Genomic DNA, 72,089 nt, shown 5'->3' on the forward strand with positions numbered 1-72,089 from the left:
AAAATTCATAACTTCTTCATCCGATATCCGTTTTCGTCAGACTTTTTAGCGTTGTACTACAAATGACGAGACCTTCGATTCTCATTTAGTTTGTGTTGGCTAAAAATCACTCGATCTAAAATTCGAGTTTTTAGCTGTCTGTTGCTAAGCTGAAACTTAGAAAAATCATAACTCCTCATACAAAGTCAGATTTTGGCGTTCTTTTTATCGAATTTATCGGTTTAACGAATACTACGACTCTCATTTAGATCACTAAGGCTAAAAAGTAGTTTATCAAAAACTCACTTTTTACGTCATTCAACATCGTGTCGGTTTTATCGCTAATCTTCGATTGGTCATAACTTCTTCTTTATAACTCGGATTTCGACGAGGTTTCGCCTACAAGTTTCTAACGAGATTACTTACAACTTTCAATAATAAAATTTTAGTTATTTAAAATTTTATATTTTCGCTAAATTTCACTATTTGGCTTTTAATTGGAATCTCATAAGACTTCCAATATTTTCTGAGTGATTCTAAACATAGTTTTACTTCATTTATAGTAAAAACCATCTGTTAGAACTCAACACTCAATTTCACATTATATTTCACGATTTTATTCATTACAAAACACAATTTCAAAACCTGTATGTTACATCGAGCTCCGCCTCTAGGAATCCAAAAATTGCAAAATTGTCCCTCCTCGTCTTCACATTTGCAAAACAAGGCCAAAAAGAAATAACTTAATATATAAGGGACCAAAGATAAATAATACATGGATCGTACGTTACGCTACTTTATCTCCAATCACCATCTATGAGACTCGAGGAGGTTCCGGCTCAACAACTGGAGAACTAATCTAATCGTTATTGCATGATACCTTAGTCAAACTGATCTACCAGACCACTGCCACCAACCTCCTTTGTTAATTCTCCTTCACCCTCTCCCATGTCCGCTTGGATTCGATCAGATCCCTTTATAACCCCACTAGTGTCGTTTGTAGGAGGCTCGAGGAGGTATTTCTCTATGGTGGTGCGTGAGGCGGAAACAAATGGTGATGAAGGTTATGGAGATGATGAATGTGGTTGTTTAAGGAAAGACTTGGGAGAAAGGATGGTGTATCTAATGTCGTCGATGAAGTTTGTTATCCTCTTCTACAACTAATCTACCACCACCGAAGGCTCTATGACTGGTAGGTGATTTGATTTGGGTTTAATTTATGTTTCCGTCTTTGTTGACCCGATTCATTTAGCACGTCACCCACCTGGAAACGATTTATGGTGGGTGATCAAATTTAGATTTGAACACCCCTTTGATTCGATATGAGCACTTCTTTTCAACGAGGGAGATACGTGGGGAAAATAGGAGTTTTCTACCAGGCGGGGGGAGAGAGAGAGAGAGAGAGAGAGAGAGAGAGAGAGAAAGAAGGAAAGAAAGAGAAAGAAATAAGGTGGATGGGTGGACACTGGATGGTGGTGGTTGGCGACTGATTGTGGTGTATGGTGGTATTAATCGGTGGTGATAGTGACAGACAGTGGTGATGGTGACACTTAAGTGTTGTATGTTCTTGTGTGTGTGTGTATGTTTGTTTGCTTGAGAACAAAACTAGATAGAGATAGAGAGAGGGCTGAGTGGGTGGGTTATTTTTTTAATTAATTGAAATAATAACATAAAAAAATATAAAAACAAAAAACAATAAAAATATCCAGTTTTCAACCATTGGTGCACCAACATAACTTTTTGGACGAACACCATATAATTTTGGCAACCACAGGGACCATTTTTGAAGTTTTGTCAATTAGGAGTAAGTATTATAGTCTAAATAGACTACTAAACAACCAGATATTATTATTTATTTTATTAATTAGACTTGAAGCTACCATACTTCCGCATTTGATAGACCTGAGCCAAACCTTCGACACTTATGATAGGGTTATAATATTCATAATCGTTCATTGTGATCTGAAAGTATGTTAGGTTATAATATTCATAATCGTTCATTGTGATCTGAAAGTATGTTAGTGGTGTCATCAATATCATCTTTGCGAACACTAACACCGTCTTTTTTACTTTCCCTTGATGTTCAACAATAAGGCCATCAAGCTTTCACAAACATTTTTCTCGATATTCATAACATCAAGACCCTCACGATCTTGCAAATATTCATTGTTTGAACATTTAATGTGATACATCCGGTAAATATGATCCATCTAAAATTACATGAAGTATACGATAACATGCATTTAGAACAATGGATATATATATATATATATATATATATATATATATATATATATATATATATATATAGATCCGGTAAGAAATTTTTTTTGGTAGGAAGGTAAGAAGTTTTTTTTCTACATGTTTTTTTGACGAACAAAATAAATGAATCACTAGATGATTCATTTGTAAGATGATTCACAAGAAAAAATTCTCAAAAAAACATCTTTATGATTCATTTTTAAGTAAATTAAGAAAAAAATTTATTTTTATGATAATTTTAATGAATAACAACAAAATCATTGTATAAATGAATCATCGAGATGTTTTTTTGAGAATTTTTTCTTGTGAATCATCTTAGAAATGAATCATCTAATGATTCATTTTGTTTGTTCGTGAAAAAAATATGTAGAAAAAAAAACTTCTTACCTTCCTACCAAAAATTTCCTTCTTATTTGATCTTGACTCTATATATATATATATATATATATATATATATATATATATATATATATATATATATATATATATATATATATATATATATATATATATATATATACTAGCCGTTTACCCGCGCTAAGCGCCGGGCGGGAAAAAGTTTCTTTCGGAAGATAGTTTTAATGTGATGATTAGTTTCCTTTAGACGTGACATATTCATTGCGGCCATTTGGTAGACTATTTTGCGTCGAATAGTTCATTTCAACATATAGTTTATTGCTAGGTGCATAGTCATACAATACGACAAAGGTTGAGTCTACATCTCAAGCAATTCATCTAATACTTCATTCTTGATTTTACAATATATAAATAACAACAATCTGCAACCATGTAGTTTTGTACATTTATAACATGTTCAATATATAAACTACACCAATCTGCAATCATGTTGCTTCATCTGCTAGCCCTGCATGAAACATCAAATAAGCATCTAAGATACATATTTGAAGAAATTGTAAAATAATAAGTTGTTGATTGTACCTTGTTAATCACATAACACTTCTTTATACACAACGTTTGATGTGTAGATTCCATCATTATCAAACGTTTTTTCCGGCTTTACTAATACCTTGGTATTGACACGTGATATTCCTCTGGACAACGCCACATAAAGCTGGCCATGTGGTAGATAAACACCTACATTTGGAATTGTTTGTCCCTGAGATTTATTGATTGTCATAGAGAAACTAAGCTGAATTGGAAACTGCTTTCTCTTAAGTTTGAATGGGAACATCTCATCGTCAGACGGACATAGAGGAATTCTTGGTAAAAACACTCTTTTTCAGCATGTTGGCCAACAGCTATCTCTGCATCAATGACATTTTGTTGGAAAGCTCGATATATCAATCTGGTGCCATTACATAACCCATTTGAAGGATCGATATTTCGCAAAAGTATTACAGGGCACCCAGTTTTTAACCGAAGATAATGAGGGGGTACACCACTAACATTTAGCGAGTTCAAATATTCCATCGGATATAAGTTATTTTTGTCATCTTCCGCTTCATCAAAACTGTAGTAAATTTTTTGCTCACCAGAAAATCGTTCGATCAACTTATTATTAATCTCATCAACACTTTCATTTTTAGTAGACAATATCGCCCTCGAAATGATAAATTTTGAATCGGCGCCGTTGGATTGCAAAGAAGTAAATATTGCATCAATCAGAGCGTCCACTGATTTAGTTTTATCAGTGTATGGAATGGACATGTTATCAGGTATACGAATATAGGACTCGTCCAATGTTTCCTCCTTTCCATCACCGACTCGTAGTAAAAAATCCGAAAACCATGGATCATTTACCGCTCTCATGTTGATATTTAATCGAAGCCTTTTAACTGAAGCCCATAGAGGTGACATTCGTAAGCTAGAGTCGACACTTTGTGCTCGAGTGCCACGTCTCACGACCGGCAACACTTGTCTAAAGTCACCTCCCATAACCATTATCTTTCCACCGAAAGGGAGCTTCTCATCTGTGATGTCTTGCATTGTCTGATCAACTGCTTCTACTGCCTGCCTCTTAGCCATTTCTGCTTCATCCCATATGATTACCTTTGCCTCGCAAAGTATCTGAGCCTTCCCACTTTGTTTAGTGATCTTGCACATCGAGTTATTATCAAGATTGAGGGGAATTCCAAATCGTGAATGAGCTGTTCTCCCTCCTGGCATGTTGTTAGCCGCAACACCTGACGTGGCAGTTGCAAGTGCAATAAGACCACGGGCACGAATATTGGCCAACAAAGCTTTGTACAAAAATGTCTTTCCAGTTCCACCGGGACCATCTATGAAGAAGACACCTGGAATATTTTGATCCACATGCCTCATTATCTCATCATATGCAAACTTTTGGTCTGGATTGAGAGAGTCCCGCGCATGTAAGTCTTCATATGCCACATTTATAGAGTATTCTTCTTGCACCTCACGATAGCCTCTTGATTGTAAATCGATGTGTGCACTGACATTTGGAAGGTCGTAATCACAAAGCTTTTTACTCATAGATTCTAAGAAGACTCTAATGTCGATGAGGACCATATTTTGCACTCGTTCGGCACATCCATATTGTTTCCTATAATCTTCAGAAAGAGCATCATAGTGGTCGTCCCATAACTTGCGAACATTTCCTGGTTCACAAAAAATCAGCATCGTCGCAAATAACCTTCTAAGTGCGCTGGGAAATTGAAATAAGGAAGCCTCTACAAGACATTGTGATAAATTATCATCGGTCTCTATTAAACCTCTTTCAAGAGCTGCTTTTCGAAATGTAGGGTGTAATACACCATTGGCTGTATATAAATCTTCAAAGCAGGTAGGCCCAGTGATATGGCATAGAAGCAGACGTAGGTAGTATCTCTCTCCTTCAGCTGGATTAGCATAAACAAGTCGACCAACCATAGATTTATGTTCCCTGGTCCTCCAACATTGGTTGCCCCGATTCCATGTAAAATGTTTGGGAAAATCCTTATACAAGTATTTTCTCGCTTTGGAATCTTCTTTATTCTTCTTGAAAAATGCCGTCAACATTGAATTTTTTTCTTTCTCCTTATCAACAATGTCTTCCATTCTGTCACCGTCTTTGAACCTAACCAACTGTTGATTCGGGAGATGTATTTGCAAGGCCATCACACAAGGGTGGATTTTTGAAAGAGGAAAGCTAAAAACTCGCCATAATGCCTCAGGAGGGGACACATAACGTGCGTCTTGAAACTTTCGTATCTCATTAATAACAACATTTTCTTGGTCTTTATCAACATGGATAACTTGTTTGTCATGGCCCTTATAAACATATTTGAAGAGGTACTTCACAGACTTTATACTCGAACAAACCTCAACGTTGATATGACAATTGAACATCATTAACAACTTTGGGTTGTATGGAGCCACCCATCTGTTATCCAATGATGTATTTCTTACAGTCACCTCAATTCCATTATTTCTTCTTCTATATAATGGATATGAGTCCTCTCCTTGTGATGTCTTTTCATTGAATTGCCTAGGATATCTGAAACGACATATTTTTGGCACACCCTGCATACATGGACTTTTTTCTCGTAAGCTACCACAAGGACTGTGCATCATGTGACTTTTGACAAGATCATGCATTTCAGGAAACCTTATTGGGTCGGGAATTTCCGCACACACAAGTTTGTCATAATCATCTGGATTATTCATTTTATATCCACTTGTCATTATTAAGAGGAAATGTGCATGTGGCAATCCACGCTTTTGAAACTCTATCACATACACATACGACCCCACCACACCGATTATATGTCTCTGGAATAACTGTACCTTGAGATCCTCTAACTTAGCATGAAAAACTCTTGCAACAAGGTCCGGTCGATCTTGAGCTGACTGTCCAGGCAATAACTCATCATCGATTTCTTTCCATTTTGGGTTGCACGTCATTGTAAGAAATATATCAGGCCTCCCGTCATCTTGAACTAAAGCCATGGCATCCAGAAATCTCCGTCGCATGTCACGTGGACCTCCAATGAAACTTGCAGGTAACACAACTCTCTGTCCAACCCTACTTGGTTGAGCCTCACCGGCATTGAAGCAATCAACAACGCCCTGGTATAAATCGGCTCGAATTTTGGTTTGGTTCTTTTCAACAAAAACCAAACGTGTAGTCTCAATCTTTATATACGTATCTACCGCAAATTGCTGGAACAATCTCCCTCCCATCAAAATCACATTATCATTCGACCGTATCTGGAACTTGTAACAATAGTACTCCCGCATACTTACAGTATTTCTGCCTTTTTTTGAAGTAGATTCTGTGATATCATAATTTATGTGAAAAATATAATTTAATATCCATATATTTAAGGCAATATTTGTTACATGTTTTAAATATGTAAAGGAATGTTAAAGGCGTACCTTCTAAACCGTCATCATTGTCTTCATTGTCACTATGAATTTCATCCATGGTGACCCCATATCTTGGTATTATAGGATGCCATCCAGACTCACCATTGGGAAAGAATAAAGGATACGACAAAGGATCATAACAACCAAAGTGAGGTTGAATTTCAGTACTATAGTTAGACCTCCCGTAGACAATAATACTTCTTTTATATGCAGTGATGTTGTCATTTCCTTCAACCCAAATACCAGCAACCTATGCAAAGGTGTAGTTCAATAGGGTGATTAATATGATATGTATAATAATAAATATGACACATCTAATTTTAAAATGAATATAGATAAATGTTAATATTCACACCTCAGATGTGGTCGGCTTATTGTACACCCTTTGGTCAAGTTCCACCGATGCATTCAGAGTCACTCTATAATTATCAAGCGGTCCTAGATCAGAAAGACGTTTAAATGTTCTAACGTACGGATTCGAAGCTAGAATACGTGTTAGTTTTTGAATGATTCTTCTATCAACATTCTTCCAGGAGGATCTTTGTGATATTTCAGCTTCACCGTCATAAAAGTACAACTGTAAATACCTCGATTTTCCATCCCTTGAAATTAATTGATCGATATTATGATAGAGTGTTCCGTGCGCACAAAAAGTGTAAACTCCAGATGTCATACTTGCCAATTCTTCATCCACCTTTACACCCAGTGATGCGAAAGAAAAGTTTGAGTTATACGCCCTTATATTGTACCTGAAGCTTTCTTCTAGCTGCTCTTGGCTTGTGAAGAGTTGGTGCAATTCTGTGGGAATAGGGGAGTATGCCAGTTATGTCTTTCCACTCATGCAACAAAAGGTAGGGAATTCATATTGTAATCGCTTTGCTCCACAATAAACACAAGGCTTTTGAGCCTTTAATATACGATGTTCCATACGGATATTTTTGTAAACAAAATCATATGGATCCTCCTGAAAGGCGTATACTCTTCTTTTTGTCATCATAGTTCGTTCCTTTCTTCGTTGATAATATTCTTTATTATAAGTACTTGTCCTCTGAGCAGCACTTATAACACTTACAGAGGAATCTTCGTTCATATTTGTTTCGTGTGTCTCCATTGTAGTGCAACTTGTGAGTGTTGTAGGCTGACTACATCCTTCACCGTTAGCTATCCTTCTCATTTTGTTTTTTTCCTTTTTTCGTGCATAATAGTTTCTATTGTATCTTTTTCGATTTTCTACAAATATATTATTTGGATAAATAGTCATATATTATAAATGCGAATATATACTTATGTAAACGACATACCTTTTTCTATATCTATCGGGTTTTGGGAATCATCACAGTTTTCGTTTCCCTTATCTACGGTCCTCATTGAACACTATAATGGAAATGTTAAGGATAAGCACATATTATATCATCAAGAATCTAACATTTTGTAATGTAGACCATGTGATTTAGTAGTCATGTATGTCTGTGTTTCAGAAAGCAACACAACCCTTATTAAATAACCAACTACACTAAAAACTTGTAATCCAAAAACACAATAGCAAAATAAACAACACATGAAAGTATCCATAGATATCCAAAAATTATTATTTATCAATTCATAATTCAACACAAGAAAAATAAACCACACATGAAAAAATTCGCCACAATATGTCTAACATAAATGTAGATCAACTATAAAAGCAACGCACTCATAAAAGTTGTCAAAACTTAAAAAAAAAAAAAAAAAAAAAAAAAAAACCCACCAAATGTCTCACACAGAATTAAAAATTCTTCTAGGCATATTTATGATGTTAAATGCTTCCGGCATCCTCGGTTGGAACTCTACGTTGCTTAGTTTGGTTGATATCATAATGTTCACTGAAAATAAGATAAAAACTATTAAAATGTATTGATTTAGTTATTTTAATATCACTACAAGCATTATAATTTTCTAGAAAAAACTTACTTGAATCCAAATGAACCAATTTCACCCGAGAAACAAATATTATATACTTTCTGTTTATCGCATAGACAGTTGTCACAATCTGATGGCGTCTTCGGTCGGTTATATGTAGTTTTATCTTTATTATACTCCCCCTATTTAAAATCAAAGATTTCGAAAGTCACCTAATTTTCTTTTAATGTAATAATAATAATAATAATAATAATAGTAGTAGTAGTAGTAGTAATAATAATAATAATAATAATAATAATAATAATAATAATAATAATAATAATAATAATAATAATAAACACTTACGGCCCATCTTGGAGATATAAAGTGAAAGAAGTTAACGTCAGTACACCAGAGTAACGGGAATAGTTTCGCTTCCCTTTGATGATTTTTCCAACAATATCTAAAAATAGCGATAATTAAAAGGATAATTAACTTGTTATTATTTTAAAAACTTTAGAATGCTAAAAGTATATATAAGTTATTAAATTTACCAATCATCATTTTTCTCTTTGTCTGATCCTCTACTAAACTTTTTATTGAGGGAACCAATGGGAAAACCGGAAACCATGATATGATAGCATCGGCCAAACGATTAAATCGTGTGTTATTGCTGATCTTAATCATCAAATCGCCACGTAATAAACTGTATTCTTGATACCTCGGATACTCAGCATACGTTGGTTCGACTTGGAAATGGTTTAAAGAAAACACACCACCCAATAGATTCCCTCCATAAATAAAGCGCATCATTGGTTGTGGAACAACTGCTAACAATTTCTCTCTCTAATAGAAAATGTAATATTTTTATAAAGAAAATACTTATGATAAATTATGAAAATGAAAATAAGATATAAATAGTTTTTTTAAACATACATTTTGATCAATGAGAATCATGAAAAGTTTGTTTGCTCTTGAGTCCCTCCAAATGAAATCAACACGAACAGGTGTCAAAACATACCACAAATGGTAGTTTAGTAGCATTGAAAATGCATCAACGTAAATTTGACCATTCATGATTCTACAAAAAGAAAGTCACACGTGATTGATGTAGAATTGATTTAATTTGGTTAAATTTAATGATGGATGACTGGATTATATAATATGTTTTTGATCTAGATATGATAATGTATTTTTCTGCTGTCAGTTCGCTAGATAAAGTAAAAAAAATGGAATTTAGGGACCTAATATCATGTATTCATCCACTTTAAGTCTGCAAACCAAATGGCATGATTTGTCCAATAGTTTTTTTCTCTTCTCTAAATGGCAATCACTTAGTATGATCAGAAAAACATGGAAGGGCAAAATAGGCATCCACTTTAACCGAACCAACACCAGGGGTAAAGATGTCATTTTCAAGAAAATGCAATCGGCTATACTTATATATGCAACATTTCTACGTATAGACATGATTAAAGCACAAAGGTCCAAACCACGAGTACTTATGTCAAATTCAAAGAAAAAGAAGGTTTTCCAGATTTACCATCCTAGAAGGTTTTCCGGAAATATATTACAATCCTCCGAAATTAAATAATATGGCATCATTAACTAAGCAAAATATCAAAGAAAGTACAAAGAAATAAGAGTTAATGAGTAGATAAACAAAAGAATGATGATTTCAAAATTTCATTTGCAGATTACTTGATACCAAACTCTGGATGTCAGACAAAATAGCACAAAATAAAAAACAGAAAAAAGAAGGTTATGTATTAATTTCAAAAGAACATGCAAAAAAAGAACATGCAAACTGATTGCAATCTGTGACTTTCTTTTGGTGCATTAAAACAAAGGAAATTGCATCAACTGTTTATTACTTATCTTTTTAAAAAATAAAAAACTAAATACATTTAATTTCCATATGTTTTTTAAAAAAATAAAAAACTAAATACATTAAACTAAATACATACGGAAAGAGACAGTTTCAATCCATGAAATTAGAACATGATATATTCTAGAAACAATATTTAATCATAAATTAAAACATGATATGTTTTCAAAACAATATTCACTCAAATACACAAGCACACAATGTCCCAACATATACATATACAAACCATACATATATAGGATGTCACAAATAAATAAATACACACATATATACATATTATATACAAGTATTATTTGAGAGAAATATATCACCTCAAACAGAAAAAAGTAAAAATTAAAATATCCTACACACTTCAGGTTATAAGTGATAGAAGAAGTAATCACTTCAAACAGAAGAAGTAAAAAATAAAATATATACACACTTCAAGTTATACGTGATAGAAGAAGTGAAGAAGTAACAGAACTTGAATTCGTGTCAACAAATGCAATGCAATGCAATGAAGTAGTCTTCTTGTTCTTGATTCTTTGTTTGTGAATTGTGTGTTGTAAGAGTAAAATATAAGAAAGCGTATTAGATTTATAGGTGGAAAAAGGTATTCTATCATATAATTTCGGAAACTGATAATCATTCCTAAATTAAGCAAATTGAGATCTAACCATAAATAATAACATTATAAAAATATACTAAAATAATTTTAAAATCTGTTTAATAACTGTTATAAATCATACCAAAATTATAATATTTTAATTAAGATAATATAATACTAAAAATATTTTAAATCATACCAAAAATAATTAAAAAATGCTTTATCAGTAGTACTTACTAAAAATTAATTAAAAATTGTGATTTTTTTTTATTTCGCAAAACTGGTATAATTTTCAAAGATAAAAAAATTGTATTGGATTTTTTTTTGAAAAACGTGTAAGCAATAACGTTTTATTAAAATCATTACCCAATTGAGCAACATGGGTCAACTCTTGCAGCATTCTCCTTTTTCACATTTGTTGCCTCTTCTTCAGCCACCACTTCTTCAATCTTCCTGTGGACAAATATATTTATGATTACTAATTGAAAGCAAATAATATCAAGCCAGTGTACACATGACTAAACATTTATTCAAATTAAAAAAAAACCCAATATTATTTGAGCATGATAGGTTTACCTCAGTAAGCTCTAATAAGTGACACGATCTAAACTCATTGATAGTTGCTGCTATCTCTGACATTGGCAACTTAGCCTAAGAAAATATAAAAACACAATAAACAATTAATGAGTAAAACAGAAATGAACTGAAAAAACTATACTTACCTGTGCAAGAACAGCAGATGCTAACTGTAAACTTGGTTCTAAGGTCTCGGGGACAATCTGCAGCAAAAGCAATGAGTTATTTTAACTAAGTCACTCTGAAAGTGAAGGAAGGGATAAATAAATGTATACGATTAGAATACGGAATTTGGTGATTAGTTTCTTTTCAAAAGTAAATGAATAGTTTATTTCAACAAGTTGAGGATAATTTAGATTCAACGATTAATTTTCTTTGTAAACATTTCATCGATTAACAAAAAATCTTTTTAATGTGATCATTTTTATTATTAACACGAATGGATACGTACAAACCCAAGTTTGTTTCGGTTGAAGTGTTAATAATTAGCATCATAATTGTATATGTGATGAGGTGTTTTGCTTAAAACATTTTGATCCATGTTCCATATAAATATATCATATTCCAAAAAGCTTTTACTACATACATTGTTATCGGTCAGTTTTACGTTGAGCTAATTATTATTCAAAATAATAATAATACTAATAAACATTGATGCATTCATATGAGTATAATAAGCACCACTAAAAATTAATTATAAATTTTCATCTTCCATTGTGCAAACTCCAGCTGAGGAGAGCATAAAAAATTTTGTATTATCATAAATATGTTGAAGATGGGTTTGAGGGTACCTGTGGTGGCTGAGGGAGGTTACGAAGGTGGTGGTAGGCGGCGGAATCAAGCTTTAAAGGTCGTGGTAGCGGCGGAATCAACTGTTGAAAGGTCCGTTGACCTGATTTGTCGTCTTAACGGCTTCTTAAGATGATTGACGCAGATTTCTAGGGTTTTTCAGGAACGAAGATCTTCAGACCTGATGCGTCGTCAGCAGCGGCAAGATGTTCAGAACTGATTCGTATGAGTATAATAAGCACCATATGAGTATAATACTAATAAACATTGATGCATTCATATGAGTATAATAAGCACCACTAAAAATTAATTATAAATTTTCATCTTCCATTGTGCAAACTGCAGCTGAGGAGAGCATAAAAAATTTTGTATTATCATAAATATGTTGAAGATGGGTTTGAGGGTACCTGTGGTGGCTGAGGGAGGTTACGAAGGTGGTGGTAGGCGGCGGAATCAAGCTTTAAAGGTCGTGGTAGCGGCGGAATCAACTGTTGAAAGGTCCGTTGACCTGATTTGTCGTCTTAACAGCTTCTTGAGATGATTGACGCAGATTTCTAGGGTTTTTCAGGAACGAAGATCTTCAGACCTGATTCGTCGTCAGCAGCGGCAAGATGTTCAGACCTGATTCGTCGTCAGCAGCGGCGTCTTCGTCCCCTCTGTGTTCGGGATCTTTGATAGCTGAGACCTGAGAGCGTGTTAGGGTGAAAATCGAATGCGGGGAAAGGGGCATCTTTGGTGTTGTCGATGTGAAGATGGTTTTGAGGGTACCTGTGGTGGCTGACGGAGGTTACGAAGGTGAGATGAATAGGTTAGATGGCAGATCTTTAGGGTTTTTGATGATAGAAGATGCGAAGGCGTCTGTTAGGGTGCAAATCGATGGCGAACAAAGGGTTTATATCGGAAACGCTGCAGATCCGCCATGTTAAGACGTCGACTACTTTAAGGCTGACGATTGGATTGAGGATCGAACATGCTGAGCATCATTAATCTGTCTTCTCCGGATCTGTTCTTCACCGCCTCCGGATCTGTTAACTTGTCGATGTGAATAGGTTAGATGGTTGTGGCTAGGAGATTAGGTAAGGTCATTGTACGGTGTAGTATACGATCCTTGTGTAGCGTGTAGTGTAGTATAATACGTATGTTGCTTAATGTCATTGTACATAACGTAAGATATGTGGTACCTCTTAATTTTCAAGAGATGGGCAATATCCTTAATAATATAGTAAAGATATATATATATATATATATATATATATATATATATATATATATATATATATATATATATATATATATATATAATGAAATTTGTTTGGTAACATATAATCAAACTCAAAATAAATAACTACTATTAACAATGATAAATTAACAATGTCAACAAACTTAAAAAAACAAAAAATAGCTAATATTTATATTATATATTCAATAAACAATTACAGATTACTTTGTGTTTACATTTGACAGAATGGCAGAATTACATCAGTTAATTTCCCCTCCAAAAATACAAGATCATCTACACTATTAACTTTGTATATTTTTGTTTTTGTGTATATGCCTTTTTGCATTCCTCCTTATATAATTAATGACGATTTTTTACCCATAGAAGCAAGCACCGATTCATTCACAAAGAAGAGAGATAATTTCGAAGAAGGAAAAAAAATAAAAGGCCTATACAGGGGTCGAGATTTCCATACCTAAATTATCAAAATAGCATCAGGTTAGTCCTTATTTTGTTCATGTTCTTGATTCCAACTCAAATTTGCATAAATCGGGTCACTTTAAAGTTAATTGTTTATTATGATGCTTGTATGCAACTGATTTCATAAAAACAACAAGTGGAATTACATAAAAGGGGGACAGTTAATAAGAGTAAACTAGAAACCGATTGGTAAAGAAATATGTATTGTAGATTTCACTTGCTATCATATTCTTATGGTGTCTTTTGGCATTCTGCATACATAAATAAGCAATAAACTTGTGTAAAGAAGAGTAAATCAATTGAGAGTAAACATTTAATTAAATTAAAAGGTACATACCAAGAAGCTTTTATCTTCCTCGACTTAGATTTTTTATGTATGTTAATGGAGGATTAAACACATAGTTGCCTTTTCCCAGATTTGTTATCTCCGGTTGGGTTTCTGTATGCGTTAATGGTCGAATAAATGCAATAAATAGCTAAAGTAATCCTAACAATCAATGATAATTATTATTCAAAAAGATTTTATCATTATCTGTTAAGTCTATTAAGTTTGAAAATTAATATATTAATCGGTGATAATCTTATATCTTTTTCTCCTATGTGAAATTAAAAAATTAGTATATATTTTTTTTATGATAATCGTATTTGGTTTTGTGTCTACAGAGTGAAGACATTGAACAAATTTTCCAACATTACCTGTAGCTACATACGAGACAAAAACGACAAATTAGTTGTACACATGTTTGTAATTGAGTGGAATTACATAAAAAAAAATTAAGCTAAACAATCCTAGAAATTAGTGGTAATTATATTTAGATCCTGTAATCAAAATCTTTTCAAGGGTATTTGGTGTGGACCTTGCATCTTGTCACACCCCAAAACCAAGAACGGCAGAAATGTTTTGGAGCGGAGGACGTCATGTAAAGTATCACAATAATGCAAAGTAGTAAACAAGCAACAACAACATCAATTGCATTAATAGTATAATTTTAAATACAAATGTGTTCTTTCATATAATAAAACAACTTAATGAATAATCAAAATAAAAGACGATTCTTGACTGCTCCGTTTTAACAAAACCTGGTCATCGTACCTGTGTATTGGTGACCTGAAAATACAAGTTATTTTGAAAGAGTTTATCAGCATAAAGCTGGTGAATTCATAAGTATTTTAGTGTCATTGATTTATAAAAACTTGAAATGAAAGACCTGTAATTGTTTGAGGAAAACTTTGTATAAGTATGAAAACCCTAGAAAATCCCATATTTCCTACTAGTACAAAAATTAGTGTTCTACCAAGACCCGACTGTTTTGAAGGTATGCATCATTGTAAAAATGACGGTTTTTCCCATGTATAACTATTATTATAAAAATATAGTCTACCTCATCGTTTATGTGAATGTACCACAAAATAAAGGTAATAAGGAAAATAATATACTTATTTGAAATCATATAAAAATATATTCTACCTCATCGTTTATGTGAATGTGTCACAAAGTAAAGGTAATAAGGAAAATTGTATAATCCTTGAGAATGTATCCGTTTGTCTAGGATAAACACGGCATGGTAACTCGCCGAACAGTACAACCGAGAACATTCGTAGATGAACTTATCCCTTTGTAGCTAGCAACAAGGTGTGGAATGTTCAGTCCCGTAGTGTGTAGTAGTATCTCTACATATAGTATATAGTAGTATCTCTTCATATAGTATGTATTAGTGTCTCTTCATATAGTATGTATTATTGACTCTAAGTTAAGCTAAATGATAGTAGGAATAAGTCTGACACTAAATTGAGTTGACCGACTGAGCTTTCAAAGTAATAGAAAATTTCGGGTTGTCACATCATCCCCCCGTTAGAGGGAATTTCGTCGAAATTGGACTTTAGGTAAAGGAGTGGATATAAATAATCAAGTAAAGAGATGATGATGCTTCATATTCGATTGAATCCTCACGCTCCCAAGTGAATTCAGGTCCTCGCTTGGCATTCCAGTGAACCTTCACTAATGGGATGCGGCTTTGCTTCGTCCGCTTGACATATCGGTCCATGATCACTACGGTTCTTCCACGAAGGTGAGGCTCTTATTGATCTCGAACTCGTCGAGATGGATTATAAGAGTCCTAACGGAAAGGTACTTTTTCAAGTTTCAAGGAGTGGAAAGTAGAATTCACGTTACTGAGTTCGCGGGGTAGGTTGAATTTGGAAGTTATAGGGCCAATTTCGGCAAGAATCTCGAAGGCCCTAACTATCTTGGATTTAGCTTTCCACGCCTTCCGAAGCGTATCAATCCCTTCCAGGGTGAGACCTTCAAAGGAACGTGGTATCCCCCTTGGAATTCCAAAGGTTTCCTTCTCTTGCTTCTCTTCCTAGTCAAGGGCCACTCCCTTTTGCGTCAAAGTCGTAAGAGGTTCCGTAATTCCAGAGAAGTTTTGAATGAATCTATGACAGTAGTCAGTGAGACCTAGAAATTGATGAATTCCCATAGGCATCTTTGGAGTTGACTAATTCTCAACAGTTTTGATTTTGGAAGGGTCCTCATGAATTCCCACTTCACTAATAGTGTGCCTTAGGAATTCGACTCTTCAAATCAAAAACTCGTATTTAGAGAACTTCGCGTAGAGCTTCCTTGATCGAAATGTTTCCATGGTCTGTCGTATATGCTTTCTATGTTCTTTCTTACTATGAGAGTAGATATATAGATCATTTACAAGGACAATGACGAACTAATCCAAGTAAGGACGATATACCCTAATCATTTAGTCCATGAATATTGCAGCGTATTTGTCTCATTCGATGGGTATCACTACGAACTCGTAGCATCCGCATTGAGTTCGGAAGGTCATCATCAGGACATCCTTCTCTAACACTCGTAACTGGTGATCTTCGGATCTCAAGCCGATCTCTGAAAGGTAAATCATTCCTTGCAGTTGGTCAACCAATTCATCTATGCGAGGCAGAGGGTAGTGATTCCAAATGGAAATCTTGTCGAGATCACTATTAGTTGATGCATATACGAAACAATCCGTCTTTCTTCTTGATGAACAAGACCGGAGTTCCCCAGGGTGAGGAGCTTGGTCCTACAGAGCTCTTGCTGAGCAGTTCGTTAAATTTACCGGGCGGTTCTTGGATCTCTGTATCGCTAGACTATAGGGCAAATCAGCTATAGGGGTAGCATTTGATTGATTCTAAGTTTATTCGAATGGCAGCACGATCACTCATAGTCTTGAGCAGTCTCCGTCCTGAATTTCATATTATTATTCATACATGGTTCATCAATCATAGTCTCGTGTATACGATTCGTATATAATTAAGATTGAAAAGTTAGTGGAATAAATGATTCTTCTTTAAGCTCACATCCAAAGAAGGAAAAGAAGTTAAAGCAGAATCATCAATTCTACCTGTAGAACCTTGATTATATACCACACTTATGTATACATTATTCAGCGATAGATCAACCGTAAGGTTCTTTGGATTGAACTTGACGTACTTTACGAGTGGTATTCTGGGGAGGTTTGTTGATGTTTCTTTAGGAAGGATACGAAACATAAGGTACTTTATGCATGAGTACCTCGGAGTTCTGGAATAACAGCTTCACTAGAAAGACGATTATGGAGAAAGAGATTTACGCACGAAACTCATATTGTGAGGATCGAATTGACTCAAGTTGTATGATAATATTGGACTCACATGGAAATAAAGGCATTAGTCTTGGTCATTAAGGCGTTATAGACAAAACACAACAATGCAACTTTTAACAGAGTTACAATACTTTAGATTAACTACAAGACTACTGTTGCGAACAATGTATACTACAAAAGGCAAGTATACGCAGCAGGAGGGCCCCTTGACTGATGGGATCTCGCAAAAGATAAGACTCACTTTGCACTAGTTTTTAACAGTTTATAAGTCTATTACAACGAAATTCCTTAATTACTTCAACGTGGGTCCGGAGTAGTTTCTCCTGCGGCAGTGATCCTTAGTATCTTCCCATCTGTGCTATAGTTATTTCTTATGGGACAATCCTTCTTGTGGTGCCCTATCTCACCGCATTGGTGACATATCTGGCTAGTACTAGCATCGGTGGTGGAAGGGATGTGTCGAGTCAGAGTTATGTGGACACGAATGATTTCTTTGTTCTTCCCCTTTGGATAATTCCTTTTATAGTGTCCAGTTTCACCACAACCATAGTATGTCGGGCTGACCCTGATGCTAGGGACTTGAGTGATGGGTCGTGCCGGTGCTCCATAGCTACGGACATGGTGCCCTATTTTGTGGCAATTGCAGCATTGCATTTCATGGCAAGCCCCATTATGATGAAAGCTACACTTGGTACACTTTGGAAGTTTTCCCTTGTATGGTCTGATTGGTGCTGAAATGGCAGCGGTTATCACTTCTTGTTGTAGTATGGAAAGTCTTTGGGATTGATTGCGCTCCTTTTGGGCTTGGCACTTTCGTTTCTTCTTCTCGGTTTTATGGCTTTGCAAGTCCGTGACTGTTATCATTTGTTGGCTTCCCGGATCGATACAACGATCAAAATTGTCGACCCCTTTGCCAGTCTTGTTTTCATTGCCAGGGTTGAGGTTTGCAAGGACAGCTGTCATGACAGCTATTATCGTGGCTCAGAATGTAGCGACGTCGATATGAAGGATAGGGGTTTCGTTGTTCATCTGACTGTTTTTGCATTACGACATGATTCCGTTATACGAAATAAAAGGGGTTTGTGAGTGATTATGATTGAACCTAGATGTATTTCGATCATTCATGTAAAGAGTAGTAGTATGTTCTCGAGGGTTTAACCTACATCCCTATTATGCAGTCCTAGTTTAAGTTGTAGAAGCTTTGGTCTCCATTAAATGACATAGGTTGATCTTGCTCTTCGCTCCATGTTTAAAAGCATTCTACCCAAGGAGGCGTTGGGCCATGAAAAGCCGGACGAGGGTTAGGATTCGAAACGTGAGCTTTCGGGGGTAGGTTCTCAATCTCGGGCTCAAATTTAGCACCATCCGAAAAGCCTTCAGCATGGTGATCATCCACAGGGATTGGATGATCACCTTTTGGCTCTTCTTCAAACCATCCATCATTGCCTTCGTTCGGGAAATACAAGTCACTGTGGGGATGGAGTCCAGCCATGTTATCTACGCGAGAATTGGGATAAAGAAATAATTATTAGATTGTCACACCCCAAAACCAAGAACGGCGGAAACGTTCTGGGGCGGAGGACGTCATGTAAGTATCACAACACAGTAAATGTAAATAAGCAAACAACATCATCCATTGCATTAAATATATAATTTTAATACAAGTGTGTTCTGTACATTGTAGACACCAAAAATAACGTATATCAAAATAATAAGATGAGTCTTGAATGCGCTCCATCTTCTCAAAAGCTGGCCTCGGTACCTGTCTACCGACGACCTGAGAATACAAGTTATTTTGAAAGAGTTTATCAGCATTAAGCTGGTGAGTTCATAAGTATTTTAGTGTCAGAAGTTGTCCTTCAAAAACGTTTGAATCTGTATCAAGTATAAGTTTGTAAAATGTATGTAAAAGTTTGCAATCGTTTGTAAAAGTTTGAATCTCTCAGAAAATCCTATATTTTCTATTAAAGAAGCCTTCTACCAAGGCTTGACTGTTTTGTATGTTCGCTTGATGTAAAAGTGTGTAATTTCCCAAATGTAACAATCATTTATTAAAATATAGTTTGTACAATAACGTGTAAGTGAGGTTATCACTAAAATATGTAATGGGTAAATTAATGTAGTACTATAGCCTTTGTATTATAAGAACTACTGCGGTACTAACTACCTTAAACCGGATTTATATTAAGGCATTACGTGATAAATTGCACCATACTATCGACTAGTAACAACGACAAATGAACGGTCGTAATAATGGAATGACGTTTGGCACCCGCAGACCTGCAGGTCCGGCTGTAGCTAGCAGCAAGGTGTAGGATTGTCAATCCAGTATAGATCTATACACAAACTCAACGCTCTCCCTTCAAGAGAATTCTGGCTACAACTCGAGCCATGACAGTTAAGTCATGCTCCGATTTAAATCACAATAATAAAGTATTCATGTATATGTACTGTTTCTCGTTCTAGTATATGTATATGTATTGTTTCTAGCATCATTGTATATGTATTGTTTCTAGTATATGTATATGTATTGTTTCTAGCATCATTGTATATGTATTGTTTCTAGTATATGTATTGTACTGTGTTACCCCGATGGTAACTAACTATGATGTACCGATAAATATGAATCTGGAAGTACTTTTATGTCTATACATGTATATATTATATATAATTAATGTTGAAACGACCTTCGGATGGTCACCCGAAGCTCCACCAGACCACATCCAAATCGAGGAAAAGGAAATAGGATAGGTGGCTTTCCTAAGCCTTTTAAACATTATTTATACATCTATACGTATATAGGCATGCAATTTATAAGAAATAGAACAAAGTTTAAATAAAGCATTTGATAAGTAAAAATAGTTCGCCCCTTGCAGTTGGTCAAATAGATCGTCTATGTGAGGTAGAGGGTAACGATTTTTGACCGTCAGTTTGTTGAGTTCTCTGTAGTCGATACACATACGGAATGATCCGTCTTTCTTCTTAACAAACAAGACCGGTGCTCCCCAAGGTGAGAAGCTTGGTCTTATGAAGCCCTTGCTGAGCAGTTCGTTAAGTTGACCGGATAATTCCTGCATCTCTGCTGGTGCTAATCGGTAGGGCGACTTGGCTACTGGGATAGCTCCTGGGACTAAGTCGATTCGGAACTCGACCTGTCGTTGCGGAGGTAATCCAGGTAGTTCTTCTGGGAAAATGTCGGGAAAGTCGCTCGCTATTGGAATGTTCTTGAGTTCTTTCGTTTCGAGGTTCGTGTCGATGACGTGAGCAAGGAATGCGTGGTATTCTTTGCGTAGATATTTCTGTGCCTGAATACTTGATATAATGCGAAGACTCGCACCAGGTTTGTCGCCGTAGACTATAAGAATTTCGTTAGACGGAAGGTTTAGTCGGACTGCTTTCTCGAAGCACATGATGTCGGCGCGATGAAGACTCAACCAATCCATGCCGATGATGACGTCAAAACTTTTTATTGAGACCGGCATGAGGTCGATTGGGAATGAGTGGTTATCTAGGGTTAGGATACATCCTAAGTATATGCTACTGGTGTTTTCTGTTTTGCCGTTAGCCATTTCTACTGTGAATTGTTCTTTAAGTGCGTGTGGTTGTGGTTTAAGCATGCGAGCAAATTTGTGGTTTACGAAGCTTCGCTCCGCTCCACTATCGAATAGAACGCATGCATAGGAGTTATCGAGGAGGAACGTACCAGTCACCACTGTCGGGTCAGCGACTGCTTCCCCGTGGCCTATAGCTAGTACCCTCCCTGCTCCCCCAGCATTTCTCGCTTTAGGGAAGTCCCTCTTATAGTGGCCTGTTTCGCCACATCCATAGCAAGTTGGGCTCGCGCCAGAGCCAGGGACTTGCGTGATCGGTTGCGCGGGGAATTTACAGAAACGGACGGTGTGTCCTTTCCTGTTGCAGTTAGAGCACTGCATTTCACGGCAGGGGCCGTTGTGGTGGAAGTTGCATTTGTTGCACTTCGGCAAACTTCCAGCATACTGCTTTGTCGGTGCAATAGTAGTAGGGGTTACTGCGGCATGTACAGCCACAATTTGCTGCTTCTTGGCAGCTCGCTGCCTCTTCTTGTCATCCCAGAACTTCCGCTTGGTGTCAGCGGGTTTGGATGGTTCTGAGACGGCTAGGGTTGTTGTGGTTACGAGGGTCTTGACTCCATGGTCAATGAGTCGTTGTTCCAAACGCTTGGCACTGTCGAAGGTAGCGGGGTTGGATGCTAAGACATTCCCCTGATACGGAGGAACTAGCCCCCATACATACCTTTCAATCTTCTTCCCTTCAGTAGGAACCATATTGGGGCATAGGGCCACCAGTTCACTAAAGCGGGCAGTGTAAGCAATCACATTGGTGCCCTTCATGGTCAGGTTCCAGAGTTCATGTTCTAACTTCTGGATTTCGCCCCTCGTGCAGTATTCCTCAATCATGAGGTCTTTCATCGTATCCCAGCCTATGTCGTTGGCCACGACGAGAGTTAGAGATTTAACGTGGCCGTTCCACCACGTTAGGGCTTTATCCTCGAAGGTGCATGCGGCATATTTCACCTTGAATGCAGCAGGGCACGAATAGATTTCGAAGACTGATTCAGTCTTCTCGAACCATTGTGAAAGAGCAATGACTCCGCCGGTCCCATGAAAGGGTTTCGGCTTACAGTTGGTGAAATCCTTATAAGAGCACTCTCTCGAGCGCACAGGAGTTTCAACCGGAATGGAGTTAACCGGGGTTCCACCTCTGCTAGCATCCGATGAGTGATACTGAGCCATGGCAGTTGCCACTGCTGCAGCTACGGCAGCGTTCAGAGCGGCAGTATCGATGACTGCAGGTGGAGGAGGCGGTGGAGGTACAAGATTATTCCTAGCCCTGGGAGATTTACGAGGAGGCATCTTTCAACTATAAGTTTATAAAGATGAGAAAAGTGGTAAGAATCAATTTGTAAGCTATGTGCGAATGATCCATGGACTAACTAACCATAGCCCAACAATTGAATGAGTGTTTGTGTTCATAATCAAAATGATGTGTAGGAAAACCCAAATGTAAAGATTCATCCCACAGAGTAGGTAGTTGTCAATAATACTGGCATTACTGATGTAACGAGTTCAATGAAAATTGACCTAGCAGTAGGTCTTACATCATACCATACAGAAAGTTTGACAGTTCCTAGATTCCTAATTAGAGTACTGAAAGTTAGGAATATTTTACAGATAAGTGCTACTTAGAGCACAGATGTTAAAGGACTGATTCTTAACCCAAAAGATAATGATGTACTAGACATCATCTAACGGCGATGAGTATTCCTAGGGAGAACCCTGAGGTCTCTCATTTGACGTACCACCTCTTGAAGGTGTCGTTCATGAGCTCTTTGACGAGCTCGAAGTTCCATGACTTCAGCTTGAGAGGCAACCAGACGTTGCTGCAGAGTTTCATTGATTCTCCGGGTCCGTTCCATATCTTCTTCGAGACGGCGAATGCGGACTGTGTTGACACCAGAGTTGGCATCAATCTCCACGACCCGGTCGATGGCTGCTCGACCTTGCTCGACATTACGAGATATCCTACGGATAAGGATAGGTAGAGCTCGGTCAGCAGAGCCACCATTTCTGACGTTGTAAAAGGTTCGGTCCCCAAAGTATGGTAAGGGTTGACCCTGTTCGTCACTCTAGCGATTCAAGTTATCTACCCACAAGGGAGTGGGACCTAGAAAAGCTGGTCGAGGGTTGTTGTTCGGGGCTTGACCTACTGGAGGTAGGTTGTTGACTTCCGGCTCAGAGTCTGATCCATCTGAGAAGCCTTCAGCTTGATGATCATCCAATGGAATTGGGTGTTCATCGTCAGACTCTGCTTCGAGCCATCCTGCGTTGCCTTCATTTGGAAAGTACGGGTCGCCGTGATGGAATCCAGCCATCTAAATCTACGCGAGAAGAGAGGTATAAAGATATAGTATACAAGTAGTTGGTAGTACAAAATACACCTATAGTATTTTAAGTTTAGGTTCTATTGAATCTTCTTGTGGTATTGTTGGTAAGTTTTTAGACTTGTTAACACATCACAACCATTCTAGGGCATATGCTAATCACTCCTCGGACCAGCATAGTTGATCAGGCTATGCCATTCCCAGGATTGACCATATATCCCCGAGCTTACCTGTGATATTTAACAATCGCAATACTTTTGTTCTTGTCGTTGTGACACTGGTTTTAGTATGAATGTAGACTAGTATACTTAATTAAATATTTTAGTATTTTAAGTATAGACTCTTGGTTAGAGTGTTTTAATCCCAAATGGGTTTATAGTTTAGTATATCTTTTATGGGTTGATGCACTTGATTCACTATAAACAATGCTCTGATACCAATCTGTCACACCCCAAAACCAAGAACGGCGGAAACGTTCTGGGGCGGAGGACGTCATGTAAGTATCACAACACAGTAAATGTAAATAAGCAAACAACATCATCCATTGCATTAAATATATAATTTTAATACAAGTGTGTTCTGTACATTGTAGACACCAAAAATAACGTATATCAAAATAATAAGATGAGTCTTGAATGCGCTCCATCTTCTCAAAAGCTGGCCTCGGTACCTGTCTACTGACGACCTGAGAATACAAGTTATTTTGAAAGAGTTTATCAGCATTAAGCTGGTGAGTTCATAAGTATTTTAGTGTCAGAAGTTGTCCTTCAAAAACGTTTGAATCTGTATCAAGTATAAGTTTGTAAAATGTATGTAAAAGTTTGCAATCGTTTGTAAAAGTTTGAATCTCTCAGAAAATCCTATATTTTCTATTAAAGAAGCCTTCTACCAAGGCTTGACTGTTTTGTATGTTCGCTTGATGTAAAAGTGTGTAATTTCCCAAATGTAACTATCATTTATCAAAATATAGTTTGTACAATAACGTGTAAGTGAGGTTATCACTAAAATATGTAATGGGTAAATTAATGTAGTACTGTAGCCTTTGTATTATAAGAACTACTGCGGTACTAACTACCTTAAACCGGATTTATATTAAGGCATTACGTGATAAATTGCACCATACTATCGACTAGTAACAACGACAAATGAACGGTCGTAATAACGGAATGACGTTTGGCACCCGCAGACCTGCAGGTCTGGCTGTAGCTAGCAGCAAGGTGTAGGATTGTCAATCCAGTATAGATCTATACGCAAACTCAACGCTCTCCCTTCAAGAGAATTCTGGCTACAACTCGAGCCATGACAGTTAAGTCATGCTCCGATTTAAATCACAATAATAAAGTATTCATGTATATGTACTGTTTCTCGTTCTAGTATATGTATATGTATTATTTCTAGCATCATTGTATATGTATTGTTTCTAGTATATGTATATGTATTGTTTCTAGCATCATTGTCTATGTATTGTTTCTAGTATATGTATTGTACTGTGTTACCCCGATGGTAACTAACTATGATGTACCGATAAATATGAATCTGGAAGTACTTTTATGTCTATACATGTATATATTATATATAATTAATGTTGAAACGACCTTCGGATGGTCACCCGAAGCTCCACCAGACCACATCCAAATCGAGGAAAAGGAAATAGGATAGGTGGCTTTCCTAAGCCTTTTAAACATTATTTATACATCTATACGTATATAGGCATGCAATTTATAAGAAATAGAACAAAGTTTAAATAAAGCATTTGATAAGTAAAAAGAGTTTGTAAAACATTTGAAGTGAAACAGTTTGAACATTGGTGAAAATCGTTGTTTTCCTAGTTATTAATCACATGTGATTAAATGAAATCACATGTGACTGAAGCAATAACTATAAGTATTTGACTTGTATCCCCCCCCCCCCCCCATAAAGTGTTTAAAACATTTAAAATCATTTCAAAGGTTGATTCAAGGGGTATGAACTCAAATGTGGTGAGTCGTTTGAATTGAGGTATCGGGTACCGTGCTAAGTGTCAAACGGAGACTTGTTCACACGTTCGAGCCTAGTTATCATATAATAAACATATATATAACTATTTAGCCACATAATAACTTAACAAAGTAAGTTAACACAATTAGGAACATGTAAACACTCTTATGAGTGTTTAAGGTTCAAATGATTGCATCTAAGTTGTTACGGGACAAGGCAAAAGGGTTTGAAACATCAAATGGCCTTGTATAGGAGTTCACCACCCAACAAACTCCACACCTTGGAGTTTACGGCCGTAAACTCATGGGTTTATGGCCGTGAACTCCTCAAAGGGTTGTTTTGGGTGTTTTGTGGTGCTATCTTGGTCCTAGCTCACTCCTAGCTTTGTTGGAATAACATATGAAGTAGTGTAAGGCTCTTGTATACTCCTTAATGGAGCTTTTGGCCCAAAGTCCTCTCATCCTAGAGTTTACGGCCGTAAACTCTTGGATTTTAATTGATTTGAGGCTCTTAAACATCAAGGATGGCTTCCATGAATTTATCTAAGGCTAATGGGGACAAGATGCACACATTTAGGGCATCACTTGGAGTTTACGACCCAAGTTATATTCATTGGCTGTAAACTCCTTTCAAGGAGTTGTTTTGATGTGTTCTACTCTCCATTCTAGTCCCAAGTATGCAAGGTAATTTGTCTTAAGGCCTTAGGTGTGCTTGAAATGATTTTTACTTAAGCAAGAGGGGTTTACGGCCCAAGATCCTTTCCTTGGCCGTAAACTCCTAAAACTATATCATTTTGAAGTGTTTACAAGTCCAAAACAAGCACAAGAACTAGTGGTTAAAGTCCTAAAGCTCAAGGAGGCAAGTTAGGGCATGTTTGCCCATTTGAAAGGGGTTTACGGCCTAAGTGTTCTTTGGCCGTAAACTCCTCTAATCTTGTTGATTTTGGACATATAATGATGTTATAAAGCATATAGCAAGCATTAAAATATGTTTAGGAAAGCAGACTCACAATCCGGGATGAAAACCCGAAGATCCGTCAAAGAGAATTGGCTTTTCTCTAGTTGGAATTGTAAATAATGAATTAATTTAGTTCAGAAAACTATTTATAGTCCTGGAATATTTTGACAGAACATATTTTTATTCCGGAAGTCGGACTATAACAGTGTGAAACTTACAATGTTCAAGTTTCACGATCATAGGAGCATCCATTCTCCGGATATGTCCAGAAACGTAAACCCTAATGTACACAAACTTGTTCGGACAAGTCTGAAATTTACAGAAATTGGACTAGATCCCCGAGCTTACTTGTGATATTCAACAATCGTAATACTTTTCTTCTTGTCATTGTGACACCGATTTTAGTATGAATGCAAGTATGTATACTTAGTTAAATAATTTATTATTTAAAAATATAAACTCTTGGTCAGAGTATTTTTAATCCCATTGTATTTATAGTCTGTATATCTTTTATGGGTTGATATACTCAATTCCTATAAACAATGCTATGATACCAATCTGTCACACCCCAAAACCAAGAACGACGGAAACGTTCTAGGGTGGAGGATGTCATTTAAAGTATCATAACAATGCAAAGTAGTAAACAAGCAACAACATCATCCATTGTATTAATAGTATAATCTTAAATACAAGTGTGTTCTTTCATAGAATAAAACAACATAATGAATAATCAAAATAAAAGACGAGTCTTGACTACTCCGTCTTCACAAAACCTGGTCATCGTATCTGTCTACTGGTGACCTAAGAATACAAGTTATTTTGAAAGAGTTTATCAGCATAAAGCTAGTGAATTCATAAGTATTTTAGTGTCATTGATTTGTAAAAACTTGAAATGAAAGACCTGTAATTGTTTGAGGAAAAGTTTATATAAGTATGAAAACCCTATAAAATCCCATATTTCCTACTAGTATAAAAAGTAGTCTTCTATCAAGACCCGACTGTTTTGAAGGTATGCATCATTGTAAAAATGACGGTTTTTCCCATGTATAACTATTATTATAAAAATATAGTCTACTTCATCGTTTATGTGAATATACCACAAAATAAAGGTAATAACGAAAATAATATACTTATTTGAAATCATATCAAAATATATTCTACCTCATCGTTTATTTGAATGTGTCACAAAGTAAAGGTAATAAGGAAAATTGTATAATCCTTGAGAATGTATCCATTTGTCTAGGATAAACACGGCACGGTAACTCGCCGAACAGTACAACCGAGAACATCCGTAGATGAACTTATCCCTATGTAGCTAGCAGCCGGGTGTGGAATTGTCAGTCCTGTAGTGTGTAGTAGTATCCCTACATATAGGATATAGTAGTGTCTCTTCATATAGTATGTATTAGTGTCTCTTCTTATATCTTTTTGTATAGTACGTATTAGTGTCTCTTCGTATAGTATGTATTAGTGTCTCTTCATATAGTATGTATTAGTGTCTCTTCTTATATCTTTTTGTATAGTACGTATTAGTGTCTCTTCATATAGTATGTATTAGTGTCTCTTCATATAGTATGTATTAGAGTAGTGTATGTATTTACTCATGTATGAACTGACTCATAGTGTGATTCCTTGTACTCAGAATAGTAAATAGTATCTTCTAACTATTCCTATTATAGTTACTAGTAATGTACATGTATAATCGAAAGTATGCCTTTGCTACCCAAAGGTACTGAATTGACTGATAGAACTTTTATGTCTATATATGTATACCTAATATTTAGACGACATTCGGACAAATAAGTGATACCCTAAGTCCACATCCAAACAAGGAAAAGGAATTAAAGCGAGCTAGCGATCCTAAGTCCTTTAAACATTACTTATATAACTACACATATATAGGCGTGCATTTGACAATATAAAAGTTTAAAAGAAGTTCTGTAAAACCTTTGAAAAGTTTAATAAATAAGAATTTATGACTTGATGTCAGTTTATAAAACGATTTAAAAGCAGTGTGTTTGATATGAACAATTTAGAGTATAAGAAATCCTTTGTTTGAAACATAGTTATATCAAAGTTTGGAAGGAAAGATAAAGTATGTAAGACAGTTTGATAAAGATTTTAACATGTAAAACGTTTTGAGAAATCATTTTGAAGTAGTATGATTAGTAAACCAGCTAAAAGTGTAGTAAATCCATAGTTTGAGAGTTATTAATCACATGTGATTGATATAATAACTATCATGATTCAACTTGTATTCCCCCCCCCCCCCCCCTTATAAAAGCATTTAAAAACATTTAAAAGGTTAATTAAGGGGTATGAACTCACCTGTAGTGAGCGGATTGTATGGAAGTGTCGGACAAAGTGCTTGGTGTCAAGTGAAGACTTGAACACACAATGATCGTAATAACATATAAAGACATATATATGTATACTATTAGTGATTATAACTCTAATTAGACAGGTATAAACACCCTAAAACATGGAAAACACTATCGTTCAAGTGCTAGGAGTACATTAGGGTTGCATCTAAGGGGTGTAAAGCCTTTCTATTAAGTTTATGGCCCAAGGGCCACTCTCAATGGAGAGTGTTGAGGAGTTTACAGCCCAGGGGAGTTTACTCCTGGCCATAAACTCTCTAAATGGCCATATTTAGAGTTTTAAAGGTAGGAAGTCTCAATGGGTTAAGTGATCCAAGGTTAAACAAGAGTCTAAATGAGTTTAAGGTCCAAGAATTGACCTTAACATGAGTTTATGTCCAAAGGACCATTCCTCCATCATTTTACGGCCGTAAACTCATGGTATTATGTACCAACTCAAAGTTTAAGGTCCCTAGTCCAATGGTGGAGGGTTCTAGTCCAAGTTCTATGCATAAGGAAGGAAATTAGGGCAACATTGCACCATTATAGGGAGTTTACAGCCTTGGGAGATACTTCGCCGTAAACTCTCTTCCAACCCTTAAATCTTGATGTTTCTAAGGCCTAAGCATGTTCAATCTAGTACATAACAAGTTAGGACTAAAGTAGTTACGATATATGAGCTTGAAATGGCTGATTATAGACAAGAACACTAGTGTGTGTTCTTGGTGAAACTTGAGGATCTATGAAAACATGATTTTAATGGATGAAATCATAAGAGAATGCTAGATTAAGAGTGTATCAACAAGTCAAGGAAGAATACTTACTAGTTTTTGAAGATCTAAGGTGAAGATCAGGATGATAGTTGAGAGGATTTGAAGTAAAATTAGCCAAGGAAAGGAAAGAATAAGAAAAATGGCCAAGGACCATATATATATATATATATATATATATATATATATATATATATATATATATATATATATATATATATATATATGCTCTTGAGTTTACGGCCACATGATTTTATGGTCGTAAACTCATGGTCTTGTGGCCGTGAACTCATTTTGAGTGGGGTATGGTCTGATTTGCTACACTGTTGTTCTAGCAGGTACTTTCTAACACTTATTCCTTAACTGTATTAGGCTCAAAACACTAAAACGGACTCTAAATTATGCTAAATGATAGCAGGAATGAGTCTGACACTAAATTGAGTTGACTTACTAAGCTTTCAAAGTAATAGAAAATTTTGGGTTGTCACACATCTAGCTATATTCATAGTTGGTTCCATAGAGTTAATTACCCACAAGAATTTCATGTTCTACATCTTACATTTGATCATTTTTTACTAAAAAGTTGTTGAGTTGCACATTTTCCTTTGGATGGATGCCTATTCATGAGAGTTGGTTCCTTTTTCATGATGGTTAGTTGCTATTCTGGTGCTACTGGGTGTTCATTCACGCTAATTGGATGGCTGAGAGATAAATTCCTCCCTTCAGATCCAACTTGACCATTTTGCCCCTAGTGTTATTTTGGTGAAATTCAACTGGTTTTTTGGTCTTGCTCTCTTATTAGCTCAAGGCTCCATATGCACAATTCATACATCATGTGAGCCTGTGCTTATAGTTTTGACAGTGTTGCTCGAATTAAAGACTTCATTACCACCTTTTCCTCTAGTTGCCGATTTGGGAGCAAAGTAGTTTGTCTCTTTTCTGTTCATTTCTACAAACTTTTTTATTTTTATTTTTCCAGCTTCCTGCTGCTCCTGTTTTTTATTTCTAATACACCATGGTGGGGAATTATGGACAATTTTGCCCCTGCATTCATTTAGCCATTCAGATGGGGCATTAAATTAGCCTAAAATACTCAGTGTAGAAAGTGGTTACCTGGTAAAGTTGTGTTAGATCAATCTTCGTTATTGTTCGACTGTTAGATTATAGATGACTCCATATGTACCCATGGTTGTGTGAAGTTGATATTCTCCATTATTGTTTGATTTAAATGATAATAAGATAGAGATTCCATATTTATATAGCCCTTACCCTTTCCCCAACATTATGTCTCCGACTGTTCCTGATGTGTAACCAAACCATGTTCACTTAACTCACGATTTTGTAACATGTTGAAATTTATATATCTACTTGTTGACAGATGGAGTTTAGGATCTTTGTTTATGGTTTTGGTGTTTCAGCTGCAACAATATTCATGGAGGGATTGATGGTAACTGATGCAGAATTGGTGTTGTATCTATAACCATCAAAGTGCCTTGGAGGACATCTTTTGTGAACTAAGTTTAATTCTTTTTAATATATATTATTAATTTGATGTAGTTTATTGAACTTGACTATGTTTTCATGTAATTCTACACCTTTGGGCAAAAGTAATATATACATGAAAGTAAACTGATGTCTACACATCAATTTTTCAAAAAAAAAAAAAAAAATATAATTGATGCCTATACAAATAATAATAGAATATGCAATATAATCATCACATGAGTGGTGTAGGGTTTCAAATTACTCCATGGATTATGGCAATGGGCTCATTGATGAAGTGTAGGTTAAAGCCCAAGACTTGTCTTTTCCCTATAAATATTCATATATTATTCATAATTAGAGTTAAGATTGAGGCAAGATGTAGCTGCCACGTTGTGAGGTTTCTTATGTAGAGTTAGATTATTAAGTTTATTCTGAAAGTGTAATCTATTCCTCGTGTTTTGAATAAATCAAGTGATCGTTCGATATATCTTCTTTTGTGTTTGTTCTTATATTCCTCATCTTATTCATCAAATCACAATTAGGGTTTTAATCCCAACAAGTGGTATCAGAGCGCGTTTTGAAGATCTATTGGTTTTTGAAGTAGCGCTTCTTGGTTTGATGATTTTCTGCACAAGTTACTGAAGATTATTGGTGTGTTGGCGGATTGGAATCAAGGTTCTTGTTCAATCTAATGTTCATAAAGATTTATGATATTCTTCTGCTGTTCATCTTGGTATTTTTTTGTTCTTTGTATCTGATTTGTTTTGAGATAAAAGTCTTTTGATTCAATAAATCTATGCTTCAAAGTCACGATTTTATTGTGTTCCATCCTGCTATTCAATTTTTTTTGGATCTGAAAATCAATTATTCCAACCGAGTTAATCCCAGTCTATTACTATTCATTTATTTCATCTTAGGGTCTAAATCAACTTTGCTATTGGTTTATCTTGATCCATTCTGTGTACGTCTAATTTCATCAACCTAAATTGAAAAGGTTTGACAATTGTTTCTTGTTTCCTGTACTCCCGTCCTAGTTGCATCTACTATTCACTGAATCTGATCCTTATATCACAAAATCATCATTATCAATAATCGAGATCAAGTTTTCATTCATGATCTATAATCGAATTCAAGTTTTTCTATCTTGATTAGTCGGATGTTTGATATTTATGTTTCGGATCTCAATATCAACTTCATTGATCTAGAAACCTGTTTGAAGAACTGGGATTTGGTGTTTGTGATGTACTGGGTTTCCAAATGGTCAATTTTAACTCATAGGTTGTTTTTGTTATCAATTAAGAAATGGATTTTTGTAATCGATTTGTTGGTTTCTTACGCCTTGTTCCCCAGTTTTTTTGTTAATTCATCAAACGAAAGGGAAGGAAAATGTTGACCGAAAGAAAGGGAGGGGAAGGAAAATATTCATTATACTGTGTTCCCGAGTTCGAAGGAAATGAAAAGAAATAAGAGAAAAAATTTATGTTTTCGTGTTCCCGAGTTAGGAGAAAAAAGAAAATAAAAGTTGAAATTTTTCTTCCCCTCACTTTCTTCCCAAATCCGCCCAATTTGGGAGGAAAATTTGGAAGGAAAATATGACTCCAAAATCCTTCCCCTCCCTTCACTTTCCTTCCATTAATGAAACTCGGGAACACGATTATCCTTCGATACCCCTCACTTTCCCTCCATATCCTCCCATTTCCCTCCTTAAGTAGAACTTGGGAACAACGTGTAAAGTCGATGTGCTTCCAATTGGAATAGAAACCAAAATTCAATTTAGAAAATCAATTTCGGGCATGTGTGTGGAAACGGAAGTTATGAAATCAAGAAACCGATACAATAGTGATTGGGATTATGATGCCATGTTTGTAACTAGAAGCGTCCTTAAACAAACAAACAAACACACAAACACTGGTCAAGATTGCAAAGGGAATCAAACAGAAAACTGTGAGTTCTCAGAATTGGAACAAATGATTGAGGATTCGTATGACTGGTACTCGGAATCAGGACTCAGGTCTCACAATCAAATGAAATGGTTTTGGTATAGTCAAAATCGAAAAGTCAAAATTTGACTGTGATTCGCATCTGGGTTTTGAACGACTAATTTAGAACGAATGTCCTTACCTGCGAACATTATTGGATTCGTAGCTCCGACAAACATTGGCAAAGCGAACTGGTGCTTGGATTCATAGTCGACATAGATTCCCATTGGGTTTGTAATCGGTTGATTGGAAGCGAGAGGTCAAGAATTCACAATTGTTTGATTTGCAGTGAAACATCTTGAAACCGGCACTGCGAATGGCTCAGATTCGCTTTGGTATCGGTGTGCTCGGAACGAAAGTCTACATGGAGTTGATTGGTATCGGTTTTTGGCTTTCGCTTACGAAAGTTCTTATTAAGTCGCAATTCTAGTGGGTCTTTTAATCGTCCGTCGAAATGGGGAAGAACACTACCGAGTTATATTTTTGGTCCCTAAAACTTCAACGATTTGACACTTTTGGTCCCTGTTGTTTTCACAGCTTGGCATTTTTGGATCAATTCCAAAAATTGTTACAATCAAAAGGGAAATTGATGCAGAGTTAAATTTTAAGTCCCAGAATATCAGAAAAGTGACAGTTTCAGCCCATTTTTGGAAAAGTTTGCAAATTTAAGGGTTGTTGAATAGTTTTAGATTTTTTAATGCACATATATTTTTTCGTGAACAGAAAATCAAGGATTCCATCAAGTGTTGGCAGTTTGGAAGGTCGTTTTTCTCAATAACGTCAAATTTTCTCGACTTTTTTGGATTTTATACTTTATCGTTTATATCTTTTTTTCACGGGAGAGCATAGTAACTTTTTTATCCATTCAAGATCATTCTCATAACCATTATAAGGCTTTATAATCACGTTTTTTATTATAAATCGTGGGAGAATTTGGTATGGCCATTCGAAATTGGATTTGTGACTTTCAAATTTAAATATTTTTGATAAACCTAATGGTAGAATTATGAAGGTAGATTTTACAGTAGCAGTTCTTCATCAAGCTCTTCTAAAGCTTTTACAGAAAAGTATCCTTTAAAACAGCAGTTCTTCATCGACTAAGGACTTGTTATATCTCCGAATTCTAGTATTTTCTCGATCAAGTGGCATTACAAATCTTAAAATTTGGGTTGTTACATGATAATTTTGTGTGGCTTATATCATTAGCTTATTTGAAGATTGTTGTGACTTGGAGGGGAGTTCTTCAAATACAAGAAGTGATTTGGTTTCTTAACTCATAAATGGGTTTTTATGGCGGGTTTGGCTTTATTGAAGATCTTTGGGATTAAATTAGAAAATGAAGTTTAAAGACATTACTTCTGTAACATCCCAATTTTTACAAAGAAAATTTTCATTTTTCAATAATCAAATCATTTGCATAAACCATAAATTCCCAAAAACATATGATTTCAAATTCACGTTCATTATATCATTATCTTCTTTTAAAACATCACAGTGTCCCGAAACCTGTTAGTAAAGGAGAGATAGAGTGCACGCCGCATCATCATGTCTTGCCCTTGCCCTTGGGCTCAGATGTACCTGAAAAATGGTAAGCTTGAAAGCTTAGTGAGTTTCCTAGAGCACAACCACATATAGCATAGCATACGAGCTAAACAACTATTCAAAACACATAAATCATGCACAAAATCACATAAGGAAGCTCTGGAAACCCTCCAGGGTCTTACTCCGAGTGCCATGGGAACCCCCACATGGTCTTAGTCCAGTGCCTCGAGAACCCCTCGAGATCTTTGAATTAGGATGCCAAGGAAACTATCCAGGGTGTTACAACTAAGTGCCCTCCTAACAGTCCCATTGGTATGGTGAGGAAACTCACCTCAATCTGTTGAATACAAACACTGCCCTCCTAACAGTCCACAATCCCCCGAGCTGGACAATAATAATGCTAATACAATCAATATTTGAACTTTAAATTAACCAAGGGGAAACCAACCTCTAAACGTCTCCCTAAGGCTCAAATACCCTTTTCTTACTAGTGGTCCCCACAGTCCAAGTCCAATATCCTTAATGGGCCTCTTGGCCTAATAATGCCCAACCATTGCATCCATGGCCCACACAGATGAAGAAGTCCATAATTCATAGAATATGACCAAGCCTAAACCTAAATGAGGCCCACAGGCTTAAAGGCCCGAAACAAATTAAGGCGCAACTGTTGTTGCATACGCCCAACATAACTTCTTGGTACACACAACGTATTAAGGGTCTAGGGCTACCCGCCCCGTACAACTGGTTAAGCCCAATGTACACCTAGTTTAAGCACTTTCTCTATTATATTATTAAGGCTTGGATTTCTCACGACCAAAAGTCAGATCTACATCTGTTGAAATGTACTAAGGCATAAAGTTTCCAACTTTATGCCCTTGCATGCCTCAATATCGTCCAACACTTCCATTAAGAGCTTTTCAAGGTTCTTAATCCATGCATGAGGCCTAAATATCCATTAAGATCCCATTTTTATGCTTCTAAACGACCAAGGGACCTCAGATCCGTTGTCCTCAGCTTATGGAGTTGCTTAACTCACCAAAAGTGGTCCAAAACCAACCAAATGGGAAAAACTAGAAAACCCTAGCTAAATCTAAATATTTAGATGGAAAGGTGCAATATTTTTACCTCCAGAAGCTTTGTAAGGTGAGTTTGGTGCAGGATCTTGAAACACCAATACGATCAAAGCTTGTTTGACCACTTCTTCTACTTGCATCGAATCACTAAAAGGTCACAAATACACTCTTTAAGCTCAAGAATGATCTCACAAGGTTTTCTGGGGGTACAAGGACTCTCTAGGGCTATGGAGGCTCTTTGGGGTTAAGTACAAGGGGATTAAGGTCGTTTAAATAGGCCTCAAGTCCGAAGATTAGGGTTTTGGCTCTCTGATGCGTATGCTCGGCGTACCCTTACGTACGCCCAGCGTACGTGAGGCTCCTCCATGATCAATCATGCAGAGTACGCTAAGCGTACACATAGGTACGCCTAGCGTTCTCGAGGGACCAAATATGCTCGTAAATGAAATCTTGACGGTTTCCAAGACATACCAGATTAGGGTGTTACAACTCTCCCCCACTCGGATCAGACTTCGTCCCTAAAGTCCGCAACGGCGAACAGATCAAGGTAATGTTCCTACATTTTATCTTCCAGCTCCCACGTCCATTCGGAGCCCTTCTGGTGCTGCCATTGCACCTTTACCAACTTCACTTCTTTGTTGCAAAGACCCTTTGTCTTCCTATCTAGGATGTCGACTGGGTTCTCTACATAATTCAGACTCCCATCCACCTGAATTTTGTCCAAGGAAACAATTGCGGTCTCTTCAGCAAGACACTTCCAAAGACGAGACACATGGAAGGCATTGTGAATTTGACTAAGCTCCTCAGGAAGCTCTAAATGATAGGCTACCTTGCCCACCTAGGCTGTGATCCTGAACGGTCAACGCAAAACTCCACTGGCTCTCCGGAGGCTATCCCGATAACTCTTTGGGAAAAACATCCCGATAATCCCATACAACTGGTACACTATCCACATCCAACACGGTCTCCGTTCTTGTATCTGAAACATAAGCTAGAAATCTTGAGCAACCCTACTGTAGAAACCTACTTTCCCTCGCAGCCGAACACAGGGTCGGTCCCAACGAGGCCCTCTCACCATGAATAACCAACTCTCCCCCACCTGGGGTTCGAACCTTGACTAGTTGGCATTTGGAATCGATCATGGCCCCATTGGCCCCCAACCAGTCCATTCCGATAATCACCTTCAGTCCTCGTAACAGTATCAGAAGTAGATATACACGGAACCTCTCACCTAACACATTCAAAACACAACCCCTATATACCCTTGACGCACTAATGGTGCGGTTATCAATAATATCCACCTTGAGCAGGGAATCCAAGGTCCCCGGCGGATCCCCAAGCTTCTTGCTAAGGGAAAGAGACACAAACGACCGGGTAGCACCCAAATCAAACAAGACATGAGCAATCATACCTTTGAACAAAAGGTCCCTAAACAACATAATACATACACACACACACACACACACACACACACACACATATATATATATATATATATATATATATATAGATATATAAGAACTGCAAATAGATAATTATAAGACTAAGAAAAATACACACGTACTTGCCACAACGTCTGGTGCTGCCCGAGCCTCCTCGGTAGTCAGCTGAAATGCACGGCTCTTCACCGTTGGAGCTTCCGCCTTAGCGGGGCGGCCATCAGTGATCCTCAGTGTGGCTGGCACGGGTGCCGCCACTGCTCCTCCTCCTCCTCCCTGCAACCTAGGACATTTGGCCCGCTTGTGGTTGGTCTAGTTGTAATGAAAACATATCAAGCCCTTTTTTGGGCAGTCCCTACTCATGTGGCCCGGCTGACCACATGTATAACACACCGTGCCCTGACCCCTACATGCTCCTCCATGTAATCACCTACACTTGGCACACCCGTCCCGGCCCTGCTAACCCCTACCCGAAGAATCAAAGGTCTTAGGATTCTTAGCTTGACCGCCTGCTGCTTGCACCTGCTCAGTCTTCCGCATCGTGCGGGTATCTAACTCCATCTCCCTCTCACGGTCCTTCTCCACCATCTCATTCAGGGTTTTACACCCCGTAAAACTCACAAACTCCCTAAGATCATCCCTCAACATGGAATGATATCGGGTCCTCCTCATCTCCTCGTCGGTAGCATACTGTGGGATCAACAAAGCTCGCTCTCTAAACTTGGTGGTGATCTCCTCCACAGTCTCGGTGGTCTGCTGCAAATCATGAAACTCCCTCACTAGGCGTTGCGCCTCAATAGGAGGTGCAAACTCTGAATCAAACCATCAAACAAACTCGGCCCATGTCATATCGCCCACTCCGGCTGGCCCCACCTGGCTAGTAACCTCGCCCAACCAATTGCGGACCCTATCTCTCAACTAACATGAAGCAAACCCAACCTTCGCTGCTTCTGGGCAAGAACTCGTGCGTTGGACGTTCTCGATGTTCACTACCCAGCGTCGGCTGACAATGGGGTCCCTAATACTAGAGAAATACGGTGCCCCACACACCTTGAAATCCCATAACGAGGGAGTTCGGGTACCGACCTGGCCCCAACAATCTCAACTCTGAGTGATCGGAGTCTCTCCTACATGAGATCCATAATACCCTCCTTCACTGTCTCAAAGACGATTGGGGTCGCATCAAGGATGCCCCTAGTAACCTCGGATGCAATGAGCTCGCACGACCTCTCATCAATGACATTGGTAGTGTCTCCTGATCCCGCCCTGGATTCAGATACCGATCCTGATCCCCCAGCTCCAAATCATGTCACCACCATGCTGAATTGAAAAATAATAAATTACAGTGATTAGGATTACTATATAAGGGATCTTCCCATGCCGGTCCTCCATGAAGTCGTTAGATCCAACATTGGTTCGGGTACAGGTCCTATTGTTCCAGTAGTACGGGCCCATACCTTCCACACCTACCTGTACCTTTCCCCACTACTCCACCTGATAACTCCAATTGATCCCTTAACCAAACCATATTTCACAACTACCCCGCATACTAATCTTAGGTCGACCTATGATTTTCCCTATTCATATCAATTAGACCAATCATAACAAGTTGCCCTTATGCATGCAAATTGTACACAGAAAAGGATCAAATAGGCTTTTGAATAAGAGACTCTACCCTAGAACCACAACCAAACAAGGAATAGGAAATAAGGAATCATTATGTGGCTATAAGCTCCTAACCATATACAATTTTAAAAACATACACATAGCAAGTCCCATATAATCAATAAGGCTCAATTTTAAGTGTAACATGGATAACACATTGGGGAACTACTTACTTGGCTCGAATTTTCATGCGCATTGCACTCTCATCTTCTCATTTTTAGGAAGAAACTTTTGTGTTACTTTTGAAAACGATTTTACTATTTCCTTAGTTTGAGTCCTGACATACTCGAGAGTGTGCCCTGATCTCTCAAACCAAGGCTATGATACCAACTTACAACGACCCAATTTTTACAAAGAAAATTTTCATTTTTCAATAATCAAATCATTTGCATAAACCATAAATTCCCAATACATTTGTTTTCAAATTCATGTTCATTACATCATTATCTTCTTTTAAAACATCAAAGTGTCTCGAAACCTATTAGTAAAGGAGAGACAGAGTGCATGTCGCGTCATCACACATTGCCCTTGCCCTTGGGCTCAGATGTACCTAAAACAAATCCATATAATGGTAAGCTTGAAAGCTTAGTGAGTTTCCCAGAGCACACCCATACACAACCATATATAGCATAGCATACGAGCTAAACAACTATCCAAAACACATAAATCTTGCACGCAAATCACATAAGGAATCCCTGGAAACCCTCCACGGTCTTACTCTGGGTGCCATAGGAACCCTTACATGGTCTTAGTCTAGTGCCTCGAGAACCCCCTCGAGGTCTTTGACCTAGGATACCAAGAAAACCCTCTAGGATCTTACACCTAATTGACCCGTAAACACAAGCATAATCACATAGCATATCAAAACACAGAATGTCTAACACATGTATCCTAATTACAAAATGGGCTAGCCTTGGTGCCTTAGACCCATTGGTATGGTGAGGAACCTCACCTCAATCTACTGAATACAAACACTACCCTCCTAACATCCCCCAACCCTCGAGCTGGACAATAATAATGGTAATACAATCAATATTAGAACTTTAAATTAACCAAGGGGAAACCAACCTCCAAACCCCTCCCCAAGGTCCAAATACCCTTTCTTACTAATGGGCCCCAAAAGTCCAAGTCCAATATCCTTAATGGGCCTCTTGGCCCAATAAAGCCCAACCATTGCATCCATGGCCTACATAGATGAAGAAGTCCATAATTCACAAAATACGACCAAGCCCTAAACCTAAATGAGGCCCACAGGCTTACAGGCCCAAAACAGATTAAGGCCCAACTGCTGTTGCGTATGCCTAACGTACCATCTTGGTACGAGCAACGTAATGAAGGTTTGGGGCTACGCGCCGTGTATAAATGGTTACGCCCATCATACACCCAGTTTAATCACATTCTCCATTAAGTGTTTAATGTTTGGTTTCCTCGCGACCAAAAGTTAGATCTATGTTTGTTGAAACATCCTAAGCCATAAAGTTGTCAACTTTATGCCCTTGTATGCCTCAAAATCATCCAACACTTCCATTCAGACCTTTTCAAGGATCTTAATTCATGCATGAGGCCTAAACATCCGTCAAAATCCCATTATTATGCTTCTAAACGACCAAGGGACCTCAAATCTATTATCCTCATCTTATGGAGTTACTTAACTCACCAAAATAGGTCGAAAACCAACCAAATAGGCAAAACTAGAAAACCCTAGCTAGATCTAAAGATTTAGATGGAAGGTGCAAGTTTTTTTTACCTCCAGAATCTTTGTAAGGTGAGTTTGGTGCAAGATCTTGAAGTACCTATACGGTCCAAGCTTGCTTGACCACTTCTTTTTCTTGCAATAAATCACTAAAAGGTCAAAATGTAGTCTTTAAGCTCAAGAATGATCTCACAAGGTTCTCTGGGGGTACAAGGACTCTCTAGGGCTATGGAGGCTCTCTGGGGTTAAGTCTAAGGGGCATAAGGTCGTTTAAATAGGCCTCAAGTCCGAAGATTAGGGTTTTAGCTCTCTTACGTGTACACCTAGCGTACGTAAGGCTCCTCCATGATCAATCATGCAGAGTATGCTAACCGTACACATAGGTACGCCCAGCGTACTCGAGGGACCAAATATGCTCATAAATGAAATCTTGAGGGTTTCCAAGACATACCAGATTAGGGTGTTACAACTTCAGTGCTTGGTTTATATATCCTAGAACCCATTTTTGAAGACTATTGAAGAATCAAGATTCGTGGGTTGCTTCCAATATTCCTTGTTGAGAGATAATTTCTTATTTGTTAGATGCTTTTTTTGGAAGTTGAAGTATTGTCATCCATTCCATACTTTGAGGGGGAGATTGTAGGGTTTCAAACTACTCTATGGATTATGGCAATAGCCCCCCTTGATAAAGTGTAGGTTAACGCCCAAGACTTGTCTTTTCCCTATAAATAGTCATGTATTATTCATAATCAGGGTTAAGAGTGATGGAAAATGTAGCCGCCACGTTGTGAGGTTTCTTATGTAGAGTTAGATTATTTAGTCTATTCTGAAAGTGTAATCTATTACTCATGTTTTGAATAAATCGAGTGATCATTCGACATATCTTCTTTATTTGTGTTTGCTCTTATTTTTCACATCATGTTCATCAAATCACAATTACGGTTCTAATCACAACAAGTGGTTACTTGTGTTCTAGATGAGAAAAAATTGATATAAAAAAGAAACAAGATATGAGCATTAACTTGATTAATTGGAATATAAATGAGCATGATATGAGCATTAACTTGACTAATTAGAATATAAATGAGCATTTCTATCATCAATAAAGGGGTGATATGGCCACTATATACAGAAGGGTATGAAGTTTTTATCAAAAAAAGTCAAACGATCTTTTTATTTTAAATGGGTCATATAGTTTTCTAGAATGCATGCATTGTCTCTTAGCAACACTAATTGAACTTAGTTGTTTTTTCAAGACCGGGTCATATACTTATACAACAAAAAGTCTCAGTTGTTACGTTAGGAACTGGGTTACTTAAATATAACATACACCCTGGTTTTTAAAAATGAACCGGGTCATATTGCTTATCCATTTTTAGATCCCAGTTTTTTCATAATATAACCAGGTTTTTTTTTTTTTTTTTTTTTTTTTTTTTTTTCAAAAACCGAGTCCTAATCGGCGAGTCCTATATAGCATTTTGTACTAGTGGATGGTGGGTGGGAGAACCGAAGATGCTTGGGGATGTAGGTATTATGGTGGATAGGGGTAACCGTAGGCTTGTGGGTGCGGAGTGGGTATCCATGTGGTGGTGCTATTGATTGGTAGACAGGTGGATGCATGAATAGTATGAAAAAGATGTTGATAATATGTTTTGATTAGATAAAACTAAGACTACAAGAAAGAAGTATGTATTTTTGTCTTTCTAATCAAACATATGAAATTGAATCTAAAATCTTTGACTTTAGCCAAAAAAAATGACCATTTCTTTCAAATACCCCCTTAGATGAAAATTAATATATTTTTCTTTCATATAAGAAATAATAATCATCCATTAAGGACTATGACATATATCAATTATCGTAAAATATGTCAGATAACAATTCTTATTAAATATATTGTAGGGAAAAAAATTCAAAAACAATTTTAATAATATGAGGTGCTTTTATTCAACTCGATAATTTTTTTTTGAGGTATATAAGGACATGCTAACCTCCTATATGTGTCATTCTTGGAGAAAAACGCACGAACTCGATTATTGGTGAAGTCTGTCCCATCATCAGATTGAAAAGCTTTAATTTTGCATGAGAATTAAGTTTGAGATAACGATATGAAGATATGAATGAGTATTGAATTGGTTAATTAACATTTACAATTGAGAGTATGTATACCTAGAATATGATCACAACTATACATAGACACTAAACTAGGAAATGATACAGGGAAAATACAGCTGTATGTGACTAATTATTTACAATATAAATCTCTATAAATATATAAAAGATACGTGTGACATCTTAGTCCTTAATATTATCGTGTTTAACTGTGAATTGAACACTATTGCAAAGTTGGATAAAATAGTGCAATGTTGCCACAGTTGAGGTTCTTGATTCTAGTGGGAAATGTTATTTTTATTTTGGGTTTTAATGGGATAAAATATGGTTTCATCTAATAGAGTCGAATGACATAAATAGATAATATAGTCAAACGGAAGTGGATGAAGATCAGGAAGCATGATTAATATAGTCTATGATAATGACATTAAATACACCTAATTGAAATTATAATTATAGATCTATCGGGTGGATTATCTTCATAAGCTTCCTAATTTCTTCAGACAAGGCAGTATGTCTTGGTGGAGAGATAACCGTCACTTAAAGTTTAGATTTCTTACAAAATTTATCCGATATGTAATATTTTGTTCAACATACATTACTATCACTAAAAAAGAAAACCTTTAGAACTTATCTACAGAAAATGTCAACTAAGTATGTCACTTTCCCATTGTTATGGTGGAGACAAATCAATTCTCAAGGTCGATGTAAAGTCTTTAATTCGACAGTGCTTAGTTCGTTCTCAACAAAAGCTTGTTGGTTTAAAAAATTATAGCGCTCCTTTTTATGTGCATACTAATAATGGGTAGAAAGGTGTAAATAAGTCAAAAGGTGTTTGTGGATAGGTGTTTATAGTTTGTATTGTTTAAAGAAGAGAGAAAGACAAAAATCAATGCGCTGTTGCGCTACAACAATCGATATAAAAACGTAGAGTGCAATTATCTTAAATTATCTATTCTAATAAATAAATGTTTTTTTTTTTTTTTTTTTTTTAACATATCACACTCTTATTCAATTTGCTAAATATCATTTTATGATTATTTTAAATTAAGTTTTTTTTCAACGTGTTTTATAGGTTTTTCTATCCTAATAAATTCCACATAATCTACACTAATAAATAAATATTTTTTTTGCTATATCTCACACTCTCATTTAATTTGTCAAATATCATTTTATGTTTATTTTAAATTATTTTTTTTTTCAAAATGTTATTTTATAGGTTTATTTATTTTAATAAATTTCACATAATAATTTAATATAATAATTACAATAAATGTAGTAATAAATGAATATCAATTTCAATAATAAACTTACGTTTTTATTTCAAAAATTTTAAATTAAAACTCATTAGCTTATTTTGTTTATTTATTTAAATTTAAAAGAAAAAAAAACAATTTTAATAATTCATTATTTTTCTTGTTTTCTTATAAATCGAAAATTCTTAAATATTTAAACCTTTAGGTTTAATTTTTTTTAATCAACTCATCTAATACATGGATCTTACACCTAGTTTGTAATTAATAAGCAAATTAACTTGACCATTAAGGGAGGAGGGTATCATGGAAAATTTTGTGGGAGGTATCGGCGGTACCTCCAATGTATGAAACCTTCTTGAGCGGGTTGACACTTTTAAGTTGAGTGGGTTACATTTGCGGCTTCACTAACCTGTATATATCATTTCAACTCATGCACTAATCACTTGTACCATTATGCATCAAAACATGTACCAAATCAGTTTTGTATGTTATTTAATTAGTTTTTAAATTATTTTGTATATTTTTAATATTATGCAAATTAATTTTGTTTAATTTTTATTAGTTTGTGTTTATCTTAAAATAAAAAATTAAGTGGGTTGAGTGGGTTGAAAAAAATAGAATTTCCATGTATGGTAGGTTGAAAAAGATGGAAGAGAGAGGAGAGAGAAATGCTGATGTGACAGTGAGCTGAATGGATTTGAAGGGAAGGACTCCCTCCACCCTAAGGAAGCAAAAGAGTTTGAATAAAAAACTAAAAAAACTAAGTAATCCAAATCCATTTATTTAAGCTACGATATATCGTGTTGAACTTCCACAAGGCTTTGATTTTCAAGACTACCATTGGAGCAGAAAAATAATGCTCGCGAGACTATAATATATTGCAACAAGCTAGTGCTATTCTTTCTTAAGCTAAGGTATCTACCACACCATGTTCACCTTCACTTTGCCACCCTTTTGGTTGCTCCTCCTCTCCACCACATCCACAGCCACTAGTCAATCATACAAAGCCACATACCACTTCACTGGTACAAAATGTATTTTTTAGTGCAATGAGTTTTTTTTGTGTGCGGTCGTAGCCTAAAACCGCACCATTAAAACACTTTCGCATTAATAAATCAATGAATCGCACTAATAAATGCATTTTTTGATTCTATTTTCTTTAAACACACTGATAAATGCATTTTTCGATGTTGTTTGTTAAAAGCGCACTAATAAATGTATTTTTTGATGCGGTTTTCTAAAACCGCACTAATAATAAATGTATTTTTTGATGTTGTTTTCTTAAACAGCACTAATAAATGCATTTTTTGATGCTACTTTTAAAAATCGCACTAATAAATTTAATTTTTGATGCCGTTTTCCAAAACTCCGGTAATAGCAAATGTATTTTTTGATGTGGTTTTGGATTGAGTTCTCTACTCATTTTTGTTCTAGGGCTGAAGTTCCTCCCAAAATTTCATTCCCTACGCGATGTCTTTCTCTTCCCCTTTATATTTTCTTAATCTAATTTTTTTTGGCCACACAAACCTTAATATCATCGACTACTACCACCCTCACCAACATCCTTGAGTCCTCTCACCCGTGTCTACGTCATCGTCGATTCAGACTGCTATAACCTCCATCATCTCTGATTTCGGTCGACCCCACTCCTATCGTTGGTGATCCACGACTTCAGGCCAGCAACGTGATGAATCTTAATAATCTTTGAGGAGTCGACCTCCACTATAATCATTTTTGTCCATCACGATCAACCCATCGTCATGACTGTCAGGTATGTTTCTGATATTCTGGTTTATAATTTTGATTCATAAAATTACTTAGTCTACATGTGTGATACTATGATTTCTTAAGTTAGGTTGTGGAATAAAAAAGGGGTGTGGCAAAGAAGCTTGTGACGTTCAAAGCTGAGCACATATCTATGCAGGGGAAGATATAAAGGTAGAAAAAAACCTGTAAAAAAAAAGAAACAATCTCATGTATTTTATCTACAAAAATTGAATTAATGAAAGTTTTTTCCTTCATATTGATAATATTTCTAACCTGTGTAATTTACCTTTTGATTAAATGGATTGTATTCCTTTTGATAAAATTACTTTGTAATTTAGCTTCTGAATTCTTACCGAAGCGAGGTAACAAAGTCAAAGGTGGGCATCATCTCTAAAAGTCTGCAAGATACCAAAGAGGGGCCATATGAAGATGGTGATAATGAAACTGAACACGTCTATATGAAAAAAAAAACTTGAATATGCTTTTGTAGTTATCTTCCTAAAGAACTTACATAACTAAAGTTATTATATCAAATTGTAAATAGATACAAGGATGAAAAGGTTAAATAAGAATGTGATTTTTATTAAGATAATTTGAATCTCTTGTATGGTTTGTGCCTTTACATCCATTATTATTTTTTGTTGTTTTGTTTCTGTGTTGTAAATCAAACAGTTTATCTTTGTAATGGTGGTGCTCTTGAGGTTTTTTTTAATTTTATTTAATGGAGCGGTTCTAGCTTTTAATAGTACGGTTGTACGATCCCTTTTTAATGGAAAAAGCATTTGTTTTTTGGTGTGGTTGTTCTATCTTTTGAGGAGATTTTATAACCGCATCAACAAATAAGACTATTTTTTAAGGCGATATTTTTGAGGCGGTTCAATAACCGCATCTATTAATCATTTTAACCGCATCAAAAAATCTTGATGTACTAGTGCTTCCTCCTAGACTGTGGTGCATCCTCCACCACCACCAGTTTTTCCCAGAGATGGAATGGCGATAAACATTCTGAATTCCTGCCTTCCAACAGCCCGGTCACATCCTTTCTATCCACCCCACCGCCCAATATCCACCGCCACCAGAAACTCTTTATACTACCACTCGTATCTTTAACACTACTTCATTCACCTACAAGTTTTTGGTCTCCCAAGGCCCCAAATTCCCCCGCCTCCATTTATATCTTGCTACCTACTCCAACCTTAAAGCAAACCAATATTTCTCCTCAGTATCACCCAATGGCTACTCTCTATTGACCAACTTCAGCACTTCCCTAAACTCCTGCTTTCTCTCTCAACTACGTGCCAAAGTTTCTAGCTTTTTCAAAGAATTTATCATTTATGTAAAAGACACCCAAATCCTAAACGTTATCTTTACACCTTCACCTAACTCGTATGCCTTCATCAATGGCATTGAAATTGTTTCTATGCCGGAACATTTGCATTTTAATGCAGTAAAATTTAAATACGTTGGCCAAATTTCAGGACCGTTAGTGGTAACTACACGACTCTTGAAACTATTTATCGTCTCAACGTTAGTGGGGGATAAATATCAAGTAAGGATGATATCGGTAATCTAGTATATATAGATCATGGGATGGTTATGACAAGTACATATTTGCAACATCGTTTGGATTAACATGGGTTATGGTTGTCCAATTGTGTACACCACTGACACACCCAATTATACAACACATGAGATAGTTTATCAAACCCAAAGGAGTATGGGCTCACTATCTCAGCACTATGACCTAACATGGGCGCTTCCGGTTGATTCTGGGTTTTATTACATTCTCAGGATCCATTTTTGCAACATTATACCACAATATATGAAAAAACATCATATGGTGTTTAAGATCTTAATTAATAATCAACGTGTAGAGCATAAAGTTGATCCATTATTTTGTACTAAAGGTAGCGGGTATCCGGTATACAATGATTACGGTGTGTATGTAGCAGACCCAGATGGCAAACGAAACAAACAAGATTTGTGGCTCGTATTGGATCCTTTCTATGGATAATATCTTGATGGTTATTTAAATGGTTTGGAAGTCTTCAAGTTGAACATGACTGGTAATCTTTCTAGCCCCAATCCAAAAGGTAGCTGTACCACCCCACCATCAAGGCTTACATATCCTATAAAAGAGAAGAAGAAGAAAGCTCCATATGACGTGATACTTGGAAATGTTGGCGGAGGATTGGTCATGTTGTCTGTTCTAATTCTTATGGTATTATGTTATCGAAGGAGATGTTAAAGACATATAAGTAAACTCGTTGTTTTTATGTACAAAGTGATGCCTTTATCTAAGGGGTGTCTCCAAACGGTATTTTATTTGGTAACTGTCAAATGATAGTTACGTTAGTAGTTATTGATAGTTTTGAAGTCTAGTATAAATACGTATGCAATGACATCTATGGATGATTCGATGCTTCTAAATATAATAAGTACATGTTAGTGTGAATTTATGTGCTCTTCATTTACTCAACATATTGGTATCAGAGCTAGCAATCATGGCTACAAACAGAAACATATTGCAACCCCAATTACCCAAGTTAAACGGAAAAAACTATTACCACTGGAGTATTCAGATGAAGGTTTTGTACGAGTCCCATGATCTTTGGATTATCGTGGAGAATGGAATGATTGAACCTGCAATTCCTACCGCCTTAATAGCATAATAAACAATTGATTTAAATGAATCAAGGAAGAAAGACAAGAAGGCATTATTCTTCATTTACCAAGCAGTAGATGAAGTAATTTTTGAGAGAATCTCGACATCTTCATCTTCAAAAGAAGCATGGGATTTTTTTCATATAACATACAGGGGAGAAGAAAAGGTTAAAGTTGTATGACTGCAAACCTTAAGATGTGAATTCGATAATCTTCACATGAAGGACTCGGAGACAATTGAGGAGTTCTATAATCGAGTAATCTTACTCTTAAACCAGTTGAGACTAAACAGGGAAACCATTGACGATAGAAGAGTTGTTGAAAAAATATTAAGAAGCCTAACCAGAAAATTTGAATATGTAGTTGTTGCGATTGAAGAATCAAAAGACTTATCGACATTTTCTCTAGAAAATCTCCTTGGGACGTTACAATCCCATGAATTAAGGATGAGACAGTTTGACTTTTCTCACTCTGAAAATGCCTTCAAAATACATTCAACGACTAAATGTAATCCAAATACAAAAAAAATATCCTAGTCAAAAGGAAGAACAAAGTGAGACTTCTTCTAAAGGGAAAGGATGTGTTAAATCTTTCTCACAAATTCAATGCAATTACTACCAGAAATTTGGACATAAATTCAAAGTATGTAGAAAAAGAATTGTAGATGAAAATAGAAACTCAAGCCTTATGCTTCAAGAAGAGGACAATCAGGAAGAAAGTACGTTCATGTTTTTTACTGCACAAAACAACACACAAGAAGATACATGGTTCCTTGATAGCGGTTGCAGTAACCACATGACCGGAACTAGAGATCCGTTTACTACTCTAAAGGATTCTGAAAAAAAAAAAGTACATACCGGTGATGAAATTTTTTTAAACGTTCAAGGATGTGTAGACATACTGGTAAATACAAGGATGGGTAATAAAAGGATATCAGGTGTTTACTTTGTCCCTGGGATTAAATATAATTTGCTAAGTGTTGGCCAACTAATTCTCAAAGGAGACGACGTACACTTTAAAGAGAATTCATGTGAAATCAGAGATGGAAACAATAAACTGTTGGAAAAGGTACTCATGACCGCAAACAAAATGTTTTCTCTACGATTCTCAGATGATAATCTTTTCTCCTTTAAAGTCACAAATGATGAAACCTCTCTTCTTTGGCATCAACGCTTTGGACACATCAACTATGGTTCACTCATTTACATGCAAAAATATGATCTTGTTCGTGGGTTACCCAATATAGAAAAAAGTGATAAGATTTGTGAAGGTTGCATAATGTGTAAACACTCAAGGGAAGCCTGTTCGCAAGAAATGGTTTGGAGGGCAGCAACACCTCTAGAACTTATACATTATGATGTTTGTGGCCCTACGAAAACACCCTCCATTGGGGGAAGTATATACATGCTTACATGCAAAGATGACTTCAGCATAAAAACATGGGTTTATTTCCTTAAGTACAAATCAGAAGTCTTTACATCATTTAAAACGTTTAAGACTTTTGTGGAAAAGCAAAGTGGTTTTACAATCAAAGCTTTGAGGTCTGACTGTGGAGGAGAATATACCTCTCACTTTTTCCAAGAATTTCTGAAAGACAATGGGATTCATCAACACACCACTCTTTATAGCCCCCCCCTCCCGCCACCAAAATAGGGTGGCTGAAAGAAAAAATAGAACCATTATGGATATGGCTCGAAGCATGCTATAAAGTAAAAATTTGGCTGATTTCTTTTGGGTTGAGGCTGTAGCATGTGCAGTATACCTACTAAATTGTGGCTATACCAGCAGTCTCATCAGTAAAACTCCTCAAGAAGCTTGGTCTGGATTCAAACAAGGAATATCTCACTTAAAAATATTTGGATGTGTAGCCTATTCTCATGTTCCTGATCAGAAGAGAGGAAAACTAGACAAAAAATTTGAAAAAGTGATCTTTGTTGGCTACAGTGAGAGTTCAAAGGCCTACAAGCTATATAATCCGGTCACAAAGAAGGTAGTTGTTAGTAGGGATGTTATTTTTGACCAGAGAAAGGAATGGAAAGAAACCTTGGGAGAAATAACTGAAGATTATATTCAAATAGAGAAATTAAATTGATTCCTACTTTTTATGCCTACAAATATGTCTACCCAATAAAATTATGACAAGTATCATCTTTCCATATTTTTTAAACTAAATCATTAAGACTATATTAGGAATATATCAAATACAATTAAATTGAATGGTGATTTGTCATAATTTTAGTGGGTAGGAATAATTGTAGGAGTAAATGGTAGGAGGCAATTTAATTTCTCATTCAAATAATAAACGAGGAAGAAACTACAACACAGGAAAATGATAACATAAACTATGATTCACCACCACCACAAGACAATCATCAACACACATCATCAAATGGTGAAACCTCAGCTTCTACATCGCCACCTTCTTCTGATTCACCTCCAAGAAAAACAAGGAGCATGAGGGACCTATATGATGCCACTTAAGGGTTAGATTTCGATGAATATATTGACTTTGCACTGTTTTGAAGATGCAGATACTGTTACTTTTGATGAAGCTCTCAAACATGAAAAATGGAGATTGGCGGATAAGGAGATCAAATCTATTACAAAAAACAACACTTGGATCCTAGTTGATCTTCTAGATAATCACATATCAATTGGAGTTAAATGGGTTTATAAAACCAAGATGAATGAAAAAGGAGGAGTAGATAAGCACAAAGCAAGGATGGTTGAAAAAGGGTATAGACAAAGGTTCGAAATTGATTATAGGGATGTTTTTGCACCGGTTGCTCGTTTAGAAACCATATGATTGATCATTTCTTTGTCATCTCAATATGGATGGAGCATTCACCAGATGGATGTTAAATCGGTCTTTTAAAATGGTCCATTAAAAGAAAAGGTTTACATTGATCAACCTGGTGGATATGTCATGAAAGGTCAAGAACACAAGGTATGCCGATTAAACAAAGCCTTATACGGGCTTAAGAATGCACCACGAGCCTGGTACAGCAGAATTAACAAGTATTTTTTGAAAGTGGGTTCAAGAAGTGCTCACATGAACATACTCTCTATGTTAAGAAACAAGAAGGTAACTTGCTCATGCTTTGTGTCTACATGGATGACTTAATATTTACTGGGAATTCCCTAAAAAGGATTGAAGCTTTTAAAGTCTGCATGAAAAACGAGTTTAAGATGACTGATATGAGAATGCTACATTACTTTCTCGGAATAGAGGTAAGGCAAACAGTAGACTCAATCTCAATTAATCAAAAAAATTATGCAAGAGAAATATTGGACATATTCAATATGAGAGAGGCAGTTCCTATAGCAACACCAATGGAATTTGGACTGCAACTATCTAAAGATTCATCAGAAGAATGTGTTAACCCAAGCTTATATAGAAGCATGGTAGGAAGTTTGATGTACCTCACAACAAAAAGGCTGGATATTATGTTTACAGTTAGTAAGATCAGTCGTTTTATGGAGAAACCCAAGAAGAGCCATTGGGAGGCTAGTAAAAGGATTTTACGGTTCATAAAGGGTTCAATAGATCATAGAACTATTTACAGGAGAACCAAAGATCCATCTTTAAGAGGCTTCAATGATATTGACTTTGGAGCGAATAAAGATGATGGTAAAAGCACATCAGGTTACTTATTTAACTTGGGATCTGGAGCCTTATGTTGGCAGTCAAAGAATCAAAGCACAGTTGCACTCTCATCAGCAGAAGCCAAGTATATGGCTCTCTCCGTTGTAGGGTGTCAAGCAATTTGGCTAAGAGGAATTCTCGAGGAACTAGACAATCCTCAAGAATCATCAACCTTGATTCATTGTGACAACAAATCAGCTATTGCTCTCACCAAGAATCTAGTGTTCCATGGTAAAAGCAAACATATCAGAATAAAGTATCACTTCATTCGTGAGCTAGTTGAAAGAGGAGATATCAATGCAACTTTCTGCTCTACAAAGGACCAAGTTGCAGACATTTTCACTAAGGCCTTACAAGTAGCAGTCTTCAATCATTTAAAGAAGCATCTTGGGATGGAACAAGTTTAGCATAGGAGGGAATGTTAAAGACATATAAGTAACCTCGCTGTTTTTATGTACAAAGTGGTTCCTTTATCTAAGGGGTGTCTCCAAACGGTGTTTTATTTGGTAACTGTCAAATGATAGTTACATTAGTAATTATTGATAGTTATGAAGGCTAGTATAAAAATGTATGTAATGACATCTATGGATGATTCTATGCTTCTAAATATAATAAATACATATTAGTGTGAATTTAAGTGTTCTTCAATTACTCGATAGGAGAGCCATGGACAAATCATCATGGGGACGAACTTCCAGTGAATCAAAGTCTTTCCGCGCATTACTTCCATCGGATGGTTGCCATCGTTATACATTCAAAGAGTTGAAATTTGCTACAAGTGAATTTAATGAAAGTTGTGTCATAGGCAATGAAGGGTTTTGTAAAGTATATAAAGGGTATATGGAGAAGACTAGAAACAATGTAGCAATCAAAGAGGTCAACAAATCATGCAGTCAACATTTTAATGAATTCCAAACAGAAATAGCGATGCTGTCGAAACTACGACATGTTCATCTAGTATCCCTGATTGGGTACCGTGATGAGAATGGAGAGATGATACTAGTGTATGAGTACATGGCTCAGGGTACTCTACAGGAACATATTTACAACACAAACAACCCTCCATTGTCATAGAAAACATGTCTTAGTATTTTCATTGGCGCAACCAAAGGGTTGCATTATCTCCACACATGTGGAATGCGTAGAAAAATTCATAGGGATGTCAAGTGTATGAATATTTTATTGGATGAAAAATGGGTACCTAAGTTGTCTGATTTTGGTTTGTCAAAAATTGGGTCCAAAGATCCTTTGATGACACATGTTAGCACATTGGTGAAGGATAGTCTTAGGTATATAGATCCCGAATATTGCAAAACCAAACAACTTACGAATATGTCTGACGTGTACTCTTTTAGAGTGGTTTTCCTTGAAGTTTTGTGTTCAAGACCTGTTTTAGTTCGACGATTGAGTGACGAACAATTGAGCTTGGTAATATGGGGCAAGTCTTGCTATCCAAGGGAACCTTGCTTGAAATAATTGATCCAAAGCTAAGTGGTGAGATTGCACCGGAGTGTTTACAAAAGTTTGGGGAGGTGGAAAATAGTTGCTTGCATGAGGAAGGTTCTGAACGACACACCATGGAGGATGTCATATGGGGATTAGACTTTGCATTCCAACTACAAGACATTGCTAATGTGGCCATGCTAGAAAATCAATAAATTCCATTTCTGATGCACGGTAGACCGGAAAACATTGGATTAATGAATATCATTAGTTAGCTATCAAACCTATGTCTTCATCAATGCAATTGAGTTTCTATTTTTGGGACATGTTAGAAAACTTTAGGGTCCTTCAGTTCACATAATGTTTTTGAAATGAATTGGATCGGTCAAGGGAATTGAAATATGATCGAATTCGAATGTGAAGAAATTAGAATCTATCATGGGTTTGGCTATGTAATGGATTTTTTTTCGGTTTAGCTTGTAGATTTGTCAAATGAATAGAAAACTAAATTATGTGACATTAAAAAAATGACTTTTTGGTTATTTTTAAAACTTAATTTTGTTATTAATAATCATGATAAAATTGAAAAGTAGGTGGGTGTAGGGTAGGATGGAGTAGGGGCAGAGCGGGGATACATAGAGTGTACAGGTGGGGGTGGGCATGTGTGTGTGGGGTTGTGCGGGTGTGTTGGGCGTCGACTTTGATGTAGAGCTCGTTGGCATCGGCATGGGAATAGGGAGGATTCTTGGGTATGTGCCTATACGGGTGGAATGATGGTGGGTGTGAGTAGGAAGGATGCTTGGGTATGTGGGTATTAGGGTGGATAGGGTAGCCATATGCTTATGGGTGCAAAGTGGGGATAGGTGTAGTGGTGATATTGATATGTAGATGGGCATGCATGGTTAGTGTGAAAGAGGTGTGCATTTTTTTCTTTATAATAAAATATAAGAAATTGAATCTAAAATCCTTGACTTTAGCCAAACAATGACCAATTCCTTTAAATACGCCCTTACTTAAAAATTAATATATTTTTCTTTAATTTATAAGAAATAATTTTGAGAATGTCATGATTATCTACTTAATCATCCATGAAGGACTAGGACGATTATCCATTATCGTAAAATTTGTCAGATAAAAATTCTTATTAAATATATTGTTGGAAAAAAATTCAAAAACAATTTTAATAATATGATGGTGCTTTTATTTAACTCGATCAAGTTTTTGTAATGCCCTGTTCCAAATCGCTTTCCTAATTCGGTATTGTGGCCTGAAGATGGGTTATCATAAGGCTTAGGACATTTGGAAAAGAGAGATCTTGACCCCTTTAGGCACGGATAATGTAATTGAGGTGATCTGGGAGTTTAGGTGTGCCTTGGAGCCAAGGGGTATATCGGTAAGAGTGGCAGTTTGAGATTTTTATGACTTTTGAATTTTATTTTGGAAGGTTTTGAGGTAAGGATAAGTTGATAATGTCTATAGTTTATCGGCACCTTTTCGTGGATATAAAGAATGTCAACAACGGAGTTGAAATGAAGAAGTAGTGGCCGCTTGAAGTTGGAGTGGTTCGGGTGAGTGATCGTTGACTTGTTGACCAAGTTTATTTGAGGATCACGAAGTGAGCATTAAGGGCTCACGACATGAGAAACACCTGATGCTCAAAAATCCTTATCTTCGGGTATTTAAAGGTATGGGATAATTAGGGTTGCTTCTCCTTAGCCTCTTTCACTCCCAAATCATTGAAAACCCCTAATTTCAACCTTCTTAAGCCCTTGAGCCAGTTTTGGTGGTATTGGTGTGTTATAGTGATTGATTTCTTGAATAAGAAGAAGAATCTCTTGGGAAGCTCCTTTTGGCAAGATAAGCTCCTCCTAGTGACACTTTTAAGCTTGTAAGCTTTGGTAAGTCTCAAAGATCCCACCTTTCTCCTTCAATGTTGCTAGATCTAGGTTTTGGTGACCTTCTTTGCATGGGATCTTGAAGTATCATGCATGGGGTCCATAAGGTTTGCAACTTTATGGACCATGGAGTCATTTTCTATGCTAGAACCCCTAGATCAAGATTTTGGTGCAAGTTATGGGCTTCAAATTTGAATCTTCATGTTTATACCCATCTTTTGACGTAATTAGTATTTAAGTCATGTATTGGACATATGTTACAAAAAAGATGCAATTTTTATGGTCCTTGAGGTCAAGGAAGACCCGCTAGACTGTCCCATGTTATAGCTTAAATGATTAGGAGCTTAATGCTCATTTTTGGTCAGAACTGGTCTCATGACGTGAGGAATGAAGCCTGACGAGGTGAGTACGTATTCAAGGAAGTTCCTGGACTGAAAAACACGGCCCCACGATGTGATCATGAAGAGATCATGACGTGAGCAGCCCCTATGCAAGTTTTGGACTCTTTGATTGTGGGCTAGCATGGTTATGGGCTTGTCTTTTTGTTCTGTGTTCGTAATGGGCTAAGGATTTTCGACTAATGGACTTCTGGTTGGGCTTGCCTTGCTAGGCTTGCCCTAATGGGTCTTAAATGATGAAATGTGTCTTAGTAGGCCTAATGTAGTTAGACCTTGATTGGGACTAGTGGGCTTGGTCTTCGGGCCATCGGAAAATCATTAGTTCTGAAAAGTATTTGGCTTTTAGGGAAAGTCCCATGTAAGGGTTTGGGCCTAATTTGGAAAATTGGGCCATTGATGGATATTTATGGATTGATAGTTTTAGGCCTTAGATATAGACCAAGTTGGACTAGGGGTAAAATGGTCATTTTACCCTAAGGATAGTTTTGGTTTGGACTAATTGTTATTTTGGGTAATAGTAGCTCGGGGAGTCGAGAGATCAGCTGTTTGGGGATTTGTCAGATAGCAGCGGGGGGGTTACTCGCAGGATTCTACAGTCAACTTGGGAGGTGAGTTTTTTCCTGTAGGAACGGGTTGAAGGCACCAATGCCGGCCATTTTATGTATTTTAGTGTGTATCAAATTTAGATATGATGTCAGGGTTAGCCTGATGTAGTTTATATGTTCTGGAATTCAGTTTGATGTCGGGCGAGGCCCAAAGAAGGTTTATATGTATGTTACCGAACTATGGTTCGATGTCAGGTGGTACCCGAAGAAGGAATGCATGCTTAGTTATACTTGTTGTCTTTGTGATACTTGTATGTGCTTTGTAGGGAGATGAGTATGGTCAGGGGCCCGTATCTCATCACTAGCTGAATGTGGACGGGGTTCCATATCTCATTAGTAGCAAAGCAGGGGCGAGGAACAAGATAGGTAGGGCCTTTAGACTAGCAGATATAGTGTTGTGTTTGCTTGTTGTGTACTAGCTTGATTATGATTATATGTTTGCATGAGTATAGCAGGCGGGGCCCAGAGATAGGTGTGGCCTAGTAGAAACAGATATGTATACCGAGCGGGGCTCGATGCTAGGCAGGGCCCGATGCCGAAGCAAGTCCAATGCTGGGCAAGTCCCGATGTAGCGGATGTGGGCCTAATATATGTGTTTGTGTGTATGGTATGTGGTAGATTGGGGCACTCACTAAGCTTCGTTCTTACAATTTTCGGTTTTGGTTTCCAGTACTTTCGGTAGCAGAAGGAAGAGCTCAGGATGACTGCATGGCACACACCATAGTTTTCAGCCTGGGATGAATTACTTTGATAATCCGATACTCTGATTACAATGTTTTGAGATATTGACTATGTTTGATGAAAAGATTTGATAACTTTGGTTTTAATTAATGATTTAAGAATGAAATTTTTGGACTGTATTTATGGGATGTTACAAGTTGGTATCAGAGCCTTGGTTTGAGGGATTCGGTCACACTTTCGGATGTGTTTGAAATCAAACTAAGAAATTGGTATATAAATTTTCAAAGGAAAAGTCATTTTGTAAACAGATTTTTAGAAAAAATAAGAGTTTTAGAAAGAGCAAAAATAATTTTGAAAAAGAAAGAAGGGTGTGGTGCATGCAGTCAGCCGAGCTCAAGTAAGTACTCCCAAATTACCCATAGAAGTTTATGTTATGATATGTGTATCAACTTTATGAGAACTGTATGCTAGATTAGGACTAAGGATCTAGGAAGGATGGCTTATGTACCTGTTATATGTGTATCAGCTTTATGAAAACTACATGCTAGTACAGATTAGTCAGTATCATAGTCTGAGTAGTATATGCTTGATTGTGTGTACTCAATGCTAAAATGTTGCTTGCTTTTCCGACTATCTTTTACTAACTAGTAAACGAATATGCTAAGTTATATATCGCAAGGACGAAATAATTTCAGAAGGTTAGGTTTAGCCTTATTTCACAGCTCTTGTTTGAGTCTAACCGTTGTAGAGTAGAACCTCTCATTCGAAGAATCATCTAGTTCGAGTGATATGTAATAGTATTCGCGAGTTAGTTAGGGGAAAAAAGTACCAACTTCTTATGCAACTGATGGTGGAGAGTGGGATGATGACTACCCTAGGGCAATCCTAGGATGAGAGTAGCAGAGAGCAGTAGTAATAGAAGGGACTTGGTAGAGTCAAGGCAGTTCTTCATGAAAGTACAGATAGATGTGTAAGGTAGTATGGGCCCGTACTAGTGAAAGCATAGGATCCGTACTCGAGTCAAGGAGGGCTGAGATAAAACCGGGGAACTTGTAATGCATGTGAGATCCCTCGATAGTGTTGAGTATTCTGATGGTTGTTATGCTATGTTGCAGAATGGTGACGTTACGTGAGAGGTCGGTGGGCGGTTCAGGCGCCGGCGTGGGATCAGGCTCGGATTCAGGATCCAAGCAGCTTGAGAAGCAGATAAGAGAGTTTATATCGTTTGAGATTACAGACAGTATTCTAGATGAGAATCGTGTGATCTTTGGTACGGTCAAGGAGGGCATATTAGAGATTTTGGATGAGAGGCTGGGAGCCTTCCGTACTGAGATGGTGGATATGATGGGGGCGCATACATTCCGAGAGTTCAGAGCATGTGGAGCTCCAAATTACCATGGGGCTCGTGACCCATTGCTAGCAGCAATGGTTGGCTAATGTCAACACCTTTCGTTCTAGCCGGTGTCCTTAGGGGGACATGTCCGACTCGCCTCCTATCTTATAAAGGACAGAGCGCATGATTGGTGGGAGGAGGTTGGACATGCTATTAGACATGACGTCACATTGGAAGCGATGACATGGATTGACTTCTTGTCCAGGTGCAGGGCTGAGTTTGCATAAGTGATTGAGGTGCAACAGTTATTCCGAGAGTTCTAGGACCTCCAGCAGACTACAGAGAGAGTCGTGGAGATCACCGCCAAGTTCAGGGAGAGAGCCCTTCTTGTTCTGCAGTATGTGGTCGAAGCGGAGATGAAGAATGGTCGGTATCACGAGATGTTGAGGAGCGATATTAGACAGTTCATGAGTCAGTCCAGCTGTAAGACGCTGGAGGATATGATCGCTCGAGTCAGGGAGAGGGAGATTGACTTATAGACAGATAGGAAGAGGAAACCAGACGAGGTGCAGATATCAGCAGGATCGGGTAAGAGGCCAAAGACATCAGATTCTAGATCGAGAGGTCATAAAGACCGTAGCCGTTGTGGAAAGTGCGGCAGGACACATGCGGGTGCATGTACGAGTGGTAGTGGTGGCGATTGTCGCTATTTCAGATGCGGCCAGATCGGTCGTTATAGCAGGGATTGTACTGCTGCCACCACCCAGGGATCAGACCTGATTTGCTTCCATTGCCACCAGCGGGGCCACAAGAAGGCCCAATGTACGAGTTTAGCTACATCAGGACAGGTGATAGCACCGGCCCCTGTGACATTGAGAATCACCGATGGCCGGCAGATCTGGACAAAGGCGCATGTGGTGAGGAGCTGGGCATTCCAGTTGGTTTTAGAGGAGATGCGAGTAGCCCCTGATGTGGCAGGTGTGTATCCTTCAATTTCCTATCAGTTTTTATTTATGATTTTATTATTATTTTCTCACATCCATATAAGTAGTTGTATCTTGGGATTATACTTCCTGCTTATGTTTGGATTATATTCCATCTACATACCATGGGTCTTAGGATAGTAGTGTGGAGACGTCTCCGTATAAAGTGAATTCTCAGGATGCGGTAGCTATAGTGTAACGCCCGTAGATCCAGGCTAGTCAATTTAGAGACGATAGGCATCAAAAATGAATTTTTGATGAAAGATTATTTAGAATGAATAATCTTAACTAAGTTATAGTATATGTTATAAGGTTTTCGTGCATATAAAGAATGCCGAAATCCGAGTTATAACGAAGAAGTTATTACCTGTCGAAGTTTCGCGACAGAACCAGCACAACACTAAATGACGTAAAAAGTGAATTTCCGTTAGAGTGATATTTAGCCTTAGCAATCTAAACAAAATTCGTAGAGTTCATTAAACTATGAGTGTGCATAAATACAACGTCCAAATCTGACTTCGTATGAGGAAGTTATGATTTTTCTAAGTTTCGACTTAGTGGTATGCAGCTCGAATACTCGATTTGAGATCGAGCAGTTTTTAGCCGAAACAATCTAAAAGAAAATTTAAGATCTCAACAATAGTAGTCCAACAATAAACAGACAGACGAAAACGGAGTTCAGATGAAGGAGTTATGAATTTCGAACGGAGTTTTCTTGTCCCGGCCTACTAAAAATAATATATTAATAATATATTTAAATTAAATCAAAATTAGCCAACAAAGTGTAAATGAGAGTTGTAGAGCATAATCTCACATACACGTGGATATAAAGAATGTCGAAAACGGAGTTCGTATGCGAAAGTTATGAATTTCTAAAGTTCGGGGAGCGAAACCCCAAAACTGTCAGAGTTCACAACGTGAATACAGTGTTCACGATGTGAACTCAGTATTTAGGACTTCTGGAGCCTGACAGCCGCAAGTGGTGATGACGCACCTGATAAATACTTAATTCACTATGTGAGAACTTAAAATTCACGACGTGAGAGCTGAAAAATGACCCTGTAAACAGAAATCGAGGGTCAGCCGATTTTGGTTGCTCTATCTCTTCTCTCCCACTCCCGATACACCCTCTAAGCCCTATTTTACATCCCGAGACCCAAAGAGAGTCCCGAAGCCCGAAGATCCTGAGAAGTGCAATTCCCGAGCTGACGCTCTGCCCGCGAGAAGCCAGTTTTTGTGAAGATCTTCCAGATCTACCGAAGAATATTACTTCTACAAGTCGTAGTGTTGTCCGATCATCTTCTAATCAAGTGAGTGTGTGGTTACTTTCTTCTAAAGCATAATTACGAAGTATTTTATACGAAATACGTGTTATGTGTATAATTTTGTTGTTATGTGTGTGAATGTATATTCACTTGCTTCTATCTCATTGATCTGATTTATTCTCTATGAAATACGTGTTATGTGGGTGTGCCTCATCTGTTATGTGGAATAGGTATTGAATGAGAATGCTATACAGGTTTTAAACTATGTATAAAAATATATATTTTTATCTACTAATATGTTGGGTAGAACATGGGTAGATAGTTGATGTGTGATAAATAGATGAGAGGCCCCGTTGTTGTTGTTGTTGATCTAGTTATTCAGCGGATTATGGATTAGACCAAGAGGTTAGTTTTAGATCTGGGATTATGGATCAGGTAAAGAGATAAAACTTGTTATTAGTCCGTGAGTATGTATTAAGACTAAGTTAATTGTACCTAGTCCGAGAGTATGGATTGGGCACACTTATTGATCCGGGAGTATGGATCAGATCAGGATTAGGGTATAGTTAATTATCCTTATTCCAGGAGTATGGATGGGGTACAATTATTGATCCGGGAGTATGGATCAGATCAGGAGGTTAGTTTTAGATTCGTGAGTATGGATCAGGTAGTTTTAGATCTATGAGTATGGATCAGGTGAAAAACGTTAGTTTTAGATCTGTGAGTATGGATCAGTGAAGAGGATAGTTTTAGATCCGTGAGTAGGGATTAGGTAAAGAGGAAAATTTTCGATACGAGAGTTTAGATTGTGTCGTTGTGAGGATCGATGGGGTGGGATAAGATTTGCCTTTATATGGTGAAATTGTACATGTTTGAATGTTCTATATTTATAAATATATGATATAACATTGGGGGATGAAAACCCTATATGCTCACCAGGCTCCCAAGCTTGACCCACTCAGTGTTCTTTGTATCATAGGTATCGATACGAAGACATATTTCACAAACAGATTTAAATGAGATATAAATCATTAATGTAATTGAATGCAAGTTCTGTTTATGCTTATATATCTGTATCGGAACATGACATCCCGAGGTTTTATTATTAAATGAAAATATATTCTCTTTGAGAAATGTTTTGATATGTTATTATCATATCTTGTTTCGGGAACAAATTCCGCAAACATTTTCTTTAAAAGATTACTCTGATTTTATAAAACAAAGCATAAACAAATCAATCTTTTATGGCCGTGAAAATGGGGTTGTCACAGTTGGTATCAGAGCATTAGTTTAAGCGAACTAGGAATTTGTAGGAAATTTCTAGACTTAAACTTAGAATGCTAAGTAATGATTGTGAGTAGTGTGTCTAAAATATGTTAGGTAGTACACCTAAATTGACACAATCACTAGTTTATTTTAGGAATGATGCCGAAAATGCTTTTATGTGCTAAATGTTTTGTGTGATAGCTATATTGGTGCTATTATTTGTTCGGATCTATGGTCTGTTGCCGACCGGATCTAGAAACCTTATGTGTTTAGGATTCTAAGCGTATGGCTATGATATTAGGACTAGCATATAAACGTTTAGAAGTGATAAGGACAATTTGAATATATATCGTGAATGAGGATCTAATTTCACCTTATTCGGTGTGTAGATCAAAAAAATGGTGAGAACAAGAAGTGAAGTTGGAAATGCTGATGAAAACAGGAATTAACCACCAGTGATTGAGCAAATACATGTCGTAGCAACAACACCTGAGCCGATAACAATGGATGGTGTACAATTGATGATTCAAACGATGTTGGATCGTCAAATGGAGGACACTAGGAGGTTGATTCAACAGAATCGTGAAGAACTGTTAATTCGTGTGGAAGAGCTTGAATTAAATGAAGGGCACTCGGAAGGTGGAAACTTCAGTGGGTCTGTTGGTCAAGCCAACCCACCGATAGTTAGGCAACACAACCATGATGGAAGGAATGATGTAATGGGATGCAATTACAAGGACTTTCTAACTTGCAAACCATCGACCTTCAATGGAAAGGAGGATCCGATTGGAGTTATGGATTGGATCTCAGAAATGGAGTTAGCCTTCATGACTTGTGGCTGCAGAGGCAGGTTGTAGACTATCTATGCAGTGCATCAGTTCCAAGGTGGAGCCGTTCGATGGTGGAACACTCTCGGGAAGATCCTAAGCCCTAATGAGCCACTTCAACTAACCTGGGCAATGTTCTTGGTGCAATTCAAGCGTAAGTTCTGCTCAGTCCAAAACCTGCTAGAGTCGGAGAACAAATTTCTGATATTGAAGAAAGGCAGCATGTCAATGGATGAATACACTAATGCCTTCACAGACAAGATGGAGTTTGCTTTCCTCATCGACCCAGACAAACTGAAAAAAGTCGACTAGTATGCAAAGGGACTCCTTTGGGAGTATGCGATGCGAGTGCATCAGGCACCTACTCTAGAGGCAGCTATTTGGGCTGCCAAGTCTATTGAGAATATGATCAAGGGGAGGACTGATAGTAAGGTTCAAGTTGGCGAGAAAAGAAAGTTAGAAAGAACTTCAGGTTCTAATGAGAAAAGAAAATTTTCGAAGTCTAATTGAAAGAAGCTCGAAGAAGGAGCACAATGGTGTGACAAGTGCAAAAGGAAGCACATTGGGGAATGCTCTAAAGAAATGAGCTGATTTAAATGCGGGAAGACTGGTCATTACACCAACAAATGCCCAACCAAAAGAGAAGTCTGCGTTAAGTGTGGCGAAGAAGGGCACTTCAAGCAAAACTGCCCAAGAAGAGATGAGGCTATAAGGCCAAATGCACCACCAAAGCCAAGAGGATTCCACATGATCCTCGACGAAGCAGAAAACAATGCGAGGATTCAAGGATGAAGACTTCATGTCAATATATAAAGTCTGTATCAGGAAGTGTAGCCTATTAGAGGCATAGTATAGGGTGAACTTGAAATTTTGTGTAATAGTTTCAAGAAAGTAATATAAACCCTAGTTTTGCTATCTAATGTGTTGAATGATTATGTGATTTTCTTGTATGGTGACTTGGTCGACGGCGGAACAATACTTGGGACGAGTATGAGTACGTGTGAAAGGTAGTAGATGCATATACTACCGGAAGCACATGACTCGCACTTGGATAAGGGAAAGTCACAAGGTTAGCGAGAAGCTAGTAATTGATTCTTTTTTGTTCAAGTGTGTCATTACCCTTGTTTCGGTAGCGACTAGTAAGATGTTTGTTAATCCGACCCTAGTGGTCACATTCAATTGAAGTCCGACTATGGTGAGTATGTTACGTTGTTCAGAGAACCAAGTTTGAAGTAACATCTAACGCAAGTCAAAAGATTGATGTCAATGCGATCATTGGTATCACGGTCGTTGTTCATAAAGTTGTACCTAGAAATGCTACATGCTGAAATGTGATTATATCACATTAGAATATAAAGGAAGGTATATTCCATTATGGAATTTAACTTTAAAAAAAGACCGAGTCTAAGCGTCGTATTGTGCGATGAGAGGTCAATAGTGATGGGTTTTAGTCATAAGAACATCCTATGTGCTCATACAAACCGTAATGCTTGGATCTAGGTTTCTCTATTGTACATGCAATTCATCCAAGACTATAAACCCTAGATCGAGCCTATATTAATCAATACAACATATAATTAGGGTTTAGATCATGCCTTGATTGTTATGTACAAAAAACAATCGCATTTCCTTCTTGTAATGACTTTAGAAAGCTTAGAGGCACAAATGTCACTCGTCTAATGGTTCACAAACACCAAGAGCAACAGGATGAAGAGGAGAAGAGAAGGAGGCTACCCAAAATCATCCAAAACCCTAGAGAACAAGTTCACCACGTTCTTGGGGCTTAAGGGTTCTATATATAGTGAGGCCATTAGGGTTATCTAACAACGAAACCCTAATTTGGATGCTTAAGCCCTAAGCAAACCATGGACTCCTTTATTTAAGGCCCTTGGACGATATGTTATGGGTTTCCCCATATAATTCGTCCAACCTTATATAATAAGGCAATCCATAGCCCAATTTCAATTATCTTATAATTACAATTCCAATCCCTTAAGTTTAATTAATCTCTTTTAGTCACAAACTCAATTCTTATTAATTCTTGACTAATATTAATTAAACAATATGATTTCTCCTTTAATATATTATTCCCATAATATATTAATAAATCATATTTAATCCTTTCTCTCCATAATTCATCCTATGAAGTTGCTTTGGTGAAGGCAACCCAAAAGGACCATGCACCATCGGGTCAAGCACATACCAAAATAGTTATTGACTTAGACACTAATTCAATAGTCTCCCACTTGCATAAGTCTAATAACTATTCTGCGTATGACTTCAGATCCTGATCTGCAATTGTAGCTTTCCAAAGCCACTGTCAACTCTGATCCAATCAGATATGCGTGTCCTTTAGATAAGGGATCATATATTCCTCCATGATTTCAAATCATTCTTTCTGTACTATTTATCGATTTTCAATTTATGACGACTAACTAATTGAACAAATCAAATTAGCCCTAGCCCGGCTGAGCATTTACGTTTGTCATCACTAAGTCATCGAGGGGCCCAGAGATATCGCTTTTATCCTACTTTGAATAAAAGGAACAGATAAACTTTGACTCAATGCTCGCTTGCACTCACTCACCGAATTACACATAACAATATGTTTTATCACACCAAGTTACTAGTGCGTTTACATATTATCAATGTGCAACCGACTCGCAAGGTACTACTCACACATCTCTGTTTCAAGAATATAAGATGTTATCGTCTCACTAATCACTCGTGATAAAAATCCATGAAGTGTTCCAAGTGAGCGTGGGTTTAATCTAATTCTCAAATCTTATTCATAAGCACTCATGAACGTTGCAGCAAACATTTGCTTATGTCTAATGCTCTTTAGACAATCCACACACCAATTCACGACATTCTTCATTCATACCTACTTCCAAAATATGAACGACTGTGGCCCGTTTGAATAATTTGTGTGTTCTTAACCAATTAAATTATTTAGGAAGTCAAAACATGCAAAGTGAAACACAAGAATAATACTAATCCCATATGGCCTCAAACCCTTAAGTATGAATAAAACACCTTTTATTCATCACCATATCGATTACTCATTATTTGTTGTTTCGGGCAATCAACTTCTTACTTGAATTATTAATACACTTGTCCCATGCTCTCAGCATGCACAAAGTGCTTACCTATGGTTCTTACTCTGTGAAATAGATCAAATGAACACATTTCCAATCATACTCATTTCACAACTCTCAATCCTTTTTCATAAGTGATAGAATATCAAATTCTTGCCACTTATAGAATATGTTAGATTCTAACATTTTTATGCAATGATCCTTTCGTAATGTCACTGCACCAAAGTCACAATGACTATTGCCAATGTAATTACAAAGTCCTCTATCATTGTTACAATACAATTCCATAGACGTGATGTCTCTCACTCAAAGTACATTTCTTTGAACATCCTTTTGCATAAAATTTCTAATCGAGACATAGATTCTCAATATTTAACTCCTAATATGGAAACCTTTCCATACTTACCATACGACAACATATTCTTAATAGAATCTTATCTATTCATAATAATGTCGATATACTCCATCCAATACTATACTTCCAACTACTCACAAGCGACCAATCCTCAGCGAACTTTGGATTGTCCTTTGATAGTTGTTTAATTACCTTAGTCAAAACCGATTCTTGTCCTTTTTCCCTCTAAATGCACTAGACATTTGGAAAATTTTTAGAATGGTCAAATATTGTAGCATTTTCAATCGATTCTATACCCGAAGCGTATGGGACACGATTCATAATGTATTATATGAAGATTTGATACTTTATCAATCTTCTGCCATTATATTTTATGTACTATGTTCTCACAATTCTAATTATGAAGAGGAATCCCATAATCATAATCGAAATTTAGGAACACACTATGTATCCTTGACTAAATTTATTAATATTCCACAACCTAAGCCTTTAGATTTGAAATGAAGCATAATATTCTCTCCCTTAATTATAGCAAAACAACTATTCAACTCTTACAACTTTGTAAAGTATGACTCTTGTTTTCTATAATTAATATTGCTAACTTGCAACACTTGCCTTAATAATCATACAATCATAACATTTATGGTCCAACTATCATGATGATTACCATAAACATGACGCTTATGCTCCCACTAGCTTTGATATGTACTCAGAAAATAGATTAACTTACAGGAAAACAATACCTATTGAATTTCTTAAGTTCATGTTTCTAATACTTAATGCTTTGATAATCCTTTATCAAGTCTTATTAATCTCATACACCTTTATCCAATATAGCTCATATGTGTCTTAAACAATTAAGACTAATTGCCAAATCTCACAATTCGAGTCATGGAGAAGGATACCGTAACCATAATCAAATTTGAGAATGCAATTTTACAATTGCTATCTTCTTAAAATCTCTCTTAGTGAAGGCATTTCCTCACAGTCATTTTCATGAAGGAAGGAATCTTATGACACTTAGATTTAAATGGTGTATGTGTTCCTATCCATGTGAAATTTTCAAAACTAAGGTTTGCCACAAATTCAAACTCATATGGACCGAACTTTCTTAATCTTGATTTCTTGCCTTATGGTAGCACAGCTGCCCACCATGTCTTCCAAGTAGTTAAGCAGCTCACCTTTTTCTATCAATGTACTTTTCATTGATCAAGGTCCTTGCCTTTTATGCATTTGAATGAGAACTCATAGAACTCTCATGCATAATTAACTCAATTGGAATGACACAGAAACAATATAGTGTCATCATGATAGGTTATAAACCTCAAGTCGTGTGCTAGTATTTATCAATAAGGTCTATTTTGATTTGTTCTTGAAACCTTTCAAGACCATTAAGACTCTCCACTAACTCCTTGACATATACGATTCTCTTGTCAATAAACATTTCTTGACAAACAAATATTCAAGAGTTAGTGTAGTTTTTATCAAAACACTTCATAAATAGGTCCTAGTTGGTCTTTGTCTTATCCAAGACATCACAACTTTCCTCATTTGATGAATGTGATAAACCTTCTTAATACTTATCACTCAATGTCACAATATTAACTCTAAGACTTGTTTTGGAATGAAGTACGATTGACTTCTTGATTTAATGATTTCTTCAATTCTTGATTCCTCTTCTTAGACATACAAGTGTACTAAGACTTGCTTAGAGGATCAATTGAAATATGGTTCTTAATCATTAAGACTTATCATAAAGCGTAAAAGGTACTCTCCCTTCTTCTTAGAATGGAGAAACTTTTATCTTTTTGCCTACTTGATTCTTCTTATCCGTTCTACTTATTGATTTAAACTTTTACGATCAATTCAGAATTACACTTAATCTTATAAGTATAATCATATTTACTAAACATTTAGTAAATCATGACGAATATCTTTGTTATTCTTATGGTGGACTTTGATCAACACATAACCTTGTGTACTCGATCTCCTAGTCCTTCACTTGACACTTTGTCAACGAATTAGTCTAATTTCCAAATGTGAAAGTTTATTCATTCATCATACAATTCTTGTTGTATGATTCCAAATCTCTATCCAATAGAAACTTGGGTGATGAGAAACTTTCCCTATTTGGTAGATTCTCGACATTTCCACAAACAACATAATTAAGAATCACATCCATTAGTTGTAAATATATGAACATCAATTTTTCATAACGATTTTGATGAGTTTAAAGCAAACTTAAAGATCGATTAGATCTATGAAACAAGTAGATAAATGACTAGATAAACAATTAAGAACAAGCTAATGGATCAAAAGGTGTCAAATGATTTAATAAACAATCCTCAGAAGAGCTCGATAAAGAACATCAACTGTAGAGGATTTTAGGGTTTACAAATAATCAATGAGAGTGACGACCGCCACTATACGCATACATGCATGCATATATTTATAATAAAACCCTAACCGTTTATCTAAGAAAAAGAAGGCTAATCTAGACAAACACGGATTGACAAGCCTAATCCGATTGTAAAACAAAAGGGCCCAAGACGCAACACAATAATCTTCAACAATCTCCCCCTTTGCGTCTTTGGCACAGAATCTTCATTCCCTTTTAACAGCAGAAGGCTTCTTCACCGTATCAAAAATCCTCGGTATAATAGCTAGAATGTGATGCCTGAAGGTGATATACCATCGAAGCATATCCGTGAAGTTCTTCTTGTCTGCTGTGGAGTTCTGCTTGCATCGGTGAATGATGTTTATAATATGCTCCAGACAATCTATTAAAAACAGATTCTTGTCTACCAAAGCAAACGGAAACTTATGCTTGTCGCCTCTTGTGAACATGACCGTCAGATTTAAAGAGTCAATTTGCCCTAACTTCATTTTGTGAACGTCTCCTGTCTTGGAAGTAGGCTTGACGGTCGGTTTCTTGTTCATTATTTTTGTTATTTCCTGGTCCATAGTGGCGAGCTCATGGATGTAGGATGCCAACATTCTTTTGAGATGTTTCAGAATCGGTTCATACTCTCTATGATTGGAGAGAAGAATGTTGTATAGCAGAATCCAATCATGCGGATTCAGACTGGGAAGATCTGCCAGAGAAATGAAATGTTCTATGTTGGCCGTTCCTCTGTTGATTTTGAAGTTACTGTTCACAAATTTCCCAGCCTGTGTTGGTTTCAGTACCTTGACTTTAATTATCTTCTGTTCACTCCATGTCAAGTACTATGGTTGACCATACTTCAAATATAAATCTATTAATTCTCTGTCAACCTTCAAGTTTGGATGAGGGACATCGGCAGTGACATCAAATCAATGAAATGTAAAAGCTTTTCGTGTGATTGGCATGTCAAACTGCGAGTCTTTGGTATTATCACACTCGAAAGATGCAATCGGTTCCAACCAATATATGGAGGGAAACTCAATCGCTTGATTGATTAGTGTGTCTCTGTCCCATTCTGGGAACAGAGTCTTCTTGGCTTGTAGAGCATCCTCATCCTCCTTGATTTTTCTTTCTCTGGCCTCGGCCTCTTGAGCTATTTTAAGTGTTTCATCCAGCTCTTTGTCCCTTTTCTTTCGTTGAAGAGCTTCATCGATTATTTCATCAGTATCTGACTCACTCTCAACAAGGAACTATTTTCCAGAACCCGAAGCTACATTAACCTTCAGTTCTGTCTTTGATAAACCCTCCTTTCCCCCTTGTCTCGGAAGAACAAGCTTCTCCGAGACACCCTTCATTTCGCTTAAGATGTTAATCGCAGGAAGGAGTTTAGCCTGGAGATGCTGTCTGATGGTAAGGGTAAGAAAGGGATCATGAGTGTCAAGGACAGTTGTCAGCATATTCTTGACATCACCAGCGCAACCTTGAAGAACTGCCCGCTGAGTTTTCAGCAAAGAGATTTCTTGTTGTGCCTGGGCCAGTTGTATCTTCTGAAGGTCTATAGTTTCCTGATGCTTGACAAGATCTTCTTTTAAAGTGCTCTCTGCTGCTAGAGAAGCAAAACGTGAATCCAAAGATAGGAGAAAAGAGGTGGATTCAGTTTTGAGGTCAGCACGTAGAGCCTCAAACTTGGAGGTTTCACCCTGAAGGGTAGCCGAAAAGGAGTCGACTGACGTCTGAAACTTGGTCGCACTGGTATCAGCATGTGCTTTGGTAATAGGGGTATCGGCATCAATATCTGTGGGAATCCGGTATGGGCTATAATAAAGAGAATCATACTCTTCATCATCACCGCCCAAGGTAGCACCGGAGTTAGAGGATGGAGAAGGGGATGGTGGGATGTTGATGACGGGGGTTTCAACCACAGTTGTAGCCCCTGTATCAGATACATTGACTGTTACTGGTGGTTGGGAAGAGGTGATAGTAACTGATTCGGTAATAATTGGAGTGGGGATAGAAGATGTAGTTTTAGTGACAGAGAAAGGAATGGTTGGTTCTGTGGTAGTGGGAGGGATGGTTATAGGAACAGAAAGTGGGACCTTCTGTTTTGGTGATTGGGGTGGGGTAGGAATTTTAGGAGAAGGTGGAGGAGTGGGAGATTTGGTAATTTTGGGAGATGCTGGTGGAGGGGAAGATGAGTGCCTGCAGGAGAAGATGGTTGTTGAGGAGATTGAGCAATGGTTGTCTCTATTGGAGGAGCAGTAGCCTCTGTGTCAGATGGGTCATTTGGAGCAGAGCCAGGAGAAGGGGATCCTTTGGCCCTTTTAGCCATCTTCTTGACCTTCTTTGATTTGGACTAAGAAGGTTCATCGGCATCATGTTTTCGTTTGGAGGATCTTGGCTTTCTCTCCTTTTTCGGTTCAGTTTCTTTCTTCTCTTGTTTCTCCTTTTTACCAGCCCTCTTGCCATGGTTAATAGGTTGATCAAGGGCTTCCAAGGCAGCTTTCTGTTCTTCAGACAGAACCCTTGGAGGCAAGGGTGTTCTGGTGCTATAGTCAGCCATGATTTTGCTGTGAGGCGTGACACACCTGTACATGGATTCAGGGATTAATCCATAATGGAGAAACTTACTTGGATCAGAAACTATGATCTTCTTAGTGTGGTAAGAGGCTATTGAAGCCAGAAGAGCATCCTTCATCACAGGGATTTCAAGGGAATCCATGGCCTTCTTTGTGATGAGCGTCCAGAAACAGCCACATGAGATCTCAGAGTACCGGGTGGAGGTGTTTAGACTCTGAACGACTTGAGACCAAATTATGGAGCCATAATCGAGGTTGATGCCGTTGTAAATACCATAAAGAATGGTGAGAAATCCCTTACTCGTGGAGTCGTGGTATCAGAACCACCACAATGCTCCGCTAAACCCTTGATCAAAAGGGTAAGCAATCCATTCCATTGAGAAGGAAGACAAGATTTCCTGACCTTCACGATTGTCGTAAGAACATCCGTATAACCCATCTCGTACATCATCGAGAAAAGTTGAGTCGTGGTGACAAAATCCGGTGAGATGACAGAAGAATCAACTGCAAGCCCTAGAAGAGAGCAAAACTTGGTTTTGGACACAGAGGTTTTCTTGTCATGGATGGTGAAGTAGATGCGATCTTTGTGTTTGTCATAACTTGCTGTTGTGTAGACTTGAGAAAGCAGGGAAATTGGAACGGCTCCCACCTGCGTGAGTGCCAACAGCAATGGGGAATATTTTAGGCATTCCACCACGTGGAGCATGTACGCATCATATAAGAAAGGGGTCATCTCTATAATCATATTCTGATTAGGCTTGATAGAGAGCAAGGATGAAGATGCAGTTTGATCGTGTGCAGAAGAAGAAGTCGCCATTGTTGAATTGAAGAAGAAGATGAACAGTGGAAACTTTTCAGAGAGAGAAATTACGTGGGAGGTAAATGCCAAAGAACACGATCACCCCTTATTTATACCGTTCAATGGAGAGAGAAAATCGTGATGATGAGGGAACCAAAACGTCGCCTGAAAAAGCGCGATTGGATGTTATGGTTTATCCCAGGAATACGTCAGCACACATGGGTGTGAAACGAATCAATTGCACACGCCCAAA

The 72,089-nt window shown here is 37.1% G+C and overlaps 1 protein-coding gene and 1 long non-coding RNA gene across 2 annotated transcripts; both read right to left on the reverse strand.

The window, feature by feature from the left end:
- Positions 1 to 3,184: 3,184 nt before the first annotated feature.
- LOC145040886 (uncharacterized) lies at positions 3,185 to 11,448 on the reverse strand. The gene is made up of 13 exons (XM_078988773.1): positions 11,435 to 11,448; positions 11,289 to 11,375; positions 9,385 to 9,529; positions 9,003 to 9,294; positions 8,815 to 8,911; positions 8,521 to 8,651; positions 8,332 to 8,432; positions 7,872 to 7,944; positions 7,489 to 7,800; positions 6,926 to 7,368; positions 6,580 to 6,820; positions 3,451 to 6,476; positions 3,185 to 3,358 (listed from the first exon to the last, which is right to left on the reverse strand). The coding sequence occupies exons 1-13, from the start codon at positions 11,446 to 11,448 to the stop codon at positions 3,185 to 3,187; spliced, it is 5,136 nt and encodes a 1,711-aa protein (XP_078844899.1).
- A 3,485-nt stretch (positions 11,449 to 14,933) lies between these two features.
- Positions 14,934 to 33,511, reverse strand: LOC145039673 (uncharacterized). Its single transcript, XR_013679830.1, has 2 exons — positions 33,212 to 33,511; positions 14,934 to 15,094 (listed from the first exon to the last, which is right to left on the reverse strand). It is a non-coding gene; the product is annotated as an uncharacterized LOC145039673 (long non-coding RNA).
- Positions 33,512 to 72,089: the final 38,578 nt, after the last annotated feature.

This window comes from Lactuca saligna, chromosome 4 (genome assembly GCF_052625555.1).
Source record: "Lactuca saligna cultivar CGN05327 chromosome 4, ASM5262555v1, whole genome shotgun sequence".
NCBI lineage: Eukaryota > Viridiplantae > Streptophyta > Magnoliopsida > Asterales > Asteraceae > Lactuca > Lactuca saligna.

Bases quoted from the DNA above. Each gene is read 5' to 3' on its own strand.
- LOC145040886 (XM_078988773.1), bottom strand. The intron at 8,912-9,002 runs GTAAATTTAATA...CGCTATTTTTAG, and splicing joins AAAGAGAAAAATGATGATTG to ATATTGTTGGAAAAATCATC. The intron at 6,821-6,925 runs GTGTGAATATTA...ACCTTTGCATAG, and splicing joins ATAAGCCGACCACATCTGAG to GTTGCTGGTATTTGGGTTGA.